Here is a 72,089-nt window from a genome sequence, read left to right as displayed (position 1 = left end):
TTCTATCCATTGAATTTTTTTGATTTAAATTTAAAATGCTGCCATTCTCACACTATTTATGCCAGGGTGCCCACTGTTTATCACTGGGTGACTTCCACTCAAGGTTAGAAAAAGGGGGCGGGGTCACCAACCACCAATCACAATTCACCTACTGACTTTTATTGGTTTAAATTTAAACTGTTGCCGTTCTGTAACTATTAATCCTAGGGTCCCCAAACTTTGCAGAGTTAGTCACTGGGTAACTGCCGTTCCAGGTTAGAAAAAGTGGGTGGAGCCACCAGTCAGATGTCACTCGTTGACTTTCAGTGGGGAAATTTAAATTGCTGCCATTCAGACACTATTAAAACTTTGCACAGTGGTTTTACTATATAACTGTGGTCCAAGGTTAGAAAAAGTGGGCGGAGCCAACAACAGATTAGATTCCATTCAGTGACTTAAAGTTTTTCAACCCAAAATGAAGTTTGTTCTCAAACTTACCTTTCTAATTAACAAATACCCTCTGTACCCGATCCTGTAGCCAGTTTCCTATCCATGTGCAAATTACTTCACTAAGACAACAGACTTTACTTTAGAAAGCAGTTGAATGTGGGACACTTTATCAAATTTTTGGCAAATACTGCCCCCGCAATGTCCAGCTTCTTACTAACCTCATCATAAAAGGCAATTAAAATGCTGATTACTGCTCATAATACCATTTTCCAGAACATTATTTTAAATGTGCTCCCTTAACAAGCACTGAATTAAGCTATACCCTAGGGCAGTGATCCCTAACCAGTAGCTCAGGAGCAACATGTTGCTCACCACCCCCTTTGATGTTTCTCCCAGTGGCCTCAAGTAGGTGCTCATTTTTACATTTCTGGCTTAGAGACAAGTTTTGGAAGCATAGAGATGCAGAACCCTCTGTGGGCTAGCAGTTCACTTGGAGCTAGCAAATAGTCAATCACAGCCCTTATTTTGCATCATCTAAATACCTTTTTCATGCCTGTGTTGCTTACCTATACTTTTTACTTCTGAGTGTGTCTCACAAGTAAAAAAGGTTGGGGATCCCTGTGCTAGGGTGTATTCCATCTAGCCCTGGTGCCTTGTTCACATTCATTTTGAGTAACCCTTTATGTACCATATCCTGCATTAGCCACTGACTAAAATGAGAAGAGCCAACAGTGCAGCTAACCATATTGTTACCATAATTCAGCGGAGTCACAGTCAACCTGTAAGGTTTGATATAATATCATGTAATCATATATTCATGTAATTATATATTCACATATGCATGTATTTTGATACTTTGTGTCATTCTTGTCTCCGTATACGCCTTTGTCCTGGTAGGAGGGCTCCCACGGATTACTAAATCTAAGATCGGCGGTCAGGGACCTTACAGTTCATGGTACCAGAAGTGGGGTGTCGTCCGCTGGAAGGGTGAGTATAACTCTATTAATTTTGAGTTTTACTCTGTCTGGCTACGGCACCGCCATGTCCGTATTTTTTTGGCAGCAACATCGGAGTCTGTCTATAAGTGATTTATTGCTCTGCTGAGAGCGCAAGGTGATTTATTGCGCTGCTGAGAGCGCAAGGTTTTTTGTGTGCGCTGTAGGAGCGCAGGATTTACTGAGGTAAATTTATAGTCTGCTGTGGTAGCAGGAGGTTGGCCGCTCAAAGTTGTTCATATTTGACTGGGAGCCTCCTGAAGGGATTTTCTTATTTTTCTCTATCTGCCAATATTGTACTGTATATATATATAAATGTTCACATAAATACGCAGGGCATTAAGACTGATCGCATATCGTTGTGGGTATTGTTGGGACCTTGATCTCAGTTCAGCCCCGACGACTTTGCTTTGCCAAGCGTGCTTATATTCTTTGATCTTTGGAAATTGCGAAGTAGCCAAAGGTAATAAGGAGTTTTTTGGTAAACTTAAAGATAAGCCCCTAAAGGTAGGCACAGGTCTCTTGTTGCAATACTGTTGGATGAATTACTGTTTGTCTGTGTTGTGTCTTTGTTATTGTCTTTAGAAGTAAATGTTATATTTTAAACCGGTTATCTAAAATTTATTGCAACATTAAGGAATACCTCTGAATGAGCTAATAAGGTTTTTGCTTTTACGGAATTGTTGCAATTAAGTTTCATTATAAGGAGTTGAAAATAAATGAAATAAAATTTCTAAGAAATTATCACTACACATTCATGATAAAACTTGCAAGGAATACTGAACCTGGTGTCAGTATGATTCTATCGGTGCGCACCCACATGCTTTGCTGAACTAATTTGAACAGGAATAAATACCGTGAGGACTGATTATGTCTTTAAAAAATTTAAGCCCAATGTGAGACTGCAGGTTTTGTCTGTCTTTAAGCCAAATTTAAGGGTTCCGGCCAGTTGACACGGGATGGGACAGAGACTGATCACCTCAGGGACATGGTGGGAACTTAGATTTTAGTTTCTTTACCGTGTCATCCCCATATCCTATTGTGAATTAGTCCGTTGTCCACAGTGGCTTCCTGGCAGCCAGCAAAGACAGGTTCCTCTTGCCTGCAGCCCATTAACTGAACCTGCACATGGTATATATTGCCTGATTTATGTTTCCTGTTTCTATGTATTCTTGTGTCTCCCTGTAATTGGTCTCTGGTAACCGTCCAAAGTTGTGCCTGTGAAGGTCAGTGAATGGATTCTTATGTGCAGGCATAAGAGGGGTTAATAGCTACATTCCAGCTGAGCGCTGTGCATGCTGGAGTGGGGGTAATTACACTGGATTGTGTGTGGAATATCTTAGCTTTGGTGGGTTAACCTAGTACAGTGTACAGGGAAGATATGTTGTGTAATAATTGCGCATGTGGACTTCTGTTTGGTGTTACAGAAGGGGGTGGCGACTAGCTAATATCACGGAAGGGGGGTATCCTGAAGTTTACCTGGGTAGGAAACGTGTAATGCCCAGTGTTCCGGACATTCTGTGTTACCGGCTTAATGTCCATTTCCCTGTGGGACAAGAAAATTTAGGGAAAAGTATAATACAGATTTGGGAAAATGCTATTTCCAGCGGATACTCACCCGTGGAGTGTGCTTGCCACCCTAAGGAAGGGATGTTAGAGTGTGAGCAAGACGAACAAAACCGAGTCAGAAATTTATTGACAAATTGCCGGTAGCTCTGTTCAGTATTAGATACCGACTAAAGGGGGGCTGTAAACTGTCGCCTTCAAAATTTTGTTTCAGTCAGCTCCCAGATTAAGGTGTTACTTTCCCCAACAGCTGCAATTACACTCTGATGTTTTAACTAATTTTGTATCTCAATTAATTTGTGAACTAACTAAAGTGCATGGTTAGGTGTTCTTTTGTTCCAGATCCAACTTTCACTGAGGGAACTGCAGCTCGAGGACTTAATGATACTAAAGAAATTTGTTTGGAACCACACCTCCCACTACAAAGGATCCCAGTTCTGGAAGGAACACTTGCATCCGTGCAATAATAACTTATATCTTTTTCTGTATTACACAGTTCTGATACAACTCCTCTAATACATAGCTTCATGCCTTATTTATCTTAGACATATGTGTCAGGGTTAATACATGTAGAAATGGAAGGATTATGGTTTAATAGACAGTCTATGGCAGTTGTATTAGCCTGTAAACAAGAAGGTTTCAGAGAATATTAGAGGACATATGGCACAATTATATTAGTGTACGGACATTTGTCCATTAGATCAAATTAACCTGCCGTGTGGGCTATTTTCCAAAATTAATGTAGGATGTGTGTCTTGTACCCCCTACAAAGCATTCTTAAAGACCCACACACCTGCTTATCAAAAACAGTATCCCTGGTATCAAGAGAAGATATACGGGCCATCAACAGACTCATGCACCCGATGGTACACATTGTAACAGACATTAACCCATTACTTACCTCTACACCTTCAGTGTCATAAATTTAGGGAATGCATACCATTCTATATCAGTAAGTGAGAAGACAAGGCCCTTGTTTGCCTTCACGTGCGATCGGCGTCAATCACCTTTGCGCAATTAGCAATGAAGTACGCCGCTAGCAGCGTGATTTATGGGTATGTACTCCGCGAATCTCTAAAGGGCTGGGGATATCAGTCAGGGTCAACTCCCCTGCAATATGTTGATGATTTATTGTTGTGTAGTGCAGACCGAGAAAGTTGCGAAAAAGACACTATTTCACTGCTGAATTACCTGTGTGAGGAGGGGCACAAGATATCATTAAAAAGGTGCAGTATTGCAAACCATCTGTACAGTACTTGGGTTTCTTGCTATCACAGGGGCATAGACTAATAAACCCACAGAGAATCCAGGCAATCTCAGCCATAGAAAGCCACAAACTAAGGAACAATTGCTCACATTCTTGGGCACGGTTGGTTTTTGCAGACAATGGATTCCAGACTGTTCATATTTTGAAAGCGTCTTAAGGAGCATACTTAAAGACTCTGAATCTGACAATTTGCAATGGACTGAAACTGGCACAAATGCATTTAAAGCTTTACTGGGGGTATTGGCATCTGCACCTATACTCAATCTGCCTAACTATAATCTGCCTTTGTGTTGTACTGCAGGAAATTGTAAGACCATGGTTGCAGGCTTAGCCCAGATTTACGGAAACAGTTAAAGACCCATAGCATACTTCTTTAAGGTGCTACCGCTCATTGCACAAGGCATATCTGCCTACCTGTGGGTGCTAGCAGCTTGCGCGGTAGCTGTTGAGTCTTCTATTGCTAATACCTTATTCTATCCTACAACTTTCTATACTTTACAAGTGTTGATGGTAAGCCTATGGCGCATGCTATTTATATAGAAGAATTGTGACAAGCCCTTATGCTTCCACACACCCTAGTGGTAGTTAAGTGCCGTGGGCACTCTACCGCCGGTGGCTGCCCAATTGACCCCCCTGCGCAGCCCCCACCTGATATTACTGCATTATGTGTGCCACATCTCTGCCACATGATTTGCTCTTATATGAGCTACAGTTATATGATAATATGTTGACCATCGACAATAATGGTCTCTGGTCAAAAGGAGGGATAATAGGTCTCCAGAAATATGCAGCACCACTGTTCATTATGTAGTTCACGGTGCATATAAACAGGAAAGTCACAGCAAGTGCATATAAACAGGAAAGTCATAGCAAGTAAAATACTGAAATGAGTCATGTAAAAAAAAGGAAAGTCATAGCAAGTGAAACATTGAAACTGGAGGGTATCAATACCCCTTTGTCATAGTAGACAGGTTCAGTAGGTAAATGGGAGCAAAAAAAATTCCATTTGAAATCTTAATGGGTAAGCCTTTTCCCACTCCGTGGACAAGGACTCCCTTAGATCACTATACCAGGCGATTTGGATCAGATACGGGAACAATATGTAACTGAATTGATAAAGGTTTTGAATAGTCACAACAATGATGTTTATCTCTCTTTTCACAGAAACCTACACATCCATATTAACCAGGAGACATTGTGCGAGACTCCATCCAAAGAAAGGGGGAACCACCCCATACGGAGATCTCACGACCGTGATAGACATCACCAGAACCGCAGTCCTGACATCTGACAGCAATCAATGGATACACAAAATGCACCTAAAGAGGGCCCCCACCCCGTGAGGATTACTCCACAGGATACACCATCCTCAGATGACAACGGCGACCCCCCCCCCCCCTTGAGGCCCTACCCAGTCCTCGCCCAAGGAAACGGCGATCAAGTCTGAAAATCTACCTCATCATTTTCCTCAGCAAAATTCTTGTTTTAGCAGGATTTGTCTACTTTATAATTTTCCTTAGCACCATGTGTGCACATCACCATGAGGAGTTACCCTGTTTGTGTGGACAGTCTCCGGACCGCCCCAACAGGAACATAACAGTAGACAAGAGAGCATTAGACATACGTGATGACAATTTGTGGGAATACATGGTACGGATTGTTCTTAACACTAGTTACAGGTGTTTAAAGGATTTCACTAGTGCAACTGAACTGATTGAGACTTGTTTTGTAGCTGTTGCTACTCCCACCATTGTGCTTACTGACATTTTCCATGCTAAAAATGACTCTGAAGTGCAAGATTCTGATATTGAAACACATGTCTCTGTATATGCTTATGTTACAGATCAAAATGTTACTAGACGCATGCGAAAGAATTTTGCTTCCATAGTTACTCACAATGTAACTGCAAGTGACATACAGTATGCTATAACATGACTTGTAATGTTAGCGACATCCCTGTGTGCATTCAGGCACGTTTGACTAAGAGTACTGACCCGCACCAAGTGTGCAGTAGGATGACTTCTCAATGCATCAATATCACCACAATTATGTCATGTAATCATACCATCCTGGCACCTAGTTTAGCTAAGCATGTGCCAATGCCCAGAGGTTGGTTCTGCTCTTGTAGGAACAACTCGTTTAATTACATTCCAGCCAATATTTCTGGTGGACCCTGTGCATTAACTAGACTTAGTTTAGCTGTTCCTACAGCCCACCCCGGACAGACCATCCAGGCCCAACGCCCTAAGAGAGGCACAGATTATGAATACATACCTAAGATTGTAAGACAGACTTACACTTAATGTCTAAGTCTGAAATAATAGCGCTAGGATTCTCACTGGTAGAAGTACCAGGATTGAACAAATTAATTAACAAATTAATGAAATCGCTTGCATCATAGTTAAGAGCATTAATGCTGCCAGCATTGCAATTGCAAATCTATTGACTGACATAGGAGACGCTAGAAAAGCTGTACTACAAAATCGTGCAGCGATCGATTATTTGTTTTTCAAGCATAATCATGGTTGTGAATACTTTGAAGGCTTATTCTGCTTTAATTTTTCAAAGTTGTCGTTATTATTATCATTTGTTTGATTATCATTCAACGTGTATGTGTTGTTCATGTTATAATGATATAACTTTAAGAGTTACCACTTCGTGATAAAAGGGAGGGTACCTAAAATTCTCCCTCCATAGATTTAATCTTTAATATGTTATCACTTCGTGATAAAAGGAGGGATTGTAAGGTTTGATATAATATCATATAATCATATATTCATGTAATTATATATTCACATATGCATGTATTTTGATACTTTGATACACTTTGATACTTAGCATATCATACTCCATTTTAGAGATGTATCTCCATTTTGTAACAGCAACCAGCAAGGTTTGAACATCCCATAATAAGCTGTTTTTCCCAAATAGTACCCTTGCACAACTTGCACCTGACAAAATATAAACCTTGAGAAACAATTTAATCTTATCTGTGCACTAACGCCTTTTCTACTCCTTGTATCCTCCTTTAAATTCCTGTCCCGCATTAGCCATCCTTGAAGATAATGAGGTTCTACTCCATCTTTAATTTATAATGATTCCTTTGTCTCTGTACGTACACAAGAGGTATAAATTCTATGATCACGTAAGAATAAACTGGACAAGTTTGAACTTCCATTGGAGTCGTGTCATTCTTGTCTCCGTATACGCCTTTGTCCTGGTAGGAGGGCTCCCACGGATTACTAAATCTAAGATCGGCGGTCAGGGACCTTACACAACCCACATCTTTTTACTATTAATATACTTAAAAGACTTTTTAAGGTTAGTCTTAGCCTCTGCTGCAATGCGCTACTCATTTTCTATCTTTGTCTTCCGGATTGCTGTTTTACAACACTTGTTATAGTGTTTATATTCATTAAATGCAGCTTCTGTCCCCTCTGATTTGTATTGCTTAAATGCTTCTAAATTTACATCTTGAAGGACAAGTCAAAACAAAAAATATAAACATAATTCTAATCGCCTCATTACAAATTTGCAATGTTTTTTTACTTATTGTGTTGGGTTGAAAACCCCAACATACTGTTCTTCGACTTATTCTTCCGCTTCTTATTATTATTCTTAGCGCCCCTCATTTCTAAATGCTACTCCTCCTACAGTTTTAGGGGTACAACACCCAAACTCTCCACACTTCTTCGCCCTATAGTGGAGTGGTTGTCCTTTTCTAAGTGATCCCGCCCCTGTCTTTTTGTGGTGCCGCTCTGAACACCCCAATTTTCCCATTGACTTTGACAGGGAAGATTTTCAAACTGCTGCCACTCTTACAGCTTTGAAGCTACACCCCCCAAACTTGAAAAACATAATCATGGGGTAACCCCAAATGAAACAGCGACTTTTGTTGGATGACCCCAAAGTGGGAGGTGCCAACAACAGCCAATCAAATTTCACCCATTGACTTTTATGGGGAAATTGAAACTGCTGCCAATCATACAGCTTACAGCTACACTCCCCAAACTTGAATCACATAGTCATGGGGTCAGCCTGAATGAAAATATGATGATTGTTGGATGACCAAGAGTGGGCGGAGCTGTGAACAGCCAATCAGATTTTACCTATTGACTTGAAGGAAATCCAACCTGCTGCCATTCTCACAGTAATAACACCAGGGTCCCCAAACTTTGCAGAGTTAGGCACCAGGTAACTGTGGTTCAAGGTTAGAAAAAGTGGGCAGAGCCACCAACAGCCAATCAGATTTTACCTTTGACTTTCAAAGGGGAAATTCAACCTGATGCCATTCTCACAGGGTCCCCAAACTTTTCACAGTTGGTTACTAGGGGACTGCCGTTTTAGTTTTGAAAAGTGGGTTGAGCCACCAACAGCCAATCATATTTCCCCAATTGATTTTCATTGGTTTGATGCCAGGGTTCCCAAACTTTGCACAGTCAGTCACTGGGTGACTTCATAGTCAAGGTTAGAAAATGTGGGCGGGCCACTAAAAGCCAATCACATTTCTTTCATTGTTTTCAGTGGGGAAATTTTAACTGCAGCCATTCTCACATGTTTAATGTCAGGGTCCCCAAACTTTGCACAGTTTGTCACTGGGTGACTATGTTCCAAGTTTAGAAAAGTGGGTGGGGCCAACCACAGTCAATCAGATTTCACCTATAGACTTGCGATGTTTAAATTTAAACTGCTGCCATTCTTTAAATATTAATACTAAGGTCCCCAAACTTTGCAGAGCTAGTCACTGGGTAACTGCCGTTCCAGGTTAGAAAAAGTGGGCGGAGCCACCAATCAGATCAGATTTCATTCAGTGACTTCACATTTCTCAACCCAACATGAAGTTTGTTCGCAAACTTACCTTTCTAGTTTGTATATATAATTGCTATTAGAAGTAGTGTTTGCCAGTCATTTTCTACCCTGGTGGCTCTGGCATTTGAAACACAAGACAGACCTGTCTTGCTGGAGGAGACTGACCTTAATTTTGTTTAAAAAAGTAACAACCAGGAGTTCAGTAAATGCTGCTTTCAATAGCAATTACATTTAAAACAACCTTTAAAGCACCAAAATCTTTCAATAAATTCACATTGGAAAGCTCCTTGGAATTATGTTTTCTTTTAATAGTCAAAGGGATTCTGGGAACAAATTCCTCAAGGCTCTTAGAAAAATCCCATTTACATGGGTTTGGTCTATAGGTTAAAGCTTACCCACTAGGTTTTTAAAGCAAAAGCCAGGATAATAGCTGATCAGATTCCCAACTACAGATCGGTTTCACAATTCTTGGGGCTCATCATTGTAGTGCAGGATTTTCTGATCAGGTTAGGTAGAGCCAGGAGTGGGTATTCTCAAAAAAGTTAACAGGGTTGAGGAGACTGCCTCATATGTATGCAAATAAGTCAAAGGGATTCTGGGAACTAATTCCTTAAGGCTCTTAGAAAAATCCCATTTACATGGGTTTATTCTATAGGCTAAAGCTTACCCACTGGGGTTTTAAAGTTTTCTGAGCAGCTCTGTCTAAGCTGATCAGAAAACCCTGCACTACACTGATACAACAATATTTTCTTGATAAATCATCCCCTAGGTCTGTGTGAGAATCTCGTATATCAGCAGAAAAAAGCTGTGTCTTTGTGCTAACAACCAAGTTGCTGAGTGTTTAATGTAGAATTTGATAAGGATAAGCTGTCTCTCCCTTAAAGTCTTCAGTACAGTGGAGGATTCGAGCTGCACCTCTAAAGGGACAGTAGAATGAAAGTAAAACACTCTATCCTGTGTATGCATTCTGTGTATCACTGGTCTGTTTCTGTAATTATGGCTCTACAGTCTCAGGGATCGCACCACAACATAAATGTACTTTTGTTAAAAAACAAAAATGTTCAACTGCTCTTCCGAGCCCTCCCCTCCTTCTCTGCTCTTCCCTAATATCTCTTTTCACCCCCTGGTTAGATTATCTCTATACATAAGTGAAATAAAACTGTCACGGCATAAATACAGAAAAAGACAAATACACAATGTTTCAGAAATAAGTAATTTTTATTCTTTATATGACAGCAAATAATCACTGGACACTGAAACATATATAACTGAAACACTTTATGCTGTGAATGTTGAATAAAAATAAAGTTTTAAAAATGCATGTATCTGGTGGCTTCCTGTTACTGGGAAAAATAACAAAAGTTCTGTATAATTAGGGATGCACCAAATCCACTTTTTTGGATTCGGCCTAACCCCCAAACCCTTCATAAAGGATTCGGGAGAATACCAAACTGAATCTGAATCCTAATTAGCATTAGAATTTTCAACTTCCAAAAAATCACGTGATTTTTAGGATTCGGATTCGGTTAGGCTAGAGGCATGGATTGGGCTGAATCAGAATCCTGCTGAAAAAGGGCAAATCTTGGCCGAATCTAGAACCGAATCCTGGATTCAGTACATCCCTATGTATAATACAATGCTTTTAGTTCTTACACCGGAAAACAAAAGGAGTCAAATGCAATAAGTGGCTTTCTACAGGACTATAGAATGAAAACATGTGTTAATCGGTTACACTGATTGTTTCAGTTTTTTACCTACAGGGAGAGACTAAAGATGGCCATACACAGGGAGATTTAAGCTGCTGATTTGGGCCCTTCAAATCAATTTAGCAGCTTATCTGTCGGTGTATGGGGCCCTCAGATGGTCCTACCTAACCGATATCTGGCTGAAAATGCCATTGGCTCTTTGATGTGGCCTTCACCCCAATAGCCTGTATCCCCATTGTTGTAATCCAATCATTTGGCCCAAGCTCCTAAAGCTTGCTATGCATTATAAGATCAGCTTGATTGGCAAGGTCATCAAGCGAGCAGATATTTGTCAATTTGCCCACCAAAGCTAGGCAATATTGGATCACACAATGATACGGATATAGGGCATTGGGTGAGCATGAGCCCATGAGGTCCTTGATTAAATGGGAAAATCAAACCTACCTGATCTGGCCAATTTTCAGCCAGCACTCAGGTTGAAGCTGTGTCTCTCAGTGCAGCTGTAGAGAGCTGTGGAAAAGAGCCAACGCTCTGTGTGACTGCAGGCTAAGGGGTATATTTATCATGCTGTGTTACAAGTGGAGTAAAGCATTACCGGTGATGTTGCCCAGGACAACCAATCAGCAATTAGATTTCAACAGTTAGAAAACCAAAGCAAAGCATGTGATTGGCTGCTATGAGCAACATCACCAGTAATGTTTTACACAGCATGATAAATATTAGGGATGCACTGAACCCACTTTTTTGGATTCAGCCCCGAACCCACCCTGGCAGATTAGACTGAATACCGAACCGAATCCTAATTAGAATATGCTAATTAGGATGTGAAAGGGTTAAAAATCACCATGCACGCGGCAAAAATTGTTCCCCCTAATATTTAACCCTTCCGAATGCTAATTAGCATACGCTAATTTATGCTAATTAGGATTTGGTTCAGCCGGGACCATGGATTCTGCCAAAATACTTCAAAAAATGGCGGGATTCGGTGCATACCTTATATACCCCTAAGTGTCTCTGCAGTTTCCTACACAGAGCTCTAGGATGCTAAACATTGAGGGGAGTTCCATAGACAGATCAACCTTTCACATCTGGTCTACACTAGGGATGCACCGAATCCACTTTTTTGGGTTCTACCAAACCCCCGAATCCACCCTGAAGGATTCTGCCGAATCCCAAACCGAATCCAAATCCTATTGAAGCCTATTTACTAAAGCTACAGAAAACATTGGAAACATATGTAGAGCAGGGCTAGGGTATTACAGATAGCAAGCCTTTGCCTACAGCTTGTTTAATTATTGTAATATATGGTAAACACTTTTTACCCGATTGCCCCATAGACAGTACCCCAAACATAGTTCCCCCAAAGACAGTACCCCCATAGACCGTGCCCCCAATTTCCCCACAGACAGTGCCCCTGATTGCCCCATAGACAATACCCCCCATACACAGTGCCCCCATAGACCTTGCCCCCATAGAAAGTGCCCCCAATTGTCCCCATAGAAAGTGTCCCCAATTGCCCCATAGACAGTATCCCCCATATACAGTGACCCCATATACAGTACCCCCATGTACAGTACCCCCCATACACAGTGCCCCCAATTTCCCCATAAAAAATACCCCCTATACACAGTGCCCCTATAGATCTTGCCCCCCATAGAAAGGGCCCCCAATTGTCCCCATAGACAGTATCCCCCATACACAGTGCCCCCATAGACAGTACCCCCAATACACAGTACCCCCATAGACAGTACCCCAATATACATTGCCCCCATAGACAGTACCCCCCATACACCGTGCCCCCAATTGCCCCAAAGACAGTAGCCCCAATTGCCCCATAGACAATACCCCCCATACACAGTGCCCCCATAGATCTTGTCCCCCATAGAAAGGGCCCCCAATTGTCCCCATAGACAATGCCCCTATTGCCCCTATTGCCCCATAGACAGTACCCCCCATACACAGTGCCCCCACAGACAGTACCCCCCAGCATCCTCCCCAACATCCTTTAGCTCCCCCCAGCATCCTCCCCCACCCCTCCCGCTCACATGCCCCCATCTCGCTGCTGCAGCTACTCTTGTTTTAGGTTGCGCCCTGTGCGTGCTGATGTAATAAAATTACCCAGTGACCACCAAAGAACCAAGGGTCTGTAACTTTTTAAAGGGGTGCTTAGAAACTGTATCACGGCTGGGCCCCCTTCGATTGTCTGGGCCCCCTGATGGCAGCCATGGAGGCGTGGTGGAAAGCTCCGTGACTCAGGACTCAGGACTGCGAAAGGTAAGCTCAGCTCTAACCCCAGCCCCCACTAACATGCTCACCTAGGATTCTTATTTGGTTCGGCTCACAGCAAGGATTCGGCCTTGTCAGCTAATACTCATTCTCTGCTACAAAATATGTAGTAGGATCACTTTATCAGTTTTCTGCGATCAGATATATTTTGTCAATTTCAAGAACCAATTAAAATTCATTGACAATGAACAAATCATGGCTCATGTTATTAGTTTTTTCATCCTCTCCTTTTACCAATCCACAGCATGAATTTATTTTCCAATTAAAAGTTTTCTTCCAAATATAATGTGATCTACATATATAAACACATCTATAGCCACCATTTTAGGTACAGCTAGTGCTGCATTCTCAAGAGCTCTAGCATATTTTCCACATCAGTGTTGAAATATGGCATCTTCTAAGGTGAGATCACATGATTCATGTTTTTGTCTCAATTTTATTGTGCATAATAACTGATTTATAGCTGATAAATATAAGAAAGCAGGAGGATTTTTTATGCCCAATACATCAACATAAAGCACTTAGAACCTGGTAACTCATTGGTACTGTAGTTCAAACATGGTTGGACTGGGCCACCCACTGACCCCTGTCGGCGCTCCCTGCCTGCAGGTGTCCCTCCCCTGTCACATTTCATTTACGTGCGATCAGGGGAGGATGTCGGGCAGTGGCCGGGGCCACTGTTGGGAGGTTTAGGGGGCATGGCCCCCTGCGGAATATGCGGCCGGCGGCTGTACCTTGGGGGGTGCGGGGCCCCTGGGGGGGCACCTGTCATTGGGCTATAATGTCTGCTTAATGCTTGGAGTTTTAGTTCACACAGAAAACAACTAGGGAGTGTATTAGTGTGTGCTTGTTTGCTCCATGGATATCCAGACTATAGCTTTTAGCCCTCTCAATCTCCAGTTTTGTTGAACTATAGCATCCACTGGCATACACATTGCAGCATGCACATTGCAGCATGCACATTGCAGCATGCAATGACAGCTAAATGCCTGTAGTTATAATTGCACCACATTTGGTGGATCTTGAAAGCTTTACAAAATCTGTAAGGTCACCCCTGCACCAAGTATAAAAATAATAGTAAACATTTATTACAGGTCTTCTTTTGCCCAGCAATCCCAGGTATATTCTACTTCTAGAAACAGCTCTATTGTTTAAGCTAAACATTTTCTAAACCAGTGGGCAAACCACTAGCAGAGAAAACACTGAACCTGCCCTGGGATAAACAAATTTCAGCTCTTATTACTGCACATGTTCAAGCTGAATGACATATTCTTATCCACATTGAATTCTCCTTGCCCTTTACCTTCTTAGGAAAGGTTGTAGGTGGGATTCTGGGAGCTATAATTTAAAGGGATAGTTTATCTATAAATTAATTGTCAATATAATGATGATATTCTGAGAATTTGCAATTGGTCTTCTTTTTTTCTGGTTTTTGAATCATTAAGCATTTTCTGCAGTGGCTCTCCAGTTTGGAAATTCAGCAGCTATCAAATAGTCTGTAACCAGGCAGTGAAACGAGAGACTGGGATTTCAGTAGAAAAGGGCCTATACAGAAATATAGTGAAAGTAATAGAAAGTTACAGCTACAATAGCATTGGAGCTTCATAGTGCAATAGTTCCTTGGCTGCGAGGTTCGGTGACCACATTTGAAAGGTGGAAAGAGGCAGGAGAGGAAGGCAAGTCATTTAAAATCAATAAAAAAAAAAATACAGATAAAGACCAATTTAAAACTTGCTAATAACAGGCCATCAGCATTCTTTCTTTCATGCACTCCCATCCACTACTTACAAAGGCACATTCTTAACTTTACATTACTCTTTCTAAAGCCTAAATTAACTTAACGTATGATTTAGACATTGATATTCAGTAAAGAAAGTAAAGTAAATAAAATTTGCAATTGGTCTTTATTTTATTGTATTTCAGAATCTCAGTTACTTAGCTTTTTGTTTTAGCAACTCTCCAATTTGGTATTTCAGCAGCTAAATGGTTTCTATGATATTATTTACCCTAACAACCACGTAGTGGTTTAAATAAATGAATGAATTTTGAATATAAGAGAGCATTAATAGGAAGCTAAGCAATAGCAAGTAACCAATAAAATTGTAGCCTCTCAGAGACATAGTTTCTGGATTTCAGGAGTCAGTGACCCCCTGTTTAAAAACTGCAAAGAGTTGGAAGAAGAAGGAAAATAATTCAAAAAAACTATAAGAAATAAATAATGGAGACCAAATGAAAAGTTGCTCAGAAATACTAAAAGTAAAAACCCCATTTGAAAGCTGCAGTGATGCAGAAGAGGAATGCAAATAATTCCACATCTATAAAAAATAATGAAGACCAATTGTAAATGTGCTAGTAATAGGATCTTCTAAAACATGCTAAAACTTAAAGGAAAACTATACCTCATATAAAAGATCTTATATAACCCTCCTAGGTAACCCTAAATAGAAAATTGACTATATATAGTATATATATATATATAATCCAGTTTGGTAGGATATATTTTAGGCTTAATAAGATATAAACTATCTGTTGGCTAACTATTTATTCTGGGGGTATATATAACGGTTATAAACAGTTATAAATAGTGTTGGGCGAATCTGACCTGTTTTGCTGAAAATTTGCCAATAGTTGTTTTTTTCTTGCACCAATTTTCAAACTATGCAACATTTTTTTAACTATATATTATAGTCTATGGGCATTATTTTGCTTTCAGGATATTTTACTCATCTCTAGTTGTAAATACAGTTGTAGCATTTGCACTAGTTATTTCTTAACACAGACTCTTGCATATAGCTTTTAAGATAACGCATTGACAATTAAGGAATTAAACACTTCTTCTATAACTATGTTCTTCTTATTTTTTTAAGGAGATCTAGTTAATAATATAAAGAGATTGTTTGAGTTAAGGCTGACCATATCGGAAATTGCAAGACGATTTGATATCAGTCGAAAAATGGTCTATAGACTGATAGATAGAAATGGGATTTCATGGCAGAAATTCACCAGCATTAGTGATGTTAGCTTAAAAGAATTGATATTAAAAAGTGTCATATACATGCAGGTGAAGTTTTTATAAAAGGTCACTTAAGGGCACATGGAATATATGTCACTTAAGGGCACATGGAATATATGTTCAAAGACATCGGCTGATATCAATACTTCATGAAGTTGATCCCGAAGGCATTGCAGTGAGAAAAAGACCAGCCATCTCAAGGAGAGTGTATTATTCACCCTGCCCCAATTACATCTGGCACTTGGATGGATTGCATAAACTGATCAGGTGGAAGCTTGGGATCCATGGAGCGATAGATGGCTTTAGTAGGCTTATTGTATTTCTTGCATGTTCCACCAATAACAAATCAGATACAGTTTGTTCTTTGTTTCAAAACTCAGTAGAGGTGCATGGATGGCCCATACATGTTAGAACCGATCTTGGAGGTGAAAATCAGAAAGTGTGGCAAGTTATGATAGATCATCATAGAACATCTGTAATAAGGGGAAGCTCCGTCCACAATGAAAGGATTGAGCGCTTGTGGAGAGACATAAACAGATTAATTAGTTCCACGTTCAGATCAATTTTTTACCACTTGGAAAATATCTGCTTGCTTGATCCCCTAAATGATACAGATTTATTCTGCTTGCATTGGGTTTTTAAAAAGTTTATCAATAATATGTTGGCTGAGCACATAAAATCTCATAGCGCTTGTGGAGAGACATAAACAGATTAATTAGTTCCACGTTCAGATCAATTTTTTACCACTTGGAAAATATCTGCTTGCTTGATCCCCTAAATGATACAGATTTATTCTGCTTGCATTGGGTTTTTAAAAAGTTTATCAATAATATGTTGGCTGAGCACATAAAATCTCATAACAGTGTTTCAACAGAGTCAAACTATACTCCATTACAGCTGCATGAACTAAACATCCATCCAAGAGACCTGCACTTACACAACACTTCAGAGGAAGAAAACAATATGGAAGAAGTATACCTGACTCAGGTTGAGGTACCAGAATTAATACACCCCCTGAGCTTTTAGAGCAGTTAACTGCTGAGGTACCACAGGATTCGGTAAACCTCAACAACTGTTGAACAACTTTATGAAAAAGCTGTGAATATTGTGGGCCAATTTATTGCTGAAAGCAAATGAACAACGAACAGATATAGGCTTGATGTTTTGAATAATTAATTTTCTGCCATGGACAGTTGCCCATGCAAACCAGCAGGACTATGTCTTCGAGCAAATACATATTTTGTTGAATTATTATCTTGCATGTAATGGGTCACCTACAAGTGATAAATATATATAATTTAAAGTATATAAAGCATTCAAGAAATATTGTTTTTATCAGAATTTACTATTTTCTAAAAAAAAACCAAATACATAACTCTCTGCAAAATAATACATTACTGCATGCAATATCTAAGCACACTGGAGCTCATTTATCAACATTGGGCAGTAACCCATAGCAACCAACCAGTGTTTAGCCTTTTAGGCAGCTGCAGGTTGTTACAATGAATATAACAATTTGATTGGTTGCCATGGGTAACTGCCCATGGGCAATTTGTCCAGTGTTGATGAATGAGCCCCACAAGCATGTAAAGCAAATTTCAATGGGGGCATCAAAATGTTAGGCACACCCCAGTGAAATAAATTGCATCTTATTTATACAGTGGCTTGCAAAAGTATTTGGCCCCCTTGAACTTTTCCCCATTTTGTCACATTACAGCCACAAACATGAATCAATTTTATTGGAATTCCACGTGAAAGACCAATACAAAGTGTACACGTGAAAAGTGGAACGGAAATCATACATGATTCCAAACATTTTTTACAAATAAATAACTGCAAAGTGGGGTGTGCATAATTATTCAGCCCCCTTTGGTCTGAGTGCAGTCAGTTTCTCATAGACATTGCCTGATGAGTGCTAATGACTAAATAGAGTGCACCTGTGTGTAATCTAATGTCAGTACAAATACAGCTTCTCTGTGATGGCCTCAGAGGTTGTCTAAGAGAATATTGGGAGCAACAACACCATGAAGTCCAAAGAACACACCAGACAGGTCAGGGATAAAGATATTGAGAAATTTAAAGCAGGCTTAGGCTACAAAAAGATTTCCAAAAGCCTTGAACATCCCACGGAGCACTGTTCAAGCAATCATTCAGACATGGAAGGAGTATAGCACAACTGTAAACAAGGCCGTCCACCAAAACTCACAGGCCGAACAAGGAGAGCGCTGATCAGAAATGCAGCCAAGAGGCCCATGGTGACTCCGGACAAGCTGCAGAGATCTACAGCTCAGGTGGGGGAATCTGTCCATAGGACAACTATTAGTCGTGCACTGCACAAAGTTGGCCTTTATGGAAGAGTGACAAGAAGAAAGCCATTGTTAACAGAAAACCATAAGAAGTCCCGTTTGCAGTTTGCCACAAGCCATGTGGGGGACACAGCAAACATGTGGAAGAAGGTGCTCTGGTCAGATGGGACCAAAATGGAACTTTTTGGCCAAAATGCAAAACGCTATGTGTGGCGGAAAACTAACACTGCACATCACTCTGAACACACCATCCCCACTGTCAAATATGGTGGTGGCAGCATCATGCTCTGGGGGTGCTTCTCTTCAGCAGGGACAGGGAAGCTGGTCAGAGTTGATGGGAAGATGGATGGAGCCAAATACAGGGAAATCTTGGAAGAAAACCTCTTGGAGTCTGCAAAAGACTTGAGACTGGGGCGGAGGTTCACCTTCCAGCAGGACAACGACCCTAAACATAAAGCCAGGGCAACAATGGAATAGTTTAAAACAAAACATATCCATGTGTTAGAATGGCCCAGTCAAAGTCCAGATCTAAATCCAATCGAGAATCTGTGGCAAGATCTGAAAACTGCTGTTCACAAACGCTGTCCATCTAATCTGACTGAGCTGGAGCTGTTTTGCAAAGAAGAATGGGCAAGGATTTCAGTCTCTAGATGTGCAAAGCTGGTAGAGACATACCCTAAAAGACTGGCAGCTGTAATTGCAGCAAAAGGTGGTTCTACAAAGTATTGACTCAGGGGGCTGAATAATTACGCACACCCCACTTTGCAGTTATTTATTTGTAAAAAATGTTTGGAATCATGTATGATTTTCGTTCCACTTTTCACGTGTACACCACTTTGTAATGGTCTTTCACGTGGAATTCCAATAAAATTGATTCATGTTTGTGGCTGTAATGTGACAAAATGTGGAAAAGGGGGCCGAATACATTTGCAAGCCACTGTATTTCTCCAGGCAGCCCTAAAGCAGATTCTTGTTGGATGTGCAGTAGAGTAAACCCAATGAATTGCACTTCAAATGTCCTTTAAATAACCTGACAGCCCAATAAAGTCAGGCCTGCTTTAAGGTACCAGTGGACCCTTGGCAGAGATTGCATTGTATACCCCCCACAGTCAAGATTCTAGATTGAAAAACTTTAATAGGGTGCAGAGTGTTAGTGCAGCCCTGCACAACCAGTTTCCCATAAGTCACTATGTAAAGATGAATGTTGGGCAATACACCTGAAGTAGGATATATAGATTTTAGCATAGCACATTACCCCTATATAAGTCCCTATATAAAGGGGAATGTGGTACAGCATATTTATGGGCTAATGTATTAAAAGCGGCAGTCATTTATTTAAATTAAGTTTTAAACATGCCCCTTGCTTAAAGGCACCCCCCATTAATTGGCACTAGTGATAAGAGAATCTGTCCCATTTTGCGTCGTCACAAAATTGGTGAAATGGCTAAAATGCGCGCATTCAAAAAAAATTGTTGTGCATGTCATTTATTTGACACGACAATTTTTTGGCAAACAGGTCAAAATGTTTTTTGATGCGCTGATATTTTTTGTTACATTGCAAATTTTTATGCAGTGAATTTTGATGCCCGTTCCACAGAAAAATTCACGAAATTCAGAAATTCTCCCCAAATCCACGCCTGCCAAATAATTTTGACCATCACTAATTGGCACTTCCCAATCACTAGGGGATGTCAAAATGGTGGGGAACCCCCAGGGTTTGTAATCTCTTACCTGATAACCTGGCCCAGTGCTCGATAAAACTGCACCAGTCCTGAGTACCTGTGAGTGACTGATTCTCTTGCTTCTGTCTTTGTGCCACTTGCTATGGCTTTTTCAATCTACTGAGCATGCATTGGCCAGGGGATTGTGAAGAAGGAAGGAGACCCCGGGCCAGTGCAGTTTTGTGCTATCAGGAGCACTGCCCCTTCAGGTAAGTCATTAAATAACTGGGGAGTGATCAGTTACTGATGGTAATGATGTATAATCGCTATAAAGCAATGCAAATGATGATTCCCTTAAGAATCGCTACATAAAGCTCAATCTTTGCAGTAATGTGGTAGTTGCATATACCAACCACATCCCTGCTCAATATAATTAACTTTCCTTTCTATATCAAATACATAATTTGCATTGCTTTATAGAGATTATACATAACTACCAGCAATAACATGAGTATTTTACAATCTAAGGTCCCTATAACTTTTTATACTATGTTTAGTTGATTATGGTCAGGTGTTTGAAGGATATCATGATACCCTTTAGAGACCTTTGGACTGTAGTGGTCCATTTATAGATTTGTTAATTCTCCTACAGCAGTGCTGTACAACTGGCGGCCCGCGAGCCAAATGCGGCCCACGACCCCCCTCTGTGTGGCCCCCACCTGTCTGGATGCTTTGATGGTTTACCTTTGTGTAAGATTTAAATGGAATCAGTACTGTGATTAACTGGCCCCCTGCATGGGGGCCAGATTCAGGCTGTAACCCTCCTGTATTGTTTAATAATATAATCCCCTGTGTTGTACACACTTTTTAATCCCTGCATTGTTAACCCCTGCAGTGTTCACACCTCAGGCTCAGGCTGTAATCACCCACATTATTCACCTGTTCACACCTCAGACATTGTATGTTCTGCCTGGCCTCTGTCTGTGTGTATAGCACACAGAGGCAGCATAGGGTAGGCAGAGTATGGGCCATAGGCAGCATAGGGCAGGGAGGGTATGGCACATGCAGGCAGGGCAGGCAGAGTAAGGCACACACAGGCAGCGTAGGGCAGGCAGAGTATGGCACACACAGGCAGCATAGGGCAGGCAGAAGTATGGCACACACAGGCAGCTAAGGGCAGGCAGAGTATGGCACACACAGGCAGCTAAGGGCAGGCAGAGTATGGGCACACACAGGCAGCATGGGGCAGGTAGAGTATGGCGCACACACACACAGGCAGGGTAGGCCAGGCAGAGTATGGCACACACAGGCAGGGTAGGGCAGGCAGAGTATGGCACACACAGGCAGCTATGGGCAGGCAGAGTATGGCACACACAGGCAGCTAAGGGCAGGAATAGTATGGCACACATAGGCAGCATGGGGCAGGTAGAGTATGGCAATCCACACTCACCAGCACACCCTGGCCTTTCCACTCTGTTCCACCTGGTGCACAGTATTTAGAGAGACGTCGGCACTCTCCACCACGATCCAAATAGCACAAAATACCGGCACAACAGGATTTGTTTTAGCGGGATAAACCCTGCTGATTTTAATAGTAGCAAACCATGTAACGTTTCGGGGGCACGCCCCTTTGTCTGATGAAGGGGCGTGCCTCCGAAACGTTACATGGTTTGCTACTATTAAAATCAGCAGGGTTTATCCCGCAGGTAGAGTATGGCACACACACAGGCAGGGTAGGGCAGGCAGAGTATGGCACACACAGGCAGCATAGGACAGGCAGAGTATGGAACACACTGGCAACATAGGGCAGGCAGAATATGGCACACACAGACAGCATGGGGCAGGTAGAGTATGGCGCACACACACAGGCAGGGTAGGGCAGGCAGAGTATGGCACACACAGGCAGGGTAGAGCAGGCAGAGTATAGCAAACAGAGGCAGCTAAGGGCAGGCAGAGTATGGCACACACAGGCAGCATAGGGCAGGTAGAGTATGGCACACACAGATAGCATAGGGCAGGCAGAGTATGGCAAACACAGGCAGCTAAGGGCAGGCAGAATATGGAACACACTGGCAGCATAGGGCAGGCAGAGTATGGCACACACAGATAGCATAGGGCAGGCAGAGTGCTGCCTGTCTGTACCTTACTCTGCCTGCCCTTAGTTGCATGTGTGTGCCTTACTCTGCCTGCCCTATGCTGCCTGTGTGTGCCATACTCTGCCTGCCCTATGCTGCCTGTGTGTGCCATACTCTGCCTGCCCTATACATAGTTACATAGGGTTGAAAAAAACCCAGAGTCCATCAAGTTCAACCCATCCAAGTAAACCCAGCACACACAACCCACACCTACCAATCTATACACTCACATACATAAACTATATATACAACCATAGTATCTGTAGTGCAGTAGGTTTCTTTAACTATGATTTGTATGATTTACAATTTATACATGCTTTAATATGTGTATATATATATATATATATATATATATATATATATATATATATATATATATATATATATATGGTTTAGTTAGTAAGTTTAATCAAGCAATTCTAGAGATAAAGGGAGTTCAGTGTCCTTGTACATACATTGTTGGGTAACAATACCTGTGTTTATTATGTAACAATAAACAATGACTATAGACTGTTTACCCAGCAAATACAACAAGCGGACAGCAGGCAGACAATGCCCAATTTATTTAAATAAGAACTTGATGTAGAGGTATAAAGTTTGGTATCTGATCAGACACAATGGCTGACCATTTGTTAAACAATATTGTTCAAGTCAATAGTTGGGCTTGGGGGTTTTTCTTAAGAACTTTTGGCATAAAAGAACGGCCTCTGCCTTGGGTCAGGAGCTTCGCCTAGGACTCCTGAATGAGTGCCAGGATATTGGATCATGTAGAACCGCAAAAAGCAAATGGCACTCAGGGCTTAGAGGAAAAATTCCTTTTTAAAAAAGATTTTATTTGCGAAACAATGCAATGCAATGGTTGCATTGTTTCGCAAATAAAATCTTTTTTAAAAAGGAATTTTTCCTCTAAGCCCTGAGTGCCATTTGCTTTTTGCGGTTCTACTGGATGCTGGGAGGGTGCCGATCCCTCTGGCAATGTGCACCGGGCGTTCTGATTAGGAGAGCTAGGGTGTGCGGAATAAGCCTCTGTTGTGAGGATATTGGATCATCACATGGTTATCGGGAACCTGAAGGTCTTGCACCAAGGGTTGAGGGGCTCCCCGAGTTTGCTGGATTAATGCTGAATCTTTGTAACCACAAAACCGTACGAAGCTAAGTAAATGTTTTAAATTCTATTACTATGTGTGTGTGTAAGTTATTGCTCATTTAATAGTTTTCATCAGAAGGTTTAATCATTGATCCTGTTATTAATATAAATAATATTGATAAAGGTTAACCCCCTTTATTACAGTATCACAATAGCCTTGGATATTCTGATTGTTGAAGAACTTATCCAGGCCCCTCTTAAAGGCATTAACCGAATCTGCCATTACCACATCTCTAGGAAGGGCATTCCACAACCTCACTGCCCTCACCGTGAAAAACCACCTACGCTGCTTCAAATGGAAGCTCCGTTCCTCTAATCTAAAGGGGTGACCTCTGGTGCGTTGATTGTTTTTATGGGAAAAAAGAACATCCCCCATCTGCCTATAATCCCCTCTAATGTACTTGTACAGAGTAATCACAGCCTGTTAGGGAGGGAGCCTGTGGGAGGTGAACCTGGCAGGGGTTTATTCTGGGAGTTTGTTAGTAGTTGGAAATAGCCATTAAACAGTTCCTAAGGTGTGTAATTATGTGCTGGGGTTGCTGTGTTATCTACAGGGGAGGAGGAGGCATATGGATTTACGGGTGTGTCTTAATATGATATAATATAATTCTTTCACATATGAATGATGGTTGATATCCCTGCAGTAAGGACCACGCATTTGGGTTTTTGCTACACTACCACCATTGTGATAAAATGGGTGTGGTTTAAAAAGGGGGAATGGTCAAAACTGTCCATTAGCGGCCCTCCACCATGTATGCGAGAGAAATTCCGGCCCACGGTACCGCAGAAGTTGGGCAGCACTGTCCTACAGCATTTTCTGTGTATTGAGACACCAATTTTCCAATAGTAATCTGTTTTTATCTACCATATTAGGGTGGAATCACAACAACTCTGGTAACATACCCCTTTGGCATAACCCACAGTATCCTCATTTTCCAAGGAAATTAGTCCACCTTAATAGACAACCTGAAAGACACATTTAACTTACCCAGTACTATGTTTTTCAGGTTCCTTCAGCTTTGGGAACCCCTCAGAGCCCAATTAGGCCACACTCAAATTGATACTTCACCACGGTGAATAGAGGTGCTAGCCTTCATCACAACCTATCCAAACCAGTATTCCAATCTTACATCACAACCTATCCAAACCAGTATTCCAATCTTACACTTTACTGAACAGGAATAAGATATTGCGTAACTGTTTAGGGTAATTAAATATAAACACAACAGTGTATTTATTGCAGTGCAAGAAAATATGAGAAAACAACAGTTTATCGCAGTGCAAGCAAATATGAAAAACAGTCATATTCTTGCAGTTTAGAAACAACAAAAACTGCCTGTGGCACACACTAAACATTAAAGGGGAACTATCAGGAATTTTTAACACAGAGCATAAGGACAATGGTCCACAAGGAGTTCAATTGCTAGCGATAAATCTCTGCTTCTGTGGGCGACTAATCTCCAAATGTGAATCGCCTGTAGTAAAACCCACGTGATACTTCAGTCTGCTAAAGTCAACTGAAGTTTCTTCTTGGGGCAACTTATAGCAACATCGGAAGACCAACACTTGGTTTTACCACCTGTGATTCATTTTACTGCCGTTGGGAAAGCATTTAAAGGACATTAGTTGCCTACAGAAGCAGAGATTTATCGCTGGTGATTAAACTCCTTGTGGACCATTGCCCTTAATAGTTTCTGTAAAAAGAAATAATTTATTAAATATGATGTTTTTTAATTTTGTATTGTTGTGAAGAAAATGGATGACGATCACTGAATTCATAGCTTTCTGCAATGTTCCTTCCTCACTCCTGGCAGGCTGACAAAATCATTATTGCCGACTCTAATACTAATGCTTGTACTAACAAATTCTGTCTCGTTTTTCATCCATGCTTTGCAGATTATCCATGTGAAGTCATAAGTAAGAGCTGTATGTCTTTTTAACATTGTTTAAAGCAGAGTGAAGATAAGACAACAGTGTGCAGTAAACAGTATTCCTATTTTTACATTCTCATGCACACTCGCAAGAGAGTTTTTTGAGTAACCAGCCTCACCACTTTGCCCTTTGCAATGTTTATAACACATACAGCACTCACTTATGACTTCACAAGGAAACTCCACAAGGAATGGATGAAAAGAGAGACTGGGACAAGCACTCCCACTATTGGTGGAGTAACCTGGAGAAACAATGATTTTGGCAGACTGCCAGAAGTAAGGGAAAAAAGGCTGCTCTGGATACAGTTATCTTCATTTATTATCTTTATGATGCTACAGAATTAAAAAACATTTCTTTTTACATAAACTATTTTTTATCTATTAAGAATTCATTATAGTTCCCCTTTAAATAAACAGAAAACATGCAACCAAAGATAATTTTTTCAACAGTTTTCATGAATGGTATGCAATTGCTTGATAGGCTACAGACCAATGTCTGTACTTTAAATTTTAATTACACAGTGCTAAATACTTCCCCATTCATAAGAGCAGTTAATAAGAAATAAGAATTATTATCTTTGGTTGTTTTGGTATTGACAAACAACTGAAGCTCATTGTTGCATGTGTGTGCAATTGGATAGACATGCTCATCATGAATGAATTATATTCGTGGCCTAGGAGAAAATCCTAGACCAGGTATATTGCCACTTCCCGTCGTAAATGCAAGGACGTGGCTGGGTTTCAGTTCTTTAATAAATGCAACCTCTTCGTCTGAAAGTTGGTTCCAATCTAGGATTTCAAAACAGGTTCCATCTAGGAAAAAAACAAATCAGATAATATAAACAAACCTGTTATCCAACACACAGAAAAAAGAAAGAAAGGGAGAGAGAAGGAGAGAGAGAGAGAGAGAGAGAGAGAACATGTAACTTCTTTAATGTTTTTAATCAATTATAGTCCCCAAAAATATAGTAAAGCTAATGCTTCCTCTAAAACTATTGCAGCTAATTGACATATCCACTTGTGATTGCTGCAATTATTACATTTGGTAAAGGTCAGCTTTCAACCTAGTTACATATTTAAACATAGATTTATGTGTAAATAGTAAGTAACTTTGGTGCATATTTATTAATTACGGGCTAGGTTTAGTAATTGTAATAAGTCTCCTTGAAAGAATACAATTTTTGTATCATCAAAAGATAGATACAGTTCTACAATGTACCCCTGCCATCTACAACCTGTATACAATCATTTAAACCAGTGCTGTCCAACTTCTGTTGTACCGAGGGCCGGAATTTTTCCGACCTACGTGGTGGAGGGCCGATAATGGAAGCCAGTTTTGACCACTCCCCTTTTTGAAACCGCACCCACTTGAAACCACACCCATGTTATCACATGACCATACCCATATTAATGGTTGTAGTACAGCAAAAACCTGCCATACTCTGCCTGCCCTACCCTGCCTGTGTGCCATACTCTGCCTGCCCTACCCTGCCTTTGTGTGTGCCATACTCTGCCTTCCCTACCCTGCCTGTGTGTGCCATACTCTGCCTGCCCTACCCTGCCTGCGTGCCATACTTTCACTGTGTGTGCCATTCTTGGATGGTTTGTGCCATACTTGGCCTGTGTGTGCCATACTCTGCCTGCCCTACCCTGCCTGTGTGTGCCATACTCTGCCTTCCCTATCCTGCCTGCGTGTGCCATACTTTCACTGTGTGTGCCATTCTTGGCTGGTTTGTGCCAAACTTGGCCTCTGTGTGTCCTACTCTGCCTGCCCTACTCTGCCTGTGTGTGCCATACTCTGCCTTCCCTACCCTGCCTGCGTGTGCCATACTTTCACTGTGTGTGCCATTCTTGGCTGGTTTGTGCCAAAATTTGCCTGTGTGTGCCATACTCTGCCTGCCCTTCTCTGCCTGTGTGTGCCATACTCTGCCTGCCCTACCCTGCCTGTGTGTGCCATACTCTGCTTGCCCTATGCTGCCTGTGTGTATGGCACACACAGGCAGCCTACAGTGACACAATGCTGGCACTGCTCCTACAGTCTGCACAATAACTATATATTAAAAAACTTTTTAATTGCAGTACCACCTCAGTATATGGGATTATTTGTGGGTTTCTACTGCTCCTGAGGTGTGAACAGGGGAACAATGGGGGTGATTACAGCCTGAGCCTGAGGTGTGAACACTGCAGGGGGTGAACAATGCAGAGATTAAAAGGTGTGAACAACACAGGGGATTATATATTTAAACAATACAGCCTGATTACAACCTGAATCTGAGGTGAGAACCATGCAGGGGGGGCAGTTAATCACAGTACTGATACCATTTAAAGCTTACACAAAGGTAAGCCATCAAAGCAGCCAGACAGGTGGGGGGCCACACAGAGGGGGGTCGCGGGCCGCATGCGGCCCGCGGGCCGCCAGTTGGACAGCACTGATTTAAACCATTTGCTTTGACATAAGTTTAGAAAGCACATTTTCATGTATCCCTTTATTAAAAGATTGCGTAAACAGATATTTTTAAAACCCCGCTGTCCAATTGTCTACATCATAAAAAACAAAGAATTTTGTTATATCTGTCCTTAATAAAACAATACTAATTACTAATAAAGACATTCTCTACAATACAGTCTTGAATGTGGGGTTAAAGGACAAGGAAAGTCAAATTCTATTAAGCACACTATTAAATAGTACTACTATTGCTGTGTAAAAACGCTATATTCCTGGCTTGCCTAATGAAAGATTTACAGAGATACCAATGGGAACATACCCCCATATGATCAGTCATTTAAAAAAATCAACACATTTACATCCTTTATGTGGGATAATGCTACAAAAAAGTATGCTCACCCCAGAAAGCCATATATTTTTGGAAAGTACACTTTCCCCCGAATCTAAAATGGGTACCCATGTCTTTCTACTCCAAAGTACCAAGCCGCAAAGCTTTCCTAAGTTTGCAGATTTTTATGACATTTCAGAAAATCGCCTAAAAATGTTGCAGTTTGCCGCATTTATCCCTCACAATTTCTTGCTTACAATGGCAAATCACCCCAAATAGGAACACCTAAGGTCTATTGAACAGTTTGATGCCCAATATGCATAAATATACCAAAGTCTGTGGTATGTACTGACCCCAAAATGAAAATAGCGCATATGGATTTCTCACCTGCAAACCCAGCTTTTGCATACAGTGCCCCCTGTCAGTGTATTATGTGCTGTAACACCCCCTAACTATACAGAGACCCCCCAGAAAACCATATATTTTTGGAAAGTACATATTCTGATGAATTCAAAATAGGTAAAGTTTTTTTCGTACACCAAAGTTACACCTGGTAAAGCTATGCTAAAAACAGATCAGGAATACTAATACTGGGATAAAAATGCAATAAAACCACAAAAATTGTGCAAATCAGCGAAACAACAAAATAAGTCACACGACAGTGTAATTAGTGGTCAGAATATCTGATCCAATAGTCACGCTGTCAAAATAAACAGTTTTTATGGAAAATAAACTAAAAACAAGCAGTAAAATGGAAAAAAAAAATACAAAAAAAGTTTGTGGTATACATGTGTGTACATATGTAAAAGTAGTGTGACAGTGTGTAAGTGTGTATATGAGTGTATATAAGTGTATATTAGTGTGCAAAATAAAAAAAAAAGTGCTAAATTGTGTGCTGTATGTTGGTATAAATGTGTGTGAGTTTAAGTGTGTAAATACAACAAAATAAAAACACACTTATCTGTCCAGAAGATCCAGATCGCATGGCTGGCCATCCTGCTGCAGTCCCGGTGAGTGGGGGGGGAGTGGGGGGCGGAAACAGGAACTAGGAAGTGGGCGCAAGCAGCAGACACGATGCGATCGCGTCTGTTGCTTGGGGGGGGCCCTGCGACGATCGCTTCGCAGGGCCGACATGACAGCCCCCCTGGCTCGTTGCCCAGAGGGCTGTTATCACTAAAAACTCTTTATCTGCCAAAAGACGTACACCGTTGGCAGGGAAAGGGTTGTGCTGTCTGGCCCTGGAAGTTATAGGGTTCTGGAATGACCAAGCGGATCAGGGGATCCATTCCAGCAGTCCAGCTCACGGACACCTCTCTGTGTTAGGATTCCCAGAGGGGCTGGAGGTGCTTCCTGCCACTGCAAAAAGCAGAGGGAGCCCAGACTTGAGAAAGCTACCAAGAGACTGAGGATCTAAGGAGCTGAAAGGAAAGCCAGGAGGCGGAGCTAATTCCCCAGAAGCGTTGTGAGTACAGGGGTGACCCCAACATTTGTGTTTTCTTACTGGTAGTCCACAAGGGACCCAGGTTAGTGAGGGAACTAATCTATTAGATTTACTTTTATGATTTGTTTTGTATGCTGAAATGGGCACCCCTGTGTAAATAAACTACCTTAAAGCTAAGATTGTCTCTCTCCTGGATCCCGCTAGTTTACAGTATGAATTATATTGATAGTTTGTGGATGAAAGTAATACAAAATGTATTATACTAATAAGATATCTTAAAGGGCATGTCAACCCCAAAAATAATTTTTTGCGTAATAAAAGAAAACATAATTCTAAGCAATTTTCCAATATGAAATAATTTTAAAAAAAATTTTAACAGTCAGAGCCACCAGGGCAGAAAATTGAAAAGGACAGGCAAACACTGCTTCTAATAGCAATTATATATACAAATAACTCAAAAATCATTACAAATTTGTAATAAATTTATATTGCAAAGCTGCTTAGAATTCGGTTTTCTTTAATTAGGCTAAAAATTATATTTTGCGTTGCCTTGTCCTTTAAAAAGATACTGATTATATCATTTTAGAGTTTTCTAAAGCATTTGATACTAATATAGTAACTTTGGTTGAAAAAAACCCCATTAAATTGTTTATTATATGGCCTCCTTATTATAATATTATACATACAGTGGCTTGCAAAAGTATTCGGCCCCTTGAACTTTTCCACATTTTGACATTACAGCCACAAACATGAATCAATTTTATTGGAATTCCACGTGAAAGACCAATACAAAGTGGTGTACACGTGAGAAGTGGAACAGAAATCATACATGATTCCAAACATTTTTTACAAATAAATAACTGCAAAGTGGGGTGTGCGTAATTATTCAGTCCCCTTTGGTCTGAGTGCAGTCAGTTGCCCATAGACATTGCCCGATGAGTGCTAATGACTAAATAGAGTGCACCTGTGTGTAATCTAATGTCAGTACAAATACAGCTGCTCTGTGATGGCCTCAGAGGTTGTCAAAGAGAATATTGGGAGCAACAACACCATGAAGTCCAAAGAATACACCAGACAGGTCAGGGATAAAGTTATTGAGAAATTTAAAGCAGGCTTAGGCTACAAAAAGATTTCCAAGTTTGCCTATGGAAGAGTGGCAAGAAGAAAGCCATTGTTAACAGAAAACCATAAGAAGTCCCGTTTGCAGTTGGCCTCAAGCCATGTGGGGGACACAGTAAACATGTGGAAGAAGGTGCTCTGGTCAGATGAGACCAAAATGGAACTTTTTGGCCAAAATGCAAAACGCTATGTGTGGCGGAAAACTAACACTGCACATCACTCTGAACACACCATCCCCACTGTCAAATATGGTGGTGGCAGCATCATGCTCTGGGGGTGCTTCTCTTCAGCAGGGACAGGGAAGCTGGTCAGAGTTGATGGGAAGATGGATGGAGCCAAATACAGGGCAATCTTGGAAGAAAACCTCTTGGAGTCTGCAAAAGACTTGAGACTGGGGCGGAGGTTCACCTTCCAGCAGGACAACGACCCTAAACATAAAGCCAGGGCAACAATGGAATGGTTTAAAACAAAACATATCCATGTGTTAGAATGGCCCAGTCAAAGTCCAGATCTAAATCCAATCGAGAATCTGTGGCAAGATCTGAAAACTGCTGTTCACAAACGCTGTCCATCTAATCTGACTGAGCTGGAGCTGTTTGGCAAAGAAGAATGGGCAAGGATTTCAGTCTCTAGATGTGCAAAGCTGGTAGAGACATACCCTAAAAGACTGGCAGCTGTAATTGCAGCAAAAGGTGGTTCTACAAAGTATTGACTCAGGGGGCTGAATAATTACGCACACCCCACTTTGTAGTTATTTATTTGTAAAAAATGTTTGGAATAATGTATGATTTTCGTTCCACTTCTCACGTGTACACCACTTTGTATTGGTCTTTCACATGGAATTTCAATAAAATTGATTCATGTTTGTGGCTGTAATGTGACAAAATGTGGAAAAGTTCAAGGGGGCGAATACTTTTGCAAGCCACTGTATATGGTTATCATATCTCACCTTCTCCCTGATTGGCTGATGCTACGGTTGTCACTTTTTCCACATAGGGTGGACAGAAGCAGATCAGTCTTGTCTCCACTGGTGTAGATTTGCCAGTGAAAAAAAACTAGATGTGTACCGGTAGCCTTAAAGTGGTCATACACGGTATGATCTGCTCGTTTGGCCAGGTCGCCAAACAAGCTTTTCTTCTTCTGATAGGCCCACCATTATGAGGGCAATATTGGGCTTAATTCCATCATTTGGTTTACAACAGGTATATGGGCTGTTGGACAAAGGACTGCATCAACAGGCCATCCAACAGGAAGATCAAACCTGATCCATCAACACCTGGCAGTTCTTCAGCCAGATATAGATCGGATACCTGTTAATCCTCATGGAAGCCTTCTTCAACTGAGTTGGCAGAAGATAGCTTCTATTTTATTCAAGTGCCTTCCAATCATTAGTATTCTGTGTCTGTATATAAAATAGGGCTAGTTTTGTTTTTCACACGATAGTTTTACAAAAATGATTTTAAAATGCAAATAATCAGGCTCCTCTTTTGAAACATCTGAGAATAAAACTACAGTATATAAAAAGAGTCTTGATAGTGAGACTATGCTATGAGAAAATATTGCACATTGTTCCCAGGAAAAATTGAAGTTGCCTTCTAGACTATAGTAGTTCCCTCTTCTCACCCTTCTATGACTGCAGCAGCATCCACTCATTTTTACCAAGAGTCAGACAAGAGCAGGTAATCTCACATAAAAGCATAATACCTTTCAGAGAAAACTTAATTGAACAATAACCTACTGTATAAAACACTGCTGTCTCCAAATGGCAACATACAAATGTACATTGTCTAAAGATGCATAACTGTTACCCTCCAACATCCTTTAAAAGGTAATTGGAGTTCAGAAGCAGAACCACAGGTTCAGAACCTATGGTAAAAAGTATTAATTCATAACCACAAACATATCTGTAAAATTATTTATTTATTTGTTACAATTGCCGTAGCAAAAACACAGAATAGTCTCTGATATACAAAATAAATTACTATCTACATGCCTTTAAACAAAAACTACATACAGGTAAAAAAAAAATAATTTTTTTCACATGCGTTTTTTGGTTTTTATATTTATTCCTGTACATTTTCTCATTTACATTTTTTCTGTACAGTTTTAATTTTGATACAAAATAAAAATTGTACAAACGCTACTACTCCATACTCAATATTACAGCACCATTCACAACGTTTCCAGGTCACCCACCTTTACATGAACAGTCAGTCAATTTTAGCTGTTTAATGTTGTTCTCATTTAGTACCAACATTTAAAAGAAAATGGTTTATTTCACAACCTAACAAATCGCAAAAAAACTTTACGCTAACAACCTAAACCTTTCATCACTTTCAACACTATATTTCAATAAGTCAAAATCTTAAGAGCAGTGCAATGAAATAAGCAAGCAAATATTTGGCAATTAGATGTTAAAGTGATACTGACACAAAAAACTATGTTTCAAAATACTAATGTAGATAAGAAGTTACCTACAGGTTGTGTTGTTTATTTTTCACTGACCGGTTTGCTTTGAGTAATTGTTACATAAAATTCCTAAACCTGACTGTTTTGACAACCTGATTGTCCCTTCTCAACCTCTCAATTATAGCTTCTAATGCTAATGGGCTACTGCTGCACAAATATGGCAGCCCCTCATAGAGGAACTTAAAGTGATACTGACACCAAAAAAATTCTTATAAAAATATGAACCTACTTCCAAACGTAGCTATAAGTCATGTTGACTGTTTTTCACTAAAAGTCCTGTTTTTCTACATAAATCTTACAGATCCTGAACCCGACAGTCTGGCAGCCCGACTGTAGCCTCTCAATCTGTCAAAAGGACTAGGTCATAAACTGGGAGGATTCAGCTTGCCATTTGCTTCAAAGATTTCCCCCTCCCTCCCTCCTTGCATTGTGAACTAGATAGCAGGCAGGCTTGACCTTTCCTTTGCCTGCCTACTTCAAAGGGCTTCCCCCTTCTCTGCACAAAGAATTTAAATAGCAGGCCAGTTTAAGCTTTCCCGTGCCTGCCAGCTGAGCTTGTCACACACTGGCTAAAAGCAGAAGGGGCATTGCAGGTTTGTGATTGGGCATATTTATTCACTTGGGAAGCATTTAAATTAAAACCCATAAAAGGGGAACAAACATGGCTGCTCCATGGGTCTGTAATTCATGCTACAAAAATTATGAAGCGAAACAGCTTTGCAGATTTAGTTTATAAAGGAATTTAAAGCTGATACAAATTAAAACACAACAGCAGGTGTAAAAAAAATTATAAAGTGGCTGTCAGTATCACTTTAAAGCACAGGGCAAATACTTTTAAGTCAAAATGATAAAGCTCAGGCAAAGACAATGTTATGATATATTAAAAAAAAAAATTAAAAAACTAATTTCTGGTGTTAGTATCTGAAAGGGTAGTTTGTAAATAAGCATTAGTACATAAGGTTCACAATGGGCATCTTCTCTATTAGTAGACAAACACCCAACATCACTCATGCTGCCTCCCACTGACTTTAAAAGGAACCACCTGACAATGCTAGAACAAGCGAATACAAGATACAAGTGAACAAGATACAGAATATGCCTTGTATGCCTTAAGCAAAATGGTCACTTTGCTTCTGGGTTTGTAAGGGTATTCATAAAGCCAAAGTATAAATGGTAATTAAACATAGCATTTTTTGAAACAAGAACTTAAAGAAGAACTAAAGTCAAAATAAAGAATATAGCTAGAAATGTTTAGCTATGTATTTTGAGCCCTTATACCAGCCCAAAGTCCCCAAAGTTCTATAGAAATAAGGAACCATGCCTGCCTGCAGAACCTCTGCACAAATACTATGTTCCTTCTCAGACATGCCAATTTGCATATGCAAAGTGACTGACACGAAGTTCAAAGTTTGTGCTCTCACTATTATACAATTATTATATATAATGTCAGAGAAAGTTGTTTGTAGAAGGATAGAATTCAGAATGTGTTTTGGTTAGAAAAAGGCACAATTATCTTCTGAACTGATATTTTGGGGGATGGAGATATGGTAATATTTGGGAGTCTGTTGTAAACAAGTTATGTATAAATACTAAGCTAAAGCTTGTTTTTATTGATATCCTGTAATAAAATGTGTATATTAGGGCAGCACTAGTTCATATGTACCCATATCCATGACACACCTGTGTTTCTATGCCAATGGGATCATTCTTAGGTTCCACCTAGTTCTCTATGGAGGTTGAAGAAAAAACTTACATACACAAGAGCATTGACCAATGAGAATGCTAATTAGATTCCCAGGACCATATCAGCCATTTTGATATTATTTTACATATAGAGATAATTATATTATAATTACATATTTAGCTTTATTATATTACACAGGACATGGGGATAAGGACAGACTTGTCCTTATGTGCTGGAAAACTGTATTTAAATGCTCCCAACTCCAATTGCAGGAACAGAGAACATGGAGCCAGATTTATACAAATCAGCTGGGATTCTCACTGGAGGAGTATTTTGCATATTTATGCAGCCACTGGCTCTGGAGAGCTGGGAAATGTTTCATTAAACAAGGCAAAAACTCTTAAACCCACATTACATTACATGGCAACACAGGAACCAGTTTAGTCTGCATATTAATCAGCTTCTATGGCAGATATTACCTGACATGCTGTTTTGACAATTCCCTTTTTGACGTTCCCTAAGCTTAGCCTTCCAACAGCAGCACAGAGCAAACTGAGCACGTGCAAGCCCTAAATCTTAAAAAGATGGTCTAACAAATAACAAAATGGCAGCCCCCTCTGGACAACTTTGAAAGCATAAATTATTACTTTAATTAGGCTTCTCAACCTCTGGGTTTGTGCAGTAAGTTCAAAATGTTTATATCTATGTTCAGTATACAAAATACAGCATTTCTAATGATTTTCAAATTTAGACTTTAGTTCTCCTTTAAGGTAACTCTTTTATGAGCCCTTGCACTGGTTATAATTAAAAGGTATAAACATGAATTAATGGGTACTTTTGCCATATAAACTCCTCAATAACACAATTAAAATAAAAGCAATGCAAAGATAATTTTAAAAAGCGTTGGTGCAGTAAATACATTTCACAATGCATTAGCTTCATAAGAAATGTAAGAGTTAACACTAACATTTAACAAATATAATGCAAAAAAAAGTTGCAATTTGCATTATTTCAGGCAGCTGAACTGCAGCTTTTCCATTAAAAAATATATTTATATGTCAATTGAACCATTTCATTACAAAAGAACTGGAATATTTAAAGGATTCCAAAGAGTTCAAAAGGGTGGCAAAATTAGCATATGCATCAAGAGCATAACATGGCACAAACAAATATTTTGAACAAAAATCAAAGATTTATCTTTAAAAATAAAGCATTAGCTGTTATAATGCTATAGATAATAACAGTATTGGGTAGAGGACTTTTCTGAAAAATTGGTGAACATATAAGTTAAGAAAGATAAGTTTAAACAGTGATATCTTCCATTGTCCTTCAATCACCTACATCATACTTGGATTAGCCTACAAAACTACAGATTGTTCATTGCTACAAAGGGTACAAACGACAGTCTTTTTAGCCTTGGTTGGTAATTATCAAAAAAGAAAGATGCTTCTAGATCACTCGGGGGAGAGCTGCCAAGGCTGTCTTCTCCACTGCTCATCTCTTCACAGGAGTCCTCACTGAAAAAATAAGTAGACCACTATTTCTCTACAAAGTTACATAAACCTCCTTTACAAACTATGGTTATATTAAATGTTTGGTGAAACTGTATTGTATGAACCATAAGGGCTTAATATTACAAAATGTATTGTTGACTGAATATGACACTTTCAAGTCTCTGTTCTGTGTATCTAAGAACACTATATGTCTACTATATTATAAAACACATGCAAATTAAAGGGGACCTGTCACCCTAAGAAATAATTTGAAATTCTTTTCTATTGTGTTTGTTAAGCAAAATAAACTTCACTTACATTATATAAGTAATATAAATCTTGTTTCTTCAGTCCTGGAATTACACAATCACAGCAAATAGGCAGGTGCCATTTTGTGGACACTTTTATTAAGGCAAGCTTTGTATCACCCCAAAATCTTGTCTATGTGCCAGAATGGGGGACCCAATGCCCATGCCCCACAATTAGATGTTTAGGAGGGAGGGGCCTAAGGCAGAGAGCCAGGGCAGGCAATATATGATTGACATCTGGAATTTTGAAAATGCCTTTATAATGGGTTTGGATGTGTTAAAGGAACTGTAACACCAAAAAATGAAAGAGCTTTAAAGTAATAACAATATAATGCACTGTTGCCCTGCACTGGTAAAACTGGTGTGTTTGTTACAGTAACACTACTATAATTTATATAATAAGCTGCTGTGTAGCCACGGGGGCAGCCATTCAAGTTGGAAAACAGGCACAGGTCACATAGCAGATAACAGATAAGTTCTGTAGAATACAATAGTGTTTTATCTGATATCTGCTATGTGCCTGTGCCTTTTCTCCTTTGAATGGCTGCCTCCATGGCTACATAGCAGCTTATTTATATAAATTATAGTAGACTTTCTGAAGTAAACACACAACTTTTACCAGTGCAGGGCAGCAGCACATTATATTTTAGTTACTTTTACACACTTTCATTTTTTGGGGTTACTGTTCCTTTAATATAGAAATGAATTTGGGTTTCTTGTTTGAAAAGGACTTTTATTATACAGCTTTTTATGACTGGGTGACAGGTCCCCTTTAAAGATGTTTTTATGATGCAAATATCTGTAAGTTAGCAGATTTTTTACATGTATTATCCCTGAAAGTGTGCGATTTATTAAAAGCAAAATATATTAAAAACATTACAAACCTTTCACTTTCATTTATTCGGCCACACTCTGGAATTGTTGGCAACTCTGGGACGCTATAGTAACTATTATGCAGGTTCTGAGCAGTACGTCGGGACACAGTCCATACCAGTTTCTTATGGTCTGGCTTGCAGCACTCAGGAGAAGAATAATCTGCCAGGCATTTTGAGACTAACTCTCTCCAGTAAAGCATATCCTCATCATTGACCTAGAAGAAAGCACAATGAAAGTCAAAGGAGAACTAAACCCTAAAATTGAATATGGCTATAAAAGCCATATTTTATATACTAAACTGATTGCACTAGCCAAAAGTTTCAGCATCTCTATTTTAGAAATGATACCTATATCATTAGTGGTTTTATGCGTAACAGATCTTGCCAGACTAATTTAGTTGCCTTTTATGAGGAGGTGAGTAGGAACCTCGATGCTGGAATGGCAGTTGATGTCATCTACTTGGACTTTGCTAAAGCGTTTGATACAGTACCTCACAGAAGGTTAATGATCAAATTAAGGAATATTGGCCTAGAACATAATATTTGTAATTGGATAGAGAACTGGCTGAAGGATAGATTACAAAGAGTGGTGGTAAATGGAACATTTTCTAATTGGACCAGTGTGGTTAGTGGAGTACCGCAGGGGTCAGTCCTTGGTCCTTTGCTCTTTAACTTGTTTATTAATGGCCTGGAGGGGATCATAGACAGTACTGTTTCTATTTTTGCTGACGACACTAAATTGTGCAAAACTATAAGTTCCATGCAGGATGCTGCCGCTTTGCAGAGAGATTTGACAAAATTGGAAAACTGGGCAGCAAACTGGAAAATGAGGTTCAATGTTGATAAGTGCAAAGTTATGCATTTTGGTAGAAATAATATAAACACGAACTATCTACTGAATGGTAGTGTGTTGAGGGTTTCCTTAATGGAGAAGGATCTAGGGGTTTTTGTAGATAACAAGTTGTCTAATTCCAGGCAGTGTCATTCTGTGGCTACTAAAGCAAATAAAGTGCTGTCTTGTATAAAAAAGGGCATTGACTCAAGGGATGAGAACATAATTTTGCCCCTTTATAGGTCCCTGGTAAGGCCTCACCTTGAGAATGCGGTGCAGTTTTGGGCTCCAGTCCTTAAGAGGGATATTAGAACTGGAGAGAGTGCAGAGACGTGCAACTAAACTGGTTAAGGGGATGGAAGATTTAAACTATGAGGTGAGACTGTCGAGGTTGAGGTTGTTTTCTCTGGAAAAGAGGCGCTTGCGAGGGGACATGATTACTCTGTACAAGTACATTAGAGGGGATTATAGGCAGATGGGGGATGTTCTTTTTTCCCATAAAAACAATCAACGCACCAGAGGTCACCCCTTTAGATTAGAGGAACGGAGCTTCCATTTGAAGCAGCATAGGTGGTTTTTCACGGTGAGGGCAGTGAGGTTGTGGAATGCCCTTCCTAGAGATGTGGTAATGGCAGATTCTGTTAAAGGAACAGTAACATCAAAAAATGAAAGAGCTTTAAGGTAATAAAAATATAATGCACTGTTGCCCTGCACTGGTAAAACTGGTGTGTTTGCTACAGTAACACTACTATACGGTAATTTATATAATAAGCTGCTGTGTAGCCACGGGGGCAGCCATTCAAGCTGGAAAAAAGGAGAAAAGGCACAGGTTACATAGCAGATAACAGGTAAGTTCTGTAGAAGACGATAGTATTTTATCTGTTATCTGCTATGTGCCTGTGCCTTTTCTCCTTTGAATGGCTGCCTCCATGGCTACATAGCAGCTTATTTATATAAATTATAGTAGACTTTCTGAAGTAAACACGCAACTTATACCAGTGCAGGGCAGCAGCATATTACATTTTAGTTACTTTTATACACTTTCATTTTTTGGTGTTACTGTTCCTTTAATGCCTTTAAGAGGGGCCTGGATGAGTTCTTGAACAATCAGTTTCCATAATGCCTCCCTTGAGGGAGGGGGGAGTAGGAGAGGGGAGAGAGGAGAGAGCTGCGTGTCTCTGGCACAGGAAAACAGACACAACAAATACACAGTGCAGCGTTTCTGTGAGTGCTTATGGTTGTATTTACATAGACCTTTCTGATAAAGCTTACTTTACACAGGAGCACAGAAATGTTTTAATTTCAGTAGCTCAGTGGAGAATTTACTTGATTCAGAAACTGGACATAAAGTGTTTATTCCTTGTAACCTTGCATTAAGTCTTTTTACTCAAAATGCCAATGTCCTTCCCACAAATGACATATATAGCAGTTTTATAGACATAAAAAAAATCAGGTTTTTAAAGCATGAACTCTCATTAATAAAAAAAAAAAAAAAAAAAAAAAAAATTCCCAGACTTAATACTATTTCAGTTATGGTATATCAGCAATTTTCTACACAAATACTTAAAGATGCAGGGAGTAAGAAGTTATACAAGTCTACGCCTCCAATACAGAAGAGGTCACATTCAGCATTATATACATTGCCCCAAATCAATACAAACCTTTCTTTAAAGGAAAAGGAAAGGCAAAAACTAAAAAAGAAACAGGATTGTCTTTGTTTTCAATGTGCCAGAGACACGCAGCTCTCTCCTCTCTCCTGCTTCCCCCTCCCTCAAGGGAGGCATTATGGGACATTCTTTACAGAGCTCAGTGTTTTTTTTTTCCCTATGAGGCTTCTGATCATCTGAACTTGTGAAATATGGGGAGACTTAAGGGCACTATTGAGAGAACTGAAGGTATGCCTGCAGCTTCAAAGTAACTCTTATTATTATTAGCCTTTCCTTCTCCTTTAAGAATTGTGGTTGTAATGTATTATTGTAGACGCAAACAGTAAATGTGGTTTTGAGCATAATAATGTAGGGGATCAGAGAACTCTTTCCCCTGTTTCTCAGTCTGTGACATCATCCACCCCAGCAACAGACTGGGGAGAAACCGGATTGGCTGGATGCCCCAGTGCACTGTTGGGAGAGAGGAGGTGTGCCTAGGTTTGAAGCCAAAAATCAGGGGTGGGCCCAGCAGCTTATGAAGGGAGCCCCTGCTGTTTTGTCAGTGTTGAGACAGAGACCATCCAGTAAGCAGTGACTGTGTAACGGCTGAGGGGAGCTCTGCTTAGCATCAGGAGTGCCAACCTATAGAGAGAGATCTGCTACACTGTGGTTAGCAGCCTTTACTCCCTGCGGATCCCCAGTGAGTGATCGGAGGAAAAGGTATAGAGTCTCTGTGTGTGTCCCCTGTGTGAGGACAGGTGTTTCTTGTGGCCTGCTACATGGGAGCAACTGTCTATTCCAAAGGGAGAGGTACTTTGGGGCAGGTAGCGCTACATGGGGAAACTGAAAGCGCTTTGGGGAAGGGACTTTGCCAGGATTGAACTGGGAAAGGGTATTTCCTCCAAGAGTGGAGTGTGGAACTGAATCCTCAGCGAGACTGAGCCAGTAGTGGCTAAAACTAAAGCAGGGTTTAATACTGTTGTATGTTATAATTATTTTATCTTCACACCATTATATAAAAGTTGATATTCGCTGCAAACTGTGTGTGATTATTTTCCTAGTGGAAATCCACTAGGTGGAGGCACTGCGCTAAAATCCCAGTTCCCAGTACCTTTCACTATTGCAAGGGGAAAAAAAATCATGTTAAACAAGTACACAGCCCAAAATAAGTGAGTGTGCCAAGAAGGGGTTACAATACCTTAGAATGCTTTTGTACACGAAGAGCAATTTCAAACAGTTCTAAAGACTTCAAGGTTTCTACTTCAAGAGTAAGAAGGCACAAGGCTAACACTGAGGGCTAAAAAAATTTTTTAATTAGTTGACTAAAATGGTGTCATGGATCATAAATGATTTATCAACAAGACAGACTAATACATACTTTTGCTTTTGAAAAAATAAGACGACAGTTGCAAGCTTTCAGCTGAGCTTCCAGTTTGTCCAGGTTTAATACTTCTTTCCTATGATGGTAAATATTAAGTATGTTAAGTGTCTTTAAAAACACAAAGCAGAAACATTTTTTTGTTAAAAATCCTACTCTTCTCCAACTGCAGTTATGTTACATACCACAAAAAATACTATAAAATCATCTTAAACTATGGAGACTGTTATAATATTTTAAAGGCATTAACCACCACAAAATAGGAGGAAATATGTTATCCACATCTATTTCTTTATCTGTAAAATTACTATAAACAACCCCCAGAAAAACATACCATAGTCCCTGCATTCAGTCTGATCTTGATTCTGATTTATAAGTTGAAAACTCCAGCGGATTTCCTCTTCCTGGTACAGTGTGAAGGCCCATCCCTTCTTCCTGTTCAGCTCTCCTCATCACTCTGACTACTACAGGGTAGAAGAAGAGGAGATTTTTTCTGTGCCCATTTATGACTGCCTGACTCTCTGTGCTTTCCCAGAAAGCTGCTTCTCTGTCAGGCATGAACAGAAGTTCATGCCTGACAGAGAAGCAGCTTTCTGGGAAAGCACAGAGAGTCAGGCAGTCATAAATGGGCACAGAAAAAAATCTGCTGCTGCACACTGGCTCCTGCTTCTCTGTGCATTCCCAGAAAGCTTCTTCTGTCAGGCATGAACAGAAGGCTCTTCCCCTTCTACTACTACCCTGTAGTCAGAGAGGTGAGGAGAGCTGAACAGGTCGGGGCTTCACACTGTACCAGGAAGAAGAGGAATGGAGTTGGAGATTTAACCCTTTAAGTGCCAGCACAATTTGACATTTCGGTTCCCCTCAGTGCCAGACGTTTTGTAAACATTCTGTGCTCTCTCAATTTAGGGTCTTTTACTGGGGGAAGGGTTAAGTTTAGGTAGGCAAACTATATATTGTTTTTTTCAGGGGAACCTGAGCTTTTTGTGTATTTCCACTTCTGGAACAAGATTTAGAGCTTGAAATACAAAAAAAAAGAAAGAAAAAATTCTTTTTTTCATGATATAGGGATTTACAACAGAAACATTTTATTTTATGGACAAAAATTCAACTGATTTGGAAAGCCACATGTCTCCCGAACGTGCTAATACCTGATATGTATAGTTTTATTGAGATTTCTGACTTCTATAAAACAAAAACTCCCAGCAGTAAATTACTAAATTTTCAAAGCATTACAGCAGAATACGGGCCTACTTTACATTCCAAAGGCAAAAATCCTGGAACATTAGGGTTTACCCCAGGAAAACCATACATTTTTGAAAAGCACACATTCTGACGAATCCGAAATGGGTAACTATGTCTTCCAACTCCTAAGTACTAAACGGCAATGCTTTACTGAATTTAGCATTTTCTATAAAAAATTATGAAAATTCTAAAAAATCGCCTCAAATCTTCCACTTTCAAGCACCTTATCTCCCACATAATATTAGGTACCAAGAAAACACATCCTAAATATGAAAGCCAAGGGTCCACCGAACAGTTTGATGCCCATTGTGCATAGGATCACCGATGTATCTGGCATTTAGAGACCCCATAAGGAAGTTAGTGCATAGAAATTACCCCAGAGGTCTCTTTAGCTCATGAAAATTCAACACATTTACTGCATTTTCTGTGGGGTAAAAACACAAAAAAATACATTGACCCCCCCCCCAAAACCATATATTTTTGGAAAGTACACATTCGGACGAATTCAAAATTGGTACCCATGTCTTTCTACTCCAAACTACAGAGTCACAATGCTTTCCCAAAATTGCCAGTTTTGATGAAATACCTGAACATTGCATCAAATCTTCCACTTTCAAGCACCTTACCTCCCACATAACATTAGGTACCAAAAGAACATGCCCTAAATATGAAAAGCCAAGGGTCCGTTGAACAGTTTGATGCCCAACTACAAAGCTATGCTAAACAGAACGGTTTTTATGGCATTTCTGAAAATTGTCACAAAGCTTGCTTGTTACCTCATTATGTACCCCCACATTTTGTAATGTATCAACATAAAACTTTCTAAATATGGAAGCCAGGGGTCTACTGAACAGTTTCATGCCCTATATGCATATATTGGCCAAACTACGTGCCGTACAGGGGCACCCAAATAAAAATAGTGCATATGAATTTTCACATAAGACACTCCGGCTCATGCAATTTTTGCACCCGGTATGTGTATTATGTGGCATAAGACCCCCTAACAGTATGAAGACCCTAGAAAACCATATATTTTCCAAAAGTACACATTCTGACAAAACAAAAATGGGTAAATTAAACTTTCTACTGCAAACTACCAAACTACAAAGCTATGCTAAACAGAACGGTTTATGTGACATTTCTGAAAATCGGCACAAAGCTTGCATGTTGCCCCATTATGTACCCCACATTTAGCAACATACCAACATAAAACACTCTAAGTATGAACGCCAGGGGTCTACTGAACAGTTGATGCCCAATATGCATAGATTTACCAAACTATGTGGGGTACACAGGATGCCAAATTGAAATACAGCAGACAAAATATCCATGTGCAAAGACAAGTAATAAAGAACAATGTGAAATGCAATAAAATTGAAAAACATAAAAAAAAAAAAAAATCACTAAAATAATTTTTTTTTTCCTAATAATATCTGCGGTCAGAATAAGAGTTTGAGTATTTTGGCTTGGGCAAATAAGTTTTACAGACAAAGTCAAGCAAACAACAACTATGCATAACTGAAAATGCAATAAAATTGCTAAAAATGCAATAAAATACCTAAAAATGCACCAAAATCACAGAAAATGTAGTAGAAACACCAAAATAATACACAAAAGGTATTGCGCAGTGCGGTTAGCGAATATGCTATCCGCAATAAAACATTTTTTTCAGGCAAGAATAAAAACGATGCGATTAAAAAAAAATAAATTACAAAATTACATAAGTGTGTACATTAGATAAAATGTGTTTTGTGTGCATGTGTGTGAGTGCGGTGAATGTTTGAAACCCCCCCAACTCCCCTAAAATGTATGTGTTTGTGTGTAAGTGTGAGTATAAGTGTGTATTAGTGTATTATGTGTGTGTATGTGTGTTTTTGGCACTTACTTTTGTAGTAGAACGTGGATCTGCAGGGAGACACACAGGCAGCAGTCCGGCAGTGAGTAGGAGTGGCAGGAAGCAGAGGGGGAAGCAGGGGGTGAACAGAGAAAGGGAGAAGGAGATCGTGAAAGCCAGGCACGGATTGCACGTGCCTGACTTTTCTTTTACTCGTTCCCCCCCTCTAACTGTTGCCTAGAGGCTGGGTAACGAGCGGGGAGCGGCTTCAAAAGCCGCTCCTCCGCTCCCAAACCCGGAAGTGCAGCAGGACGTAGAATCTACGTCCTGTGGCACTTAGGTACTTTGGTACCCAGGACATAGATTCTACATCCTGTGGCACTAAAAGGGTTAAACTTATAAATTAGAAACCAGAAAGTTCTACTGTACATTTTCAACAAAACATACACAGGCCTTTGGCTTCCTCATAAATTGAATAATGTAGCAGTGATTATTGTTACATTTAACCAAGCCTAAAAGGAGAAATAAACTCTACCCTATTCTCAGCCTCCCCTCCACTGTTCCCCCTTCGAGCTTGCTCCCCACAAGAACTATTCTGTTCAAAATTCTCCTTGTGTGCTAACCTGCTATAAATCTACAGTGTAGCATGAGGAGTTTAACTGTGCCAACTTCTGATTCTTTTCTGTCAGTTGTCGATACGGGTCTTGCGGGAGTATGCTCAGTTCTGTAGATACATAGATTCAAGATCCGTATCGGAAGACAGTGGAAGATGGGCACCTTTAAACTCAGTTGTGCAGATTTATGCCAGTTCAGCACACTTCTGAAAAGAATAGATGCTACAGGGAGGGAGCTTGGGGACAGGGGTGCTAGGGTTTAGTTTAGTAAATTTCCATCACACAAAATATCTGATCATGCTTTGCCTTTGATGATTTGTTAAATTAAACCAGTTAAATCTAAGAAAAAAATCAACACAAACACACCTTTTAGAAGAATGGCAGAGGACTACTGTGTGATACAAGTGCAAAAACGTTAAGGCAGTTGTAGCTTTAAATTCAAAGTGCAATTTTTCCGAAATTATCTTTTCCATGCGGTTCATGTCTGACACCGTGCATTTACACTGGCTAATACGGATCACATCATGAACAGATGGAATATTGCAGTCTTCCTCCACTACTTTGGCTGCCAACTGAAAGCAACAGACTCCAATGCAAGACAAATGCTTTGGTTTCACCTGCAAAATAGGATAGAATAAATTACATAAATAGGATAGAATAAATTACATAATTACATAAGTTACAGTTATATATATATTCATTCATTCAGTTGCTACTAATATTATGGATTGTGTCTGAAGATGATCAATAAACTTCAAGAGAAATATGCAATCTAGCTATAACCACTAGGACTTCAGTTTTTCACAGACAAATAAATCATACCAAGACAGAGAGAAAAAGCGCACCCATGGCAAATATATAACTTAAAGGCATATGTGTAGAGAGGTAATGTTTGGCACATGAGAACACCTGTGCCATCCCAAATGGCCGACAAACCTTTATTCTACTGTACATTATTTTCCTATAAGTTATGCGACTGTGTTTAACTGGCCTCTGGTATAAAGCCGTTTACTGTACTCTTTGGCACAAGTAATTAATTTATATGCCCTAATGGTTTCTCACCCAAAACGATAACCATAAACAAAATTATACAATATTATGTGGTGATTTCATTAGGGAGAATAATGTTTCTAAATTCTCTAGCTGAAACACATCTGCCTTACCTTCATGATTGCCAAGAATCTGTCCAAGATGTTAACAGCCAACACAAATGTTTCCATACCCAGACCAAAAAAGTTTGTCAGACTCCATAGGTCTTCAACTTTTGCATTCCTCAACCTCGGACAGATAGAATTATCATTCTACACAAGAAAAATTAATGTTTGAAATGTTAATTTTGCATGACAACTTTATGTCACAGGTTGTTGAGGACCCAACCAGGAACCATGCTATATTGGATCTAGTGATCTCTAATGACCCTAAACATATAGCAAATATGCAAGTGGTTGAACCCCTGGGTAATAGTGACCATAATGTTATTTCATTTGATGTTTAGCTCCTTAAAGGAAAAAGAAAGGTAAAGTCACTTGGGGGTGCCAAAATGTTAGGCACCCCCAAGTGACTTTAACCGCCTACCTTTTACCCCGGGCTGGTGCCGCTGTCAGGAGAAAACAGCACCAGCCCGGGGTAGCTGCCGGCGCTTCCTCCTTCCGGCTCCGCTGCGCGCGCATGCGCAGTAGAGTGAAAAGCCGAACTTAAACATTTAAGTCGGCTTTTTCGCTCTACTGTGCATGCCCGGCCACCGGCAGTTTAGGAAGTGGAAGGCGGAAGGAGGAAGTGCTGCGCTCCAGGTACCCCGGGCTGGTGCTATTTTCTCCGAACAGGGGCACCAGCCCGGGGTACAAGGTAAGCGGTTAAAGTCACTTGGGGGTGCTTAACATTTTGGCACCCCCAAGTGACTTTGCCTTTCCTTCCCCTTTAAGGGCAGTGCTTCAAAGCATAGACTGAGGCATTATGTTTTCTGCTAAAATTACAGAGCAGAAATGGTTGTCATTTAAAATGATATAAAATCATTACTGTTCTCAATTTCTTCCATTAATAAGTAAATGTAGAAGTGTTAAGAATCACCCTATGTGGCTTAATTCTGAGGTAAAGAAGTTAATAGGGGAAAAAAAGGAAAATTTTAAGACATATAAGTCAAAGGGGACAGAAGCTGCGTTTAATGAACACTATAACAAGTGTTGTAAAACAGCGATCCGGAAGGCAAAGGTAGAAAATGAGGCTAAATGTAACCCCAAAAAGTATATTAATAATAAAAAGATGCAGGTTGAGAGTGTAGCCCCATTGACTTATAGTAACAATATTGTTACAGCAGATATAAAAAGGCAAATGTGCTAAACTAGTTCTTTTCTTCGGTGTATACAGTAGAGGAGCCAGAGCCAAGGCCCACCCACTAGCTGCACTGTTGCCTCAGCTCTAACTAGTCAGTGGTTGACACAGGATATGGTGCTGGATATGGATAAGGTTTACACAAAATTAATGTGAACAAGGCATCTGGGCCAGATGGAATACACCCTCGGGTATTGAGAGAGCTAGGGTCGGTTTTACTGTGGCCTCTGTTTCTGATATTCTCAGACTCGCTTTCATCAGGTATGGTACCTAGGGATTGTAAGAAGGAATGTCATTCCTATATTTAAAAACGGAGTAAGATCTCAGCCTGGCAATTATAGGCCAATAAGCTTGACATCCGTGGTGGGTAAGTTTTTTGAAGGCTTGTTAAGGGATCACATACAAAATTATGTCCTGGATATTGACATTAATCGGCATGGCATTATGAAGGCCAAATCTTGTCCGACCAATTTAATTGCCTTTTATGATGTGGTTAGTAAGAAGCTGGGCAGTGGGGGTGGAGAAGATGTGATCAATTTGGACTTTGCCAAAGCATTTGATACCGTTCGCCACATGACTGTTTTTAAACTAAAGTCTACTGGTCTTAGTAAAGTCGTTAGCAAGGGGGTAGGAAACTGACTACAGGATCGGATACAGAGGGTGGTTGTAAATGGTACATTCTCTACTTGGAGTAAGGTTATTAGTGGGGTCCCTCAGGGTTCTGTACTGGGTCCACTTTTGTTTAACTTGTTCATAAATGACTTGGGGGAGGGTATTATAAGTTATGTATCAGTGTTTGCAGATGACACAAAACTCTGCAGTCCAGTCATTTCTAGGATGTGGCATCCTTGCAGCAGGATCCTGACCAACTGGCAATCTGGGCGGCTAAGTGGCAGATGAGATTTAATGTGGATAAATGTAAGGCCATGCACCTGGGATGTAAAAATATGCAAGCCACTTATACACTTAAAGGAGAAGGAAAGGTAAAAACGAAGTAAGCTTTATCAGATCTTGATCTAAATCCAGTCATAAGCACTCACAGAAACACTGCACTGAGTTCTCTTTCAAAAGAAACAGGATTTCTTGTCTCTTTGTTTTCCTGTGCCAGAGTCTGCCCAGCTCTTTTCTCTCTCCCCCATCTCCTGCTCCCCCTCCCTCAAGAATGCTAAAAACTCCCTACCCCCTTAGGAATGTGTGATCTGAGCCATTCAGCAGGAAACTTCCTCAAAGTCTTTCAAACTTGGCATGTCTTGGTTTTGGCGCAGGAGTGTGGCATTATGGGAATTGTCTTTACAGAGCTCAGCTTTTTTTTTCCTATGAAACTTCTGATCATCTGAACAGGAGAAATATGGGTAGACTTAAGGGCACTATTGAGAGAACTGAAGGTATGCCTGCATCTTGATATTAACTCTTTATTAGCCTTTCCTTCTCCTTTAATATAGTCATATTAAAGGAGAAGGAAAGGCTAATAAAGAGTTAATATCAAGATGCAGGCATACCTTCAGTTCTCTCAATAGTGGATTTGCACTAGGCAAATCCAAAATGGAGAAGGACTTTGGAGTCCTTGTGAATAATAAACTTGGCTTTAGCAAGCAATGCCAGGCAGCAGCTGCTAGGGTAAATAAACTGCATTAAAAGGGGCATAGATTCACAGGAGGAGGGTGTTATTCTTCCTCTTTACAGAGTGCTGGTAAGGCCCCATCTAGAATATGCTGTCCAGTTTTGGTCTCCAGTGCTCAAATGAGATATTATTGAATTAGAGAGGGTCCAAAGGGCAAATAAGCTAGTAAAGGGTATGGAAAGTCTCAGTTATGAAGAAAGAATGGCCAACTTGGGTTTGTTTACACTGGAGAAGAGGAGCTTAAGAGGTGACATGATAACTATGTATAAATATATATAAGGGGATCATATAATAACCTCTCTAATGCTTCATTTAACAGTACTGTAGGTCCTTCCAACTGACACCAGGGCACCCATTCCGTTTAGAATTTTTAGATTTTTTACTGTGAGAGCTGTGAAGTTGTAGAATTCCCTCCCTGGCTTGATACTTTATATAGCTTTAAGAAGGGGTTGGATGGCTTTTTAGCAAGTGAGGGAATACAGGGTTATGGGAGATAGTTTTAGTACAAGTTGATCCAGGGACTGGTCCATCTTGGAGTCAGGAATGATTTTTTCCCTCTCTGCGGCAAATTAGAGAGGCTTCAGATGGGGTTTTTCTTCTGCCTTCCTCTGGATCAACTAGCAGTTAGGCAGGTTATATATAGGCATTATGGAGTAACTTGATGGACGCATGCGTTTTTTTTGTGTAGACTCCATTTTAATCATAGTAACACAGTAAGTTAGGTTAAAAAAAAAAAAAAAAAAAAAAAAAAAATGCATCCATCAAGTTACACCATAATGCCTATATATAACCTGCCTAACTGCTAGTATGTACTAAAAACAAAAAAAAAAAAACCAACAACCAATCCTATTGCACATACAAAATAAATACACAAATTACTTGTAATTATGTGCAGTGGATGAGTTAACTTTTGTGGGCTGGTACGGAAATTAGGCAGTTGAGTTAGCACATCATAATTCTTCACTGAATAAACAATCATGTTTAAATGCTTTCATTTAAAGAACAAGTAAGATATGTTTGGTTGGTTTGTGTATATCCACCACTTTAAGGTCACTTATTATAGTAAAGTAATGGAAGCCTAATCAATATATAAACTGTGGAGAAAATATAAACATCACACAAGAATTCAATTCCTTTCCTTTAAATACATGGTTACCTATAACAAACAGCCCATCCCCAACGCTGGTGAAATCTCTTACCTCTGCTGTGGACTCAATGAGGATCAAGCCCTTCTCCCTGGGCTGATATTTGGACTCCAGTTCCAGGTGTAAATTCAGTTGCTTTAGGAGTTTAAATGCCTCGTTGCTTGTATGATCCATAGCTACCAAATCTTCATATTTATCTGAATGAGAGAAAATACAAAAGATTTCTAGGGGACGTAAAGAATAAGTGGAGCTGTTTTGTGCAAACAGGCAAATCACTTGGTGTGGGGTGGTGCCATCTGCCTGGCTCCACCCCCACAAGGCGAAACTATTAAGGACCAATTATACTCTCCAGCTGAGTTTGTCACCGGTCACGTCCACACAAACAACCCAAGAAAGCCCCCCCAAGGGCTAGAAAGGGGGTTGGCGCAAATCTTTTCAACACAAACTCAGCTGACAAAACAAAAACAAGTCACAGCCACCCAGCGCGCCCCCCTCCCCCGTTAGTTCCACTCCCACTTTACCCGACCGTTTATTTTATTCGGCAAATACATTCTTTAACCTAATACAAGTGTCTGTGAGGCATAAGGTGATGATTCTGTCACTCTTACGAACTACAACTACCAGCCTCTTCGGATAAATACTGGGTTGGAATACAGTATTCACTGAACCACAGTTATGAAAATCCTGAAAAATCCAGATTAATGACATCACTTCTAAAAAACCAACAAGTCAGACAGACATGTAAAACGGCAATACACCTCTTGCTGCCCATTACTTAGAAATCCGCAGTACGCTAAACATCATTTGACAGAGCATGATGGGAGTGGCGCCAGACAGACATCCTTTCACAGAAAATCTATCCAAGCCCCAGCGCGATACACCCAGTCAGGCTCACCCTAATATCCTCCAGGTGACATACAATGCAGACGTCCGAGATGGTTCACTTCCAGGACATGACGAACCTCTAACTGAGATTGCCAGCTATCAGAGCATAGATCTTGACGATCAGCGACGGTATAACTGACGATATTATAGACGGCAGGTTTCTTCGTAAGTCACCAACAGGTATCCCTGTTTACAATCTGCATAATACACTCACAGAACGAGCAGAAAGCTACTGGATAACTTGACACACCAAACTGCTCCTTGTTTTTGTTTCCCATACAACTTCCACGCCCTGAAGTCTCAGACGTCACTGGGCGGAGGAATCTTCGAACAAAGAACAACAAAAGGATTTAAGTACCGTGAGGAAAATAAGTCCATATCGACATCACAGAGATCCTTGCATTGTATACTCAAATAATGCCCTTATTAAAGAAAATAGTCAAGGATGTATTATAAGTCAAAGCAGAGTTTGAAACAAATCAAAGCAAGGGTAAACGCGCAAAATAGGGAAGGCGGAGGAATACATAGATTTTTCTTTCTCAGTCATATGACTTTGAGCTCCTTCCTGTCCCGCCCGCTGTCATTTTCATTTTGAAAAGGCCGCCCAAACTATCTTTTTTTTCTGATTGGTCGAAAGGACACATTGTATGTGATTTGATAGTAGAGACAGTCGCGTCAGTAACGCTGATGATTGGTTGATATGTTCTTGTTGCTGCGCCGAATCTTTAAAGAAAAGCTTTGCACACTGTTGACCGTGCAGGCGCATGCATTTTATAAAGCTGGAGCAGATATTCTGCCGATTTTTCCGAAGTCTCACAAAGTCATGTGGTGAATTAAGGGTGTACATGCACTGTAAGCATTTGGTGACATAATTTGATGCATTTGCACAGGTGGAATTTTTTGGTTTCAGCTGGGTTTCATCTACAATTATGCGCGCCACAGTTCCCCTAGGTTACGGTAGCTGTCAGGTTGACAGCTCTGAAGGAGGTCTATTAGAAAACTAAAAAGAAAAAGTGTTTGAAGGGAGGATTACATCACTGAATGTGTAGGGAGGAGGTATAAACACTGAAGAGAGATGGAAGCACTACATGGAAGACTGAGCATGGAGGGGGTGTTGGAAAGCTGCAGTGGTATTGGAGCGCACGTGGAATACCAAAAATCTGTGGCACAGTAGAATAAAATTGACATGTTATTTGGGAGTGTGGCCACAAAGTGGAAGATTGTTTTTTTTCAATCATAATAGTTTGTTTTACCTTTTTCAGTTAATAGCAGGGCACAGCAGAGGGGGGGGGGATCGTCAGATCGCCATGTGTGTGGCCACCTTAAAGGGGGAGATCAGAGGGAGAGTGGTAACAATCAGAGCCCAGAAAAAGGAACCGTCATCGCAGGTAGAGGAAAGGAGGGGCATTAGCTGAGCAGGCAGGGAGGAATGCAGGGCGGGACAGAACACTTTTGCAGGAACAGACTGCCTGTGACATCATAAACAGCACCGCCCACCCTATGCATATTTGCTGCACTTTAAAGGAACAGTAACACCAACAAATTAAAGTGTATAAAACTAACTAAAATATAATGTGCTGCTGCCCTGCACTGGTAAAAGTTGTGTGTTTACTTCAGAGAGTCTACTATAATTTATATAAATAAGCTGCTGTGTAGCCATGGGGGCAGCCATTCAAAGGAGAAAAGGCACAGGCAATAGCAGATAACAGATAAAACACTATTGTATTCGACAGAGCTTATCTGTTATCTGCTATGTAACCTGTGCCTTTTCTCCTTTTTTCCAGCTTGAATGGCTGCCCCCGTGGCTACACAGCAGCTTATTATATAAATTATAGTAGTGTTACTGTAGCAAACACACCAGTTTTACCAGTGCAGAGCAACAGTGCATTATATTTTTATTACTTTAAAGCTCTTTTATTTTTTGGTGTTACTGTTCCTTTAAGTAGATGCTGCTCTGTTACTGAAGCAGATCAGGACTGGGAGCTGAAGCTTGCGAAAGGGGTGTGTAAAGCACAGTTATCAAGCAGTTATGGGCATATTTGAACCCAAAGGTATTAAAGTAAAATTACTTCTATTTTAAATGGTTTAGTGCATTGCATTAAGGGGTGATATGATAACTATATTTAAATATATAAGGGGATCACATATTAATCTCTCTAATGCTTTATTTACCAGTGGGTCCTTCCAGCAGACACAAAGGCACCCATTCCAATTACAAAAAAGGAGGTTCCGTCGGAATATTCAGAAAGGGATTTTAACAATGAGAGCTGTGAAGTTGTGGAATTCTCTCCCTGAATCAGTCGTGCTGGCTGACATTAGATACTTTCAAGAAGGGGTTGGATTTTTTTTAGTAACTGATGGAATACAGGATTATGGAAGATAGCTCATAGTACAAGTTGATTCAGGACTCATCCGATTGCCATTTTGGAGTCAGGAAGGAATTTTATCCTCCTCTGGCAAATTAGAGAGGCTTCAGAAGGGATTTTTGCCTTCTTCTAGATCAACTAGCAGTTAGGCAGGTTATATATAAGCATAAAATGTTGATGGACATGTCTTTTTTTCAACCTAACTTGTGTTGATAATTTTATTGATCGTTGCATAATAAAAGGAATTACAATTTAACCCTTTTACTGCCAGCTGTTTTGGTCAAAGCGGAACTTGTATTGCCAGACAGTTTTTGAACATTTTGCACTGTTTCACTTTAGGGGCCTTTCCTCGGGCGGACTTTTAATTTACCCAGGAAAACAATATATCGTTTTTTTCAGAACAACCTAAGCTTTCAAAATATGGTAGAATTTTTGTGTAATTCCAATTCTGTAACAAGATATAGGCTTCTAAATGTCTAAAAATGCCAAAAAAATCAAATTTTCCATAATATAATCACATATACTAGAAACAAAAATTATTTTATGCACGAATGTACAACTGATTTGGAAAGTCCCATGTCTCCTGAACGTGCCAATACCAAATATATATAGTTTTATGGAGATTTCTCACTTGTGTAGGTCAAAAACTCCCAGCAGTACACTACCAAATTTCCAAAGCACTGCTCCAGAAAGCTGCATACTTTAGATTTCAAGGCCAAATATTCCACTAACAGAAGGTTTATCCCAGAAAATTGTACATTTTTGGAAAGAAAAGATTCTGGGGAATACAGAATAGGCACAACTGTCTGTCTACTCCAAACTATCAAGTCGCAATGCTTTCCTAAAGTTATTGGTTTTTATCAAAATTTGTGATTTTTTTTAAAAATCGCTTCAAAGCTTCCAGTCTATAGTATCTTATCTCCTACAGGTCATAAAGTAACCAAATAAAACACCATAAATATGAATGCCAGGGGTCCACTGAACAGTTTGATGCCCAATATGTATACGTTTCCCTAAGTATGCGGCATGTAGGGGCCACAATGTGAACATACCCCATATGTACTGTCATTTCTATCATTTCAGCTCCTGCAAAATCAACTCATTTACATCATTATATGTGGGATAAAGCTAGTAAAAAGTACGCCCACCCCAGAAAGTGATATATTTTTGGAAAGTACACATTCCCCCGAATCTAAAATGGGTACCCATGTCTTTCTACTCCAAAGTACCAAGCCACACAGCTTTTCTAAAGTTAGCAATTTTGATGACATTTCCAAAAATCCCCTCAAAGCTTCCACTTTGCAGCATCTTATCTCCCACATAGCATTAGGTACCAAGATAAAACACCCTAAATATGAACGCCAGGGGTCCACTAAACAGTTTGATGCCCAATATGTATAGGTTTACCTAAGTAAACATGCCACACATGTAGGGGCCCCAATGGGAACATACCCCCATATGATCTATCATTTCAGCTCCTGCAAAATCAACACATTTACATCCTTTATGTGGGATAATGCTACAAAAAAGTATGCTCACCCCAGAAAGCCATATATTTTTGGAAAGTACACATCCCCCCGAATCTATGATGGGTAAACATTTCTTCTTGCTTCAAAGTACCAAGCTGTAAAGCTTTCCTAAGTTTGCAGATTTATATGACATTTCGAAAATCGCATAAAAATGTTGCAATTTGCCGCATTTATCTCTCACAATTTCTTGATAAAGATCAGATAAAGACAAATCACCCCAAATAGGAACACCTATGGTCTACTGAACAGTTTGATGCCCAATATGCATAGATATACCAAAGTCTGCGGTATGTACTGAACCCAAAATGAAAATAGCGCATAAGGATTTCTCACCTGCCAGCTCAGCTTTTGCACACAAAGCCCCCTGTAAGTGTATTATATGCCAAAACTTCCCCTAACTATACAGTGACCCCCACAAAACCATATATTTTTGGAAAGTACACATTCTGACAAATCCAACAAGGGTAAAGAGTCCTTTCTACACCAAAGTACCAATCTGCAGAGCTTTCCTATAGTTATTGGTTTTGATGACATTTCAGAAAATCGCCTAAAAATGTTGCAATTTGCCACATTTATCTCACACAATTTCTTGCGTACAAAGGCAAGTCACCCCAAATAGGAACACCAGAGGTCTACTGAACAGTTTGATGCCCAATATGCATAGATATACCAAAGTTGCAGAGAGAAGACCTTAAACGCCAACGACGTATGGGACACGTCGTTGGCGTTTAAGGCCTTTTACTGCCAGCACGTATGCCATATGTGCTTGGCAGTAAAAGAGTTAAAGGAGAAGGAAAAGCTGCCAAAATGTTAGGCACCCCCAAGTGACTTTAATCGCTTACCTTTTACCCTGGGCTGGTGCTCCTGTTAGGAGAAAACCGCACCAGCCCAGGGTAGCTGCAGCAAGTATTTCCTCTTCCTTATTTATTCTGTCTTGAGAATCCCTGAGCTGGCGCATGAGCAGTAGAGTGAAAAAGCTGACTTTTTGTTGTTAAAGTTCGGCTTTTCACTCTACTGCGCACGCAAAGCCAGAAGCAGGAAGAGGAGCCGCTCGCTGCAGGTACCCCGGGCTGGTACTCCTGTTAGGAGAAAACTGCACCAGCCCGGGGTACCTGGGTAAAAGGTAAGCGATTAAAGTCACTTGGGGGTGCCTAACACTTTGGCACCCCCAAGTGACGTAGCCTTTTCTTCTCCTTTAAGAAACTGTCCAATATACATTAAAGGACATATTTACTTGTATATTAACCTTCAATATGTTATGTACACAAGCCTATCCTAAAATGATAATTTCTTCTGTCTAAATTCTGAAATATTAGTTTTTCTATTATGCATTTAATTTTTTTATTTTAATAGGGGAGAATGGTAAATGAAGGAGGACTGCTGCTAAAAACTTTGTTAATCTTCTTTATTTATATAGTGGCTACATATTCTGCAGTGTTGTACGGAGATTATGTCATCATTTACATCTGACTCCCATGAGGGCAGTAGGGCTGGAGGGTGGAGTAATAACTAAATACATTGTAGCTCACCCAAGGATATTGTCAGATAGGCAAAATATGCACAGATCGCCATGGTTGAGACAAAAATTCATAGCCCACACACAGTATGAAAATCATACAGACCTTTGTTTTGTATGATTATATCAGTGCATATATAGCCAAGTCAAGCCCTGTCCAATCACCTGTAACTGAGGCAATAAAAGAAAACAAATATTCTATTATAAAATGTGAAAATATGGATTTCAAGGAATAACATGGAATAAACATTCCATCAAATCAGTTATTGATTTGCAAGTGATCTCTCTTGATTTTTTTGGCATATGTTACTGGTTGGAAGGTACCAGGAGTATCCCATTGCACCTCACTACTCTTTTTGTTACAAGAATGTACAGCACGGTCTCATGTTGCATAATTTACAGAGGGTAAGATTCCACGTAGCTGGACACAGCCTGTATGACAAGAAATATGATCCCACCATTTGATACACCCATTCGGACTTTAAGTGAGAAATACACTGCAAATACCAGCTGAATTTTAGAAATACTGTGAAGGGCAGCTATTATGGAAACATATCTGTGTAGCCTTATGTCATATAACACCACAAGACTTAGTTCTTTTATTTGTAATACTGTAGCAAAGACTTCTGTAGTTATTTTATCTCAGCAGGTGAGGCAAAAAGGTAAATAAATAGCATACTGCAACAATTAAAAATAGGTGCTTTAGGCCAATAATACGCAGGCCACTTTGTCACCCCCATTAAAGCATTGGTGACAAAACAGCTGAGATGCTGGCAATGTAAATCACACCATGTTAAGTATTCAAGTCATGTAATCATTTGCATTTTGAATAATTTAACCATAGCAATTTATATTACCAGCAACAGCAAATGGCATTTTGTGGCCCCCTCTTCAACATGGGTTACAAAACAATTTATTATTGCCCTTAGGGATGTTGAATCTGAAATTTTTCTGCCCCTTATTTTTATTATTCCATTTAGAGCAGCTCACCTAAGCAACAGTAAATGTTAACTGTAAATTCGACCTGTACATGACCAGTTAGCCCCTGGGCTGAATGGATGGATACTGAATGAAGAAAAATACACTCATGCATGGACAATTAGCCTTGTTATGTTTGCAATAACTTCGAAAAAATCTTAACAGCAGGTATTTAAGAAAAACCAAAGTGGTGTGTCTCCTCTCCTTCCTTTCAGCAACTCTCCACTAGGGTTGAAGGATTATTGGTCTTAAATGACAAGAAGGTTGGGCAGTATTGCTGAAATCAGCCAAACTTCCCAAGCTTAAGGCTAATGTCACACATTGTATCCTCTTAAGAGGAACCATGGTGATTAAAACACCATCTCTTGCCTGAAAGGGATTCTAAACCAAAATGTTACATATTTATAAAATTCTTTGTTAATGTTGCCTGTAGCAGGAGCTATTGATTTAGGGCAGTGCTGTCCAACTGGCGGCCCTGGAAATTTGTTTGCAGTTGGAAATAGCCGTTAAATGGTCTATGTGCTATCCACAGGGGAGGACGAGGCATATAGATTTAAGGGTGTGTCTTAAAATGACATCATATAATTCTTTAACATATGAATAATGATTGCTATCCCAGTAGTGAGCACCAAGCATTTGGGCTTTTGCTGCGCTACCACCATTAATGTGGGCATGATCTTAAAAGATCTTAAAAAATCATTCTTATTTTGTATTCCTGTAACGCTATCATATTCACTAATAAATAAGATGTATTTAAGCATTTATCAGTGGCTATAAAGGATTGTGCAGGTCATGGGTTGTCAGCCTAAAAGTCAGGTCAAGAGAGCTAAAGCTGGGTCCATACAGCCAGAACTGTTCAATCAGGTCAGGCCTGGTCCAGTTGTTCTGCAGTTGCTTAAATAAATAGATCAGGCACATTCATTTAACTGATGTTTATATATAAGCACAAGAATAATTGTTAATGGTGATTTTAAGAGAATGACACCATGTTTTTAGGTGCTAATAAAAGCTGGTAAAATGCCCTTACATCTGTACCATCTTTGCAAGCCATGTGGGGTTATGTAATTAAAGGCACTTAAAAACAAAAATCTCTTTGGTTGCTTTGAGTTACTGCTACTGGGCAAACTTAGTGCTTTTTATTACATATGGGGGTTAGACTTTTTGTTTCCTGGGTATATCACTTTTTTAAGTGACAATTCTTGTAAAGTTTTAATGAACTAGATAGAAGTAAAATTTTATCTACCTGAGTTCCAGTGTTCTAGCAGTTGCTTTCTAATGTGGATTTCACTACTCAGTACTCTAAAGGTCCCCATACACGAGGCGATTTCACTCGTTGTGCGATGAACGATTATATCGACAAACGATCGTATGGGGATCGGGTTTCCATACGATATGCCATCCACGGGCAACGATAATTTGCAAAAGATTTCATCGTATCATTATCGTAAAATACGTATGATCGTACATCTACGTACGATCCAATGTTGTGGCGGAAGCAGTATTTATTTATGTTCGTTGACTTCCGCTGCTGGCAATCTTGACATGCGCAGAGAACAATCGTTCGAAGACAAATGTCTGACAATCACACCAACTGGCAGATTTTATCGTTAAACGACTAAAATTTTTAAACCTGGCCAATCGATTTTGGGGACGATAATGTCGGGTCGATTAGTGGGCCGACGATCGTTCACACACCATCAACTATACGATAACTTAACGATAGTATCGGATCGTTCGGGAATCGGTCGTTTGACAGTAAAAAATCGGCCCGTGTATGGGGGCCTTAAGGGCCATGGCCCATGGAGAGATTAGTTGTCTGCAAATAAATCTTTGCTACTGTGGGCGACTAATCTCCCCAAATGCCTTTCCTCCAACAATAAAGTGAATCACTGGTGGGAAGCATGGGTGTTGCTTTGTTTTCCAAATTTGCACCAGATTTTCTCATGCAGGAAACTTTATTGCAAATGGGAAGGCATTTCAGGGAGATTAGTTGTCTGTGGCAGCCTAGATTAACCACGGGCAACTAACCTCTGCATGGGCCATGGCCCTAACAGTGAGCTCTTTTGATTATTGGGGTTAAGGTGCCCATACACGGGCCGACTATAGCTGCCGATATCGGTCCCTTGGACCGATTCGGCAGCTAATCGGCCCGTGTATGGGCAGAACAGAGCTGCCTGGCCGACCGATATCTGGCCTGAAATTGCCCAGATCTCGATCGGCCAGGTTAGAAAATCCGGTCGGATCGGGGACCGCATCGGCTCGTTGATGCGGTCCCCGAACCGACTGCCCCATAAACTCAAATGTAATCCGATCGTTTGGCCCCAGGGCCAAACGATCGGATTATTTTTTTTTCAAGTCCCTTCCTACCCGATATTGCCCACCCGTAGGTGGGGATATCGGGTGGGGATATCGGGTGAAGATCCGCTCGCTTGGCGACATCGCCAAGCGAGTGGATATTATAGTGTATGGGCACCTTTATATGTAGTATTAAGACATATTGAGAGCTTTTCTTTGCTTTGCAAAAATAAATTAAAGTACAGACTTTTCTAGATATTAAGAACCCCTCTTCAGGCTCAAATCTTATATTTTTTGTATTGGTTATTTTGTATGTAAATATGTAAGTTACATTTATACATCTATTTATTGATATTTATTGTACACCTCTGCAGAATATGTTGCCACTTTTTCAATACCTGTTTTGTAATAATAATAATAATAATAATAATAATAAAATAGTAATAATATAAGAGGCAGAGCCTCCACATAACTGGAGAATTTTAGGATTGCTCATATAACTGACACATTGGGATATTGAAATCACATGAACTGGAGATTGTGCCCAAATAAAAATTATCCTACTTTTATGCTAATTTAGAGTTTGTTTTTCTCTCAAATAACAGTTAAGTTAGAGTTTACTGAGGCCAATGCACACAATAACTTGTGCTCTCAAGAATGTAAAAACACATCATTTTGTACTGTACACACCATGTTTTTAAAGTGTGCACATGGTTTTAAAAAAGTGTGCAAAAAGTTGAATTTTCTCACACACACAGCCAAGAAGAAATGAGAGGGAACATTGGTTATTAATTATATAAATTATTAATATTCATTAATATTGCATTTTTAATTTTATATATAGCAATAGCAGTTAGAATTGTTCTATGAAAAGTATCCAGTTTGCTGGGCTTAATTGAAATTGTATAAATAAATGATGATTATGCAGTCTTGCTCTAGGTATATTTAATAAGCTTCCTTTTATATGATTTTTGCTGTACTGTATGTGTACTATGCCAGAATTACTTCTTTGCCCTCAGTTTAAATGTGTACATACTTGTTTAGATTGCTGTTTACAATTTCATGTTTTTGTCACAATAATTCTGTATTTTGCACTGGATTTGAGTGTGCAGCCTATTAAATACCAGTGTTGTGCTGCAGTAACCACAGAGATGGGCGTGGAATAAAACATGTCTAAATGCCATGGCTGTAAAAACACACCTCTTTTTGCAGCTGACAACAGAATACACAGCTATAACCTTGCTACATATCAACCTCCGCTTGTTTCTTTCTTAAGGCTAATAAGGGGCATGTCTGTCACTGTCGTCATCTCTGTATACGCACTAGGAAGGAGATGTCAGGAACAGGGGACACCATTACATAGTGCCAAATCCTTCCACTGTGCAAAGGGCATACAACAAAATAGTCCTAAGCTTTTTCTTGTGATGACATTTAGATATTTTTCTTGTAAACTTATGTCGAAATAAACAGCTGAATGGAATCCCATAGGAGTAAGGGAAGATGGGTGATATATATATAAAAATATATACCTGCTTATAGCAGCTGATTGATTTGATATACAGTATTATACATATGACTGTCTGTTGAGAGAGAAATATTGCTATGAAAATTATTTCTAAAAACACAATCAAATCAGAGAGCAGATGTAACCAGAGCTGTAACGATAGGGACAGCCCTATTAGAGGGTCAAGGATTTGTAGGTGGACCAGTTGGGCACTGGTTGATAAGCAGGTTTAATATGTGATTAAGAAATGTCTTATTCCCTTGGGGGGGGGGGGTAGAATTTAAAAGATCTTGATGTGGAGTCCAGTAATTTTTACTTAAAGCACTAAAAGTAACACTACACTGTAGCTTACTATGCTTTTTATTCTCTTGGCTGTATGGATCAGTCCATGACATTGTTATTTTGGTTTGTTGATAAAATCTCTTGTAGTTTGTAAACTCTCAACAGCAATAGAAAAACACCATCACACACAAAAAAACAGTTATGCAACCAAATCTGAAATGATGTATATATCAGCTGTTATGACTGGATAAAGGAAAATGCATTAGCAGCAGAATTTCCATCACCTCCTAAAATTATAGTTTATATATTTTTAAAGCAGAGCCACAATACAATCTTACCTGACTTTCCTAAGCAGAATGGGACACCTGGCAAAGTCAGTTAAAATGGTGGTGTGGCTCAGTGTTACTTTAGAAAGTCTGCCTGGGAACTGGAGCAAATTTTGGTTGAGTACCCCCCAAAATACTTCAGCACCTGAGTATCTTATACATTATTTAATTCTAGCAGGGTGTTAAAACAAAGCATTCAATTTTTATTTCAAAATTTCAAAGTCAAAAACTTGACTTTAAGGGTGACTGTGTAGCATAAATTGTACCTAACATACAGTGGCTTGCAAAAGTATTCGGCCCCCTTGAACTTTTCCACATTTTGTCACATTACAGCCACAAACAATTTTATTGGAATTCCACGTGAAAGACCAATACAAAGTGGTGTACACGTGAGAAGTGGAACGAAAATCATACATGATTCCAAACATTTTTTACAAATAAATAACTGCAAAGTGGGGTGTGCGTAATTATTCAGCCCCCTGAGTCAATACTTTGTAGAACCACCTTTTGCTGCAATTACAGTTGCCAGTATTTTAGGGTATGTCTCTACCAGCTTTGCACATCTACAGACTGAAATCCTTGCCCATTCTTCTTTGCAAAACAGCTCCAGCTCAGTCAGATTAGATGGACAGCGTTTGTGAATAGCAGTTTTCAGATCTTGCCACAGATTCTCGATTGGATTTCGATCTGGACTTTGACTGAGCCATTCTAACACATGGATATGTTTTAAACCATTCCATTGTTGCCCTGGCTTTATGTTTAGGGTCGTTGTCCTGCTGGAAGGTGAACCTCCGCCCCAGTCTCAAGTCTTTTGCAGACTCCAAGAGGTTTTCTTCCAACATTGCCCGGTATTTGGCTCCATCCATCTTCCCATCAACTCTGACCAGCTTCACTGTCCCTGCGGAAGAGAAGCACCCCCAGAGCATGATGCTGCCACCACCATATTTGACAGTGGGGATGGTGTGTTCAGAGTGATGTGCAGTGTTTTCCGCCACACATAGCGTTTTGCATTTTGGCCAAAAAGTTCCATTTTGGTCTCATCTGACCAGAGCACCTTCTTCCACATGTTTGCTGTGTCCCCCACATGGCTTGTGGCAAACTGCAAACGGGACTTATTATGGTTTTCTGTTAACAATGGCTTTCTTCTTGCCACTCTTCCATAAAGGCCAACTTTGTGCAGTGCACGACTAATAGTTGTCCTATGGACAGATTCCCCCACCTGAGCTGTAGATCTCTGCAGCTCGTCCAGAGTCACCATGGGCCTCTTGGCTGCATTTCTGATCAGCGCTCTCCTTGTTCGGCCTGTGAGTTTAGGTGGACGGCCTTGTCTTGGTAGGTTATCAGTTGTGCCATACTCTTTCCATTTCTGAATTATCGCTTGAACAGTGCTCCATGGGAGTTTAAGGCTTTGGAAATCTTTTTGTAACCTAAGCCTGCTTTAAATTTCTCAATAACTTTATACCTGACCTGTCTGGTGTGTTCTTTGGACTTCATGGTGTTGTTGCTCCCAATATTCTCTTAGGCTGATGCCACACACGGCGTAGGGCTGATTTTTTCGGCAAGCGGAAAAACACTTGCCGAAAAATCAGCCCTACGCCTGCTACTTGTGCCTGCACCCGAATGAATGGGATACGCTCGGGTGCAGGCACATGTAGCCGATATACGCATGAAAACGCGAGACTTTGCATTCTCTCGTGTTTTCATGCGTATATCGGCTACATGTGCCTGCACCCGAGCGTAAGCGTTTTTCCGCTTGCCGAAAAAATCAGCCCTACGCCGCGTGTGGCATCAGCCTTAGACAACCTCTGAGGCCGTCACAGAGCAGCTGTATTTGTACTGACATTAGATTACACACAGGTGCACTCTATTTAGTCATTAGCACTCATCAGGCAATGTCTATGGGCAACTGACTGCACTCAGACCAAAGGGGGCTAATAATTACGCACACCCCACTTTGCAGTTATTTATTTGTAAAAAAATGTTTGGAATCATGTATGATTTTCGTTCCACTTCTCACGTGTACACCACTTTGTATTGGTCTTTCACGTGGAATTCCAATAAAATTGATTCATGTTTGTGGCTGTAATGTGACAAAATGTGGAAAAGTTCAAGGGGGCCGAATACTTTTGCAAGCCACTGTATGTGCAGAGTGTCAACAAAATATGTGCGTCCATCAGTTGTGTGGGTAAATCTGGAAACACACATAAAGCTTATTTGATCACCAATTTGGATACCAAACAAGCAGATCTTTGTCACTCTTGTAACAGATATGATTTTTTGCCTTCTGGGCCAATGATCAGACTGCAAAATACAGAGTCCATAGATATATCAATAGGTGCAAAATACAGAGTCCATAGATATATCAATAGGTGGATGTGATCCTACCCTAACGGATATTCTGATCAACCTATTAGATATCAGGTTGACATTCAGTCAGCTATTTGTCATTCAGGCCATCTAGAAAGCCCTCAATAGGCTAATAAGCTGCCAACTTTTGATCAGAAGCTATACTGGCCTAATTATGACTAACTTTAATAAGCGTTCCACCGCCCCTACCCTGTACCCGATACACCCAAATCACCCTGTTTGCTGCTGCTCTATAGGCTTGTGTGGGGACAAGCAACTTTTTAAGGGCATGTCAACCCCAAAAATAATTTTTTGCATTAATGAAAGAAAACATAATTCTAAGCAACTTTCCAATATGAAGTAATTAAAAATTTGTAGCGTTTAAACGTTATTTGTAAATGTAATTGCTATTGAAAGCAGCATTTGGTGAATTCCTGGTTGTTACATTTTAAACAATGTTGCAAATATCTTGCTTCTCCAGCAAGGCAGGTCTGTCAGTCTGCTGGCTTGTGTTACAATGTTTCAACAGTCAGAACTATCAGGGCAGACAATAGAAAAGGACAGGCAAACACTGCTTCTAATAGCAATTATAAATACAAATAACTCAAAAACCATTACAAACTTGTAATAAATGTATATTGCAAACCTGCTTAGAATTTTGGTTTCTTTTATTAGGCAAAAAATTATATTTAGCGTTGCCTTTCACTGCCAGCCGATTTGTCCCAAAAGTGAACATCTACTGCCAAGCCGTTTTTAGACATTTTGCACTCATTACATTTGCTTCGGTTTCTTGACAAGAAAACCTACATGAAATAAAGCATGTTATATATCGTTTTTTCTGGAACGAATTGGGCTTGAAAATTGTAATAAAATTTTGTACTTTTTCTGCAGATTTAACACATTTTTTGAGTGAAATATGTTAAAAAAAAGTGAAATAAAGAATAAAGTATTTTTATTTTGTGTTTTTTTTCCAAGAACGATTACATTAACTTACAAAAATTTTACGGTTTGTAAAAGCCCCGATTCTGCTGAATCCAACAATACCAAATATGTATTGGTAACCCACTTTTCTTGTCCAGAAGACACCACAATAATAAAACAGCATTTTGTGCAATTTTACATTGAAAAAAAAGTGAAAAGGCCATCTCTATTTTAACATGGCATACAGTGGCTTGCAAAAGTATTCAGCCCCCTTGAACTTTTCCACATTTTGTCACATTACAGCCACAAACATGAATCAATTTTATTGGAATTCCACGTGAAAGACCAATACAAAGTGGTGTACACGTGAGAAGTGGAAGGAAAATCATACATGATTCCAAACATTTTTTACAAATTAAAAACTGCAAAGTGGGGTGTGCGTAATTATTCAGCCCCCTTTGGTCTGAGTGCAGTCAGTTGCCCATAGACATTGCCTGATGAGTGCTAATGACTAAATAGAGTGCACCTGTGTGTAGTGCTGGGCGGTATACCGGTTTAACCGGTATACCGTTTTTTAAAAAAAAAAACTATATGAATTTTCAACATACCGCTATACCGGTATGCGCGCCTCCTGCTATTTTTCTCCAATTATATCCGGGTTGCGCCCGTGCGTACGTGACGTCAGCGCGCACGCGACGTCGCTAGGACGCATCGCTGGAGGGCTTAAGTGATGGTGTGTTTGTTATAGAAGGCTGGGTTGATAAATAGTTCATTTATGCGCATTGCCTCCTGGTGGTGAATTTATGCAACTTTTCTCTATTGTATTTAACATACTTTCTGCCTAAAGTTTTAATTACGAGCCATCTTTGGTTCTGTTATTTGTTGCACTGATCAGTACAGAACAGTGACATTGATAGCACTTTCATTTCACAAAAATGTAGTTAAATTAACAACCACAATGAATCCAGATTTGAACATGAAAACGCTATGCATTTTAATCCAGGAATCTGCTCTGTATGTGTGCTGACTGGCTGATTTCTTGCCTGTCAGGACGCACATCCAGGGAGTGAATTATATATAAGTATCTCTAATATAGAAGATATAAATTATCTGGTTGGGGGGGGCCACCAATATTTATTATTTATTTTTTATTTATATACCGTCAAATACCGTGATACCGATATAATTTTGAAAAATACCGTGATATAAATTTTTGGTCATACCGCCCAGCTCTACCTGTGTGTAATCTAATGTCAGTACAAATAAAGCTGCTCTGTGACGGCCTCAGAGGTTGTCTAAGAGAATATTGGGAGCAACAACACCATGAAGTCCAAAGAACACACCAGACAGGTCAGGGATAAAGTTATTGAGAAATTTAAAGCAGGCTTAGGCTACAAAAAGATTTGGATTTCATTCAGAAATGGAAGGAGTATGGCACAACTGTAAACCTACCAAGACAAGGCCGTCCACCTAAACTCACAGGCCGAACAAGGAGAGCGCTGATCAGAAATGCAGCCAAGAGGCCCATGGTGACTCTGGACGAGCTGCAGAGATCTACAGCTCAGGTGGGGGAATCTGTCCATAGGACAACTATTAGCCGTGCACTGCACAAAGTTGGCCTTTATGGAAGAGTGGCAAGAAGAAAGCCATTGTTAACAGAAAACCATAATAAGTCCCGTTTGCAGTTTGCCACAAGCCATTTGGGGGACACAGCAAACATGTGGAAGAAGGTACTCTGGTCAGATGAGACCAAAATGGAACTTTTTGGCCAAAATGCAAAACGCTATGTGTGGCGGAAAACTCTGCACATCACTCTGAACACACCATCCCCACTGTCAAATATGGTGGTGGCAGCATCATGCTCTGGGGGTGCTTCTCTTCAGCAGGGACAGGGAAGCTGCTCAGAGTTGATGGGAAGATGGATGGAGCCAAATACAGGGCAATCTTGGAAGAAAAGCTCTTGGAGTCTGCAAAAGACTTGAGACTGGGGCGGATGTTCACCTTCCAGCAGGACAACGACCCTAAACATAAAGCCAGGGCAACAATGGAATGGTTTAAACCAAAACATATCCATGTGTTAGAATGGCCCAGTCAAAGTCCAGATCTAAATCCAATCGAGAATCTGTGGCAAGATCTGAAAACTGCTGTTCACAAACGCTGTCCATCTAATCTGACTGAACTGGAGCTGTTTTGCAAAGAAGAATGGGCAAGGATTTCAGTCTCTAGATGTGCAAAGCTGGTAGAGACATACCCTAAAAGACTGGCAGCTGTAATTGCAGCAAAAGGTGGTCCTACAAAGTATTGACTCAGGGGGCTGAATAATTACGCACACCCCACTTTGCAGTTATTTATTTGTAAAAAATGTTTGGAATCATGTATGATTTTCGTTCCACTTCTCACGTGTACACCACTTTGTATTGGTCTTTCACGTGGAATTCCAATAAAATTGATTCATGTTTGTGTTTCTGTAATGTAAAACGATACCCCACATGCATGGGTGCACCTAAAGACACAGCCTCCAAACAGCCCAGCTGTTGCCCCAACAGGGGCAATGCATAAGAGCAATATCAGCTGGAAAATTTGGAGCTGCGCTCTAAGTGCACACCTTGAAGTTTTTCAGTCTAACCACCCCCTTACTTGTGAAATACCCCCACAAACTATATGTTTTCTGAAAGTGCACATCTGTAGCTAATCAGCAGCGCCATTCTTGCTTTCCTGCATGCAGAATTGTGGACGCAGTTCTCCGTAGAAGTTTGCGGTTTGGCCTGAAATAAAGAAAAAAAATGATCCAAAGTTAGATTTCTCCCCGAAATTGCCATAACAATGAAATAAAACCACTAAAATATCAATCTGCAACTTGTCCTAAACAAAACGATACCCCACATGCATGGGTGCACCTAAAGACACGGCCTCCAAACAGCCCAAAACAGGGGCAATACATAAGAGCAATTTCAGCTCGAAAGTTTGGAGCTGCGCTCTTAGTGCACACCATGCAGCTTTTCAGTCTAAACACCCCCTTACCTGTGAAATACCCCCACAAACTATATGTTTTCTGAAAGTGCACACCTGTAGCTAATCAGCAGCGCCATTCTTGCTTTCCTGCATGCAGAATTGTGGACGCAGTTCTCCGTAGAAGTTTGCGGTTTGGCCCGAAATAAAGAAAAAAAATGATCCAAAGTTAGATTTCTCCCCAAAATTGCCATGACAACGAAATAAAACCACTAAAATATCAATCTGCAACTTGTCCTGAACAAAACGATACCCCACATGCATGGGTGCACCTAAAGACACGGCCTCCAAACAGCCCGAAACAGGGGCAATACATAAGAGCAATTTCAGCTCACACCTGTAGCTATTCAGCAGCGCGTTCAGCAGTTCTCCGTAGAAGTTTGCGGTTTGGCCTGAAATAAAGAAAAAAAATGATCCAAAGTTAGATTTCTCCCCGAAATTGCAATAACAACTAAAAAAACTGCCCAATTTAGCCCCAAAATATATTCTATTTACCTTTATCTGTTTAGTTGAACATCTTTTGACTTCATCTGTATTCCTGCAAATCTTCGGGTGATGCGGGGAGGTGGTGAAAGGGAGTAATTGCCCCCACCGAGTAATGACAGCCGGCGGGGGCAAGAGAAGGGAGCGCAGGCTAGGGTTAGGCAGGAGAGGATGCTGCCTGGCGCCCCCCAATTGTTGCACCTTAGGCAGGTGTCTCTTCTGCCTACCCCTAGTTCCGGCCCTGGCATTAGCTAAAGCATACCTCTCAACATTTGAAAAATGAAAAGAGGGACAAAAAGATTTGGTGCGCGGAGCGCAGCAATTTTTTGTGCATGCCCACTTTTGTGGCCCCAATTTCCACACCCCCATACACAGTGCCCCCAATAGCCCCCATACACAGTACCCCCCATACACAGTGCCCCCATACACAGTACCCCCCATACACAGTACCCCCCATACATAGTGCCCCCAATTTCCCCATACAGAGTGCCCCCAATGTCCCCCCATACACAGTGCCCCCCATACACAGTGCCGTAATCTATTACGGAAATGCGGGACATTCATTGAACTATCCGGAACAGCGGGATGCGTTATAAAAGCGGGACAGTTGGGGGGTATGGCTAAAGAGGTGACATGAAATAATGAATTATTGCATAAGTTGCATAGCACCACAATTTTGAAAAAAGCTGAATGCCTGCACCAAGAACAAAATACATATTGCCAAAAATAAAGGCCTCAATATCTGCATTGAAAGCTGAGCTAATGAGTTGTGAATTCGACAGTTTCTCTCCAACCAAAAGAGCTATGCCATCAGAACAATACTATTACTCATAATAAGGAGAAAGACTGCAATTAGCATAAGTGTTGAAATGTAAACTCCCATCTACCAACAAACTATAACTTTCTTTTCACTACTGCAAAGACCCTAACTGTGCAAAAATAATAAAATAAAATATTCCATGGAGACCTAATACTGTACACTAGTAAAACCTAAAATGTCACCCAGAAATACATGTAGCTTTAGCAACTGCCCTGAAACACTAGTACTGCCCTGTACACTAGTAAAACCTAAAATGTCACCCAGAAATACATATAGCCATAGCAACTGCCCTGAAAGGGTAGCTTATGAGGTGTCAGTAAAAAAAAAACCTTGTGGCATCAGCAGGGGAGATGAAATCATCCGCAGGCAAGATGAAACATCATGATCATCACGCGCCACAAATTTTTAGGGGCCCAGTCCGTCACGCAACACCTCAGTTGGCTATACATAACCTAACATAACATTTTAGGTAAGGAAACACCCAAACTAACCACGACATAAAATTCTGACCTGAATACATAAACCATAAGGCTACTATATTAATTTTGCACAAACGGGATGCCAATAATTATTATAAATTCCATCAGTGCACAACAATTTATTACCCTTTCAATAGTGCAGCCGAGTATGGTATATTTCAAAACATGGTTTGAAACATAACCCGGGGTTGCGAGGGCACTTAGGGCAGTAGTACCGTGTATCTCGTCTTATACCCCTTTTGCCGCACACTCAAGCTTTCTGGGCAAACACTTTTCCAGGTGTGGGTGGAAGCGTATCAATAAAGTGCTTCCCAATCAATCGGGCCACACTGTCACTAGGGGGCATCTCAGGCACGGTCTCCTCTACACCACTAAACAACAGGGCAGGGATTATCTGCAGCTGGTATTTATAGTAGGATAATTTGGGGCCTGGTACTGCTGCCTTATATACAACGTATGAATTTCGAAGGGCCATTTGAATTAAGTATATACCAACTTTTTTGTACCAGGCCTTAGTTTTTCGAGTGGCGTTATAATAATGTTGGAGTTGATCAGTTCTGTCAACGCCACCCATGTACCTGCTGTATTCCCTGCTACAGAGAGGTTTTGTTTTAGGGGGCCTACCAACTCTCCGTACCACAGTTACTGACTCATCGTGGATTGCTGTGAGCATGAATACATTTTTTGTGTCATAATAATTTATGGCAAGGAGCTCATCATTTCTTAGGGCAGTAGCTGATACCGGTTTCTCGGCATGGTGGCAGAAAAAACAGGGATAGACAACACAGTAGTGGTATCCCAGTAGGACTCCAAAGAATTTGCTTTTATGAGACCCATAGCTAAAATGAGTCCCAAGAACTTTTTCATTTCGGCAATGTCAGTGGGATGCCATGCCTGCGCTCGAGCATACCTAGGTAGGGGATTATGGGTAAGGTATTGCTCGGCATATAAATTTGTATAGAGGACCATATCCTGTAGGATGGCCTCAGTGATATATAATTGAAAAAAAATCAATAGGCTCAAAATTCCTGGTGTCCACCTTAACACCAGCGACCGCAGTAAAAGGGTGGATCTCAGGGGGAAAATTACAAGGAGGCACGCAGGCTCTCCTCCAGCTGCAGCATCAGCCCTATCACCCTCTCCCTCATTTTGCATACTCTCCTCTACCTCCATGGGCTCCTCAAGAGCACTAACCGTGCTCCTACTACACCATGACTCCTCATTAGAGGAGTCACTCTCTGAACCAGGGGGCACATACTCGGAATCAGAGTCACTGAATTCCTCCGAGCTAGAGGCCATGCACATTGCAGCAGCCTCTTCAACTGAGAACAACTTTCTGGCCATGTTGCCATCAAAATATTTTCAAACTAATATAACACCCTAGTCCAAAATGCTCCCAATCAGTCACACAAAAATCAAGTAAATCAGAATATGATCAGAAGCCAGAAAAAGATAAACTACTGCAACACAGGCAAGGCAGACACTAAAAAAAAAAAAAAACAGGTAAGATCTGGCTAAGAAAAAAAAGCAGCTTTGGTTTCAACCCCCCCCCTCTAAACTCCCTTGAACTCCTGAACTCCCTAAAAAAAATACAACCAAGAACAATCAGGAACAATCCAGAACAAGCAAAAAAAAGCAAAAGCCAGTAGATGCAACACACAAATAAAAAAAGCAACACACAAATAAAAATGCAATAAAATCACTGAATATACAAAAAAGTGATTATGACCTAATTACTATTGAAATAAAACACAAGCAAAGTTCTGTAAATACAACCAAGATCAATAAGCAAGAACAGTAAATGAATAGGAACACAAATCTAAGGGCTCTGGCACACGGGGAGATTAGTCGCCCGCGAACAGGGAGTTTTGCCGCGGGCGACTAATATCCCCGTGTGCCAGAGCCCTAAAATGCAATGAAACCACTGAAAAATGCAAAATCAAGCTAACACAAACAATACAACTAATCAAAGTACAACGCAGAACTGAAAACTCACAAAATCACTGAACAATGCAAGAAAAATGTGATGTGTGACTTGCGTTCAGGCTACCTGATCACTTGTCACACTGCAAAATTAAGGTAACACAACCAATATAACAGTAATAAAAGTACAACGCAAAACTTAGAAATTAGAAAATCACTGAAAAATTAGATTATGCCATGTAACTTGCGTTCAGGCTACCTGATCACTTGTCACACTGCAAAATCAAGGTAACAAGCAATATAACAGTAATAAAACTATAAAGCAGAACTTAGAAATGAGAGTAATAGAGTAAAACAAGTAATAAAACAGAAA

At 40.2% G+C, this 72,089-nt stretch overlaps 1 protein-coding gene across 6 annotated transcripts; it reads right to left on the bottom strand.

Moving 5' to 3' along the window:
• Positions 1 to 24,520: 24,520 nt before the first annotated feature.
• Positions 24,521 to 53,135, bottom strand: ccng2 (cyclin G2). Of its 6 annotated transcripts, NM_001016447.3 has the most exon segments (9): positions 35,610 to 36,137; positions 36,139 to 36,255; positions 37,424 to 37,629; positions 41,091 to 41,189; positions 41,271 to 41,349; positions 45,327 to 45,577; positions 46,124 to 46,261; positions 50,109 to 50,251; positions 50,950 to 51,141. In NM_001016447.3, coding segments are annotated over 8 exon segments (1,026 nt in total). In that variant the 5' UTR covers positions 50,229 to 50,251; positions 50,950 to 51,141; the 3' UTR covers positions 35,610 to 36,121.
• Between the last annotated feature and the right edge of the window lie 18,954 nt (positions 53,136 to 72,089).

The sequence above is a fragment of the Xenopus tropicalis genome, chromosome 1 (assembly GCF_000004195.4).
Source record: "Xenopus tropicalis strain Nigerian chromosome 1, UCB_Xtro_10.0, whole genome shotgun sequence".
NCBI classification, from domain to species: Eukaryota; Metazoa; Chordata; class Amphibia; order Anura; family Pipidae; genus Xenopus; species Xenopus tropicalis.
This window is presented reverse-complemented; position numbering and strand designations above follow the sequence as displayed.

Coding starts and splice junctions, on each gene's coding strand:
- ccng2 (XM_012962339.3), bottom strand. CDS start 50,228: ATGGATCATACAAGCAACGAGGCATTTAAACTCCTAAAGCAACTGAAT. Junction 41,190..41,270: donor TTATTTTTTCAAAAGCAAAA/GTATGTATTAGT, acceptor AAATTTTTTTAG/CCCTCAGTGTTAGCCTTGTG. Junction 37,630..41,090: donor GTGTACAAAAGCATTCTAAG/GTATTGTAACCC, acceptor GCTTTCTTCTAG/GTCAATGATGAGGATATGCT.